The 72089-nt window shown below is 36.0% G+C and overlaps 2 protein-coding genes and 1 long non-coding RNA gene across 6 annotated transcripts; 1 reads left to right on the forward strand and 2 right to left on the reverse strand.

Moving 5' to 3' along the window:
• Positions 1-4383: 4383 nt before the first annotated feature.
• Positions 4384-40008, reverse strand: kek3 (kekkon 3). Of its 3 annotated transcripts, XM_068284486.1 has the most exons (6): positions 39894-39942; positions 37236-37710; positions 8364-9041; positions 7095-8269; positions 6174-6442; positions 4384-6107 (listed from the first exon to the last, which is right to left on the reverse strand). In XM_068284486.1, the coding sequence occupies exons 3-6, from the start codon at positions 8976-8978 to the stop codon at positions 5128-5130; spliced, it is 3039 nt and encodes a 1012-aa protein (XP_068140587.1). In that variant the 5' UTR covers positions 8979-9041; positions 37236-37710; positions 39894-39942; the 3' UTR covers positions 4384-5127. The 3 variants fall into 3 exon arrangements, with proteins under 3 accessions (XP_068140587.1, XP_068140586.1, XP_068140585.1); XM_068284485.1 differs by lacking the exon at positions 39894-39942 and adding an exon at positions 39971-40008 and having other exon boundaries at positions 4384-6442; XM_068284484.1 differs by having other exon boundaries at positions 4384-6442.
• A 3500-nt stretch (positions 40009-43508) lies between these two features.
• LOC137573019 (uncharacterized) lies at positions 43509-44325 on the reverse strand. The gene is made up of 3 exons (XM_068284876.1): positions 44037-44325; positions 43695-43961; positions 43509-43631 (listed from the first exon to the last, which is right to left on the reverse strand). The coding sequence occupies exons 1-3, from the start codon at positions 44195-44197 to the stop codon at positions 43607-43609; spliced, it is 453 nt and encodes a 150-aa protein (XP_068140977.1). The 5' UTR covers positions 44198-44325; the 3' UTR covers positions 43509-43606.
• A 9109-nt stretch (positions 44326-53434) lies between these two features.
• LOC137573038 (uncharacterized) lies at positions 53435-54708 on the forward strand. Of its 2 annotated transcripts, XR_011031781.1 has the most exons (4): positions 53435-54115; positions 54176-54265; positions 54353-54577; positions 54645-54708. It is a non-coding gene; the product is annotated as an uncharacterized lncRNA (long non-coding RNA). The 2 variants fall into 2 exon arrangements; XR_011031782.1 differs by lacking the exon at positions 54645-54708 and having other exon boundaries at positions 54176-54287; positions 54353-54363.
• The last annotated feature ends 17381 nt before the right edge of the window (positions 54709-72089 follow it).

Below are 72089 nucleotides of genomic sequence, written 5' to 3' on the forward strand. Positions count from 1 at the left end.
GAGGATGGGCAAAGTATAAAGGAGATAATGCTGTAAAAGTTCAAGAAATTAATGAGTGAGACACATTATCTGCAGAATCACGTTAGTTTCATTGTAATTACTTAATTACTGGGCGCTTAGAAATCCGCTACAACAGTTATAGCAATTTTAAAGTTAACTTGTAAAAAATTATATGTAAAATGTTTTAACAAAATTATGTAATTTTAAAAAAGAACTAATGTTACTTATCGAATGTACTTTCTGTTATCTCCTTTGTAACTAAAATATAAAAACACATATTAAAAATTTTTAATTTTTACCTTAAAATTAATATTTGGGTGTTAAATGTGTTGGAAATAAACAATCTGATGATTTAGAAAATTTATTTTACTTGTTGAAGCTGTAATGAAAACGTAATGAATATATGTCAAAGTCCTTAAATTTCTCGGCTAAAAAAAAATCCTGAATTCTGCATCCCAGCATTGGACTTCCGGCTGATGCTGCTGCACATTATCCTTGACATTTTGCAGCAACCATTTTCACTGTAATTTTATTTCGTTTCACTCATTCCATGTTTTTTTGTTTTTGTATACTTATTTTCGTTTCGGTGCTTTTGTTTAATGAATTATCAGCCCCAGTCGCTCATTACCAGCACTTAAAAATGGAATGAATTCTCTGAATGTATGAAAGCAAAATGGAGGGCGTGGCAGTGACACTGCAAATGAGTTTGTTTTATGTCCTTGCCGAGGCTTGAAAGCCAACCGACAAACCCACAAACTAACCGCACACCATGAAGACAAAATCTTTAGAGAATCATTTGACATTGATGCCAGGTTGACTTGTTGAACTTTTACTTGAGGTTGTACAGATTATCCAATATGAGAAATTTAATTTTGAAAAGAATTTCTAGACGAAGCAAGACTTGTGTGCTTGTTTCTTCTTCCACTTTTATTTTATACTTGTTTTTGTTCTCAGCTAATCAATAAATGCAATTGCTATTAACTTTTTCGGATAGCACAAATGGGGCACAACTTTTTCTGTTCAGTTTGGTTCTGTTTTGTACTGTGTTTCGTGTTCGGGCAAAACTATTTTTCAATTTTGCTCTGGTGGATGGAAAAGTTTATTTTTTGTTCGTATTCTTTTTTTATTTCATTTTTTTTTTAGTTATACTCGCAGATGCCGAGAAAAGTAATGCAACATCCATTAAAATGGACGACAGCGGCATTGGCAGTAGCTGTGGCAGAAGCAGAACTAGTAGGAGCACATTAAGGAAAAAGGCAAGGGAAAACAGAAAGGCAGCCAGGCAGGCAGACAGGCATCTCTTTCCATATCGATTGCCAATATTGCCAATTGAAAACTAAGAGCCAAATATGCGACAGAAGAGTGAGTTGAGGGTGAGAAAAATAAAGGCCCAAGGACAAAGCGCCATGTTCAGTGATGAGAATCTAAGAATATTGTGATTTCGATAAGAAAGTATTAAAATAATTACTTAATTACTTATTTATTAATTATGCTATTTTTGTTGTGTATTACCCCTTAACAGATGTTAAATAGTTGAGTCTTTACTTTTTGCTATGATAATTGAAATTTGGTGCTTGGATTTTTTATTTGACAAAATCACACCAAGTAAAAGAAATTGAGTTTCGTTTTGAGTCTCAGCATCACCAAGCTAAGAATAAAAGCAATAAATATATGTATGTGTGTGTATGTATGTATATAGAGGAAAAACAGGTAGCAGCTGCCTGGCGCTAAAGTGCCAACTTATGCCACAAAAATGCTTGAATATAATGGTCGTTGTGGGAGGCATGATGAAGAATGGTTTGAGAGCGGCTGTCGGGGCGGGGTGGTGGGCTGTATAATGGGGAGGACACTGCAATTGTGCTATGATGCCACCACAAAGGCCGCCAAGACGACGACGTCATGCAAAAGTGGAACGAGAGCTGCTGTTGTTGTTGCTGCTGCGTTGGCATTAAGTGGCATATGAAAGCGGCTACAAGGACACTGATAATGATGGGAAAAATTCCCCAAGCATATACACATAACATACATTGCTTTACGGACGTGTATTTTACGTAAGATAGACGTATTTAAAGTAAACTAGTTAATACCTTCATATCTGTCCATTAATGCAAATTAAACAAACTTTTATTGTTTCTTTGTGGTTGCCCTAAAAAGTATGCTAACAATTTGTAAGACAAGTCATTATAAATTTTGTGCTACCTTGTTCTCACTTGTGCACATATACCCGGTTTACCCTTTAGATGACAAAGTATAAAAATTGCACCGGCATTTGCAAGACAGTGACAAAAAGGCACTTGCTGGGTAGCCACTCCTGCTCCTTCAGTTTTGCCTCTTTGCACCTCTCCTCTTGAATGCCCATGCTCATGCCCAGCCACTTGTGTCAGTTGCAAGCCACATTGCTTTACCCAAGAGAAGAGAGAAAAGGAGAGGGAGTTGAGGTTAAGGAGGGCAAGGGACGGCCACCTGGCAAACGAAATCGACCTTGACTGACAGCTTGACATGAACTCGCCTCGGTTTTCTCTACGTTGTGTTGCTTTTAGTTTTTAAATTTTTTTCCCCTTTTCACCATTTTTGACGTTTTTCCTTTTTTTTCCACCAGATCCGACATTATGCTCATTATTTTCCCTTTAGCTGGACATTCGTTGGCCGGGTTGTCGAGATACGGTTTGGGGCATGAATTTTTTGGGTTTTTTTCTAAGTTGCTTTAACTGTGACTCCAACACGCCCATTTACATACGTAGGTATATATATACATACATCTCCATCTCTCATTTTTTCAATGTCTGCGTGCTCAAAATTCATAAGGCAAAAGAAAAATGGAGAAGAAATCGAGTTTTGCGAGTTGGTGGAAAAGAAGGGAAAGTGAGTAGTGGTGTTTCTTTATCAGCCAGACACAGTCTAATTACTTAGTATTCATATATATAAATCAAAATGTAGCAATTAGTCGACTTAGATAAAGAAAGGGGTAGATGTTACACTCAAAGAAACAGAATTCCAAATGAGAGGTTGGCTTTGTAGATACAAAATAATATATAATATTTCAGAATTTGTAACTACATTACTTACTCTCATTACTTTCGCTATTAATATTTACGGGAAAATGTAAATGAAGTCTCTTTTTTTTTTTGATACTAAAAGTTGATCTACAGTCTTACTCCTGGATGTATTTCTTATAATTTAAATAGGCAATGTTGTTGATCCATTTACTTCATTGTAGATCCTTTGCGGCAGACAGGTGAGGTTTTAAAAAACAAATACTTAATGAAATACTTAATTAACGTATTCTCAGTTGATCACTTGACTGTTTTACATGTTCGTACATATGCCCTTTCTCTTTTCGGATACTTCCTACTATGACCATTTGACACATTGTATACCCAGGCACTTTGTTGACGTTGAGGTTGTTCTGAATCGTTGTGTTGCTGCTGTTGTTGTTTTTCCCCACTCCTGTTGTATTCAAATAACTACCAGAGGCGAAAGACAATGTCAAGCCGAAGCTCTCCTCTGTGTGACATTGTATATGTCAGTGTGTGTAGGTGTGAGTGGGAGTGTGAATGTGTGTGGGTGACCCGCATTAAACGACTGGTCTGATGGTTGGTTGTGCCATCGTTCTTGCCGCTTCTTCTTCTCTCGCTCTCATTCCGCTTCGCTTTTGGTGGTACCGTGTCAAAGGTTCATAAATTCCTTTTAATTCTGCTTTATGGCGACATCACATCGAACATGAACTTTAACGCGCATGTGAGACTATGTCGACGATGGCTTCATTTGCATTTTACAACTTCATTTCGGCCGGGAATGGCAACTGTGAAATAAAATTGATGGCAAAATGTGGGCGGAAAAAAAATTTGTAACCAATTGGTTGGGGCCAAATACTTTTGACTTAATCCTTCTTCGTCGCGCTCCAGTAATCCGCCCAATTCATTAAGATATTTTCTTGGTTTTTCAATTCTCAACTAATTTTATTTCTTACTTTGTGTTAAATTTTTGGTTTCTTTCTCTATTTTTTAATTTTTTATTTTTGAGTGACACCCTAAAATAATTTTTTTTTATTGTTTTTAGTAATTGAAATATTTTATACAACATTGTTCTTTTTTTTTAAATTTTATTTGTTTTGTTTGGCATTGTAACTTTGATTTCTGCCTTATTCCTTGTGTGTTGAAAATAGTTTTGAAAAATAAAACATCTAACAATCAATTAATTAATTTTTTAATCAATCTATATCTTTGCAGTCTGTGCCAACTCAAAAACAACTTAGCATATATTATATATATATATATTTTAATTTATCATGTATGAGATCGCTTAAATAGTACAAAAACGTTTACATTTTTATCTTCTTTTAGTTAGACTAACACGAGAGTTTATCCAATTTTTGTTGGTGTATTTGATAAGTGAGTTTTTCTTTTCTGTCTATACACTTAGTTATAATTATTTTAATAATTTATTTCTTTGTTTTCTTTGGATTTAGAATATTTATATAGCGAGTAGAAAGAGTGGAAAAGTGTTTCTATAATACAATAGAGTAGAGTGGGGTGGGGTAATTTGGAAAGGGATCAAAATTAGAGCTTAAAGGGTTCAGTTACCTAAGTCCTAGCTAACTATTGCAGCAGCAAAATGACAGTTGAATGGAAATTGACTTTTGGCTTTTGACAGCAACAAAAACTTTACTGATTTCATAAAAGAAAAACATTTCGGGAACTTGAATTCAGCTTCCTCATTACATTATACATTATGTGTATAAAATAACATAAAAATTTGTAAGGAATATTGAATATTAAACTAAAAATGGAATGAAAAAATATTAATGAGAATTCACTTTGCCTTATTACAGTTGGTACTTATTTTTTGTTCACTAAAATTCCAATGCAACGCTGAAAATTTGTTGTCACTGGTCGTCTGATGGAAATTTTCCTAAATTTTCTATCTGAAAATGATTTTTATTTCGTAGAAATAAATGGACTTGCTGCCAAAAGCCAAATTTTGTATTTCTTTTTATCTCATTACTTTCACTACCTTTGCCTTTCCTGACATGTTTTGTGGTGACTTCTGTAGCATAGTTTCATTTTCCAGCTCCACACGCAGACACTCATGCAAACGGGTTCGGCGCTCCTAATGCTGTTGATGCGATTAGCTCTTGAAAATGTTATCCTGGGCAGGTTGTGGTGAGGCTGGACCACCTGGACCGTTCGTTGTACCATTCTCTGTCGCTGCATTTAGTCTCTTAAGCATGGCATTCCGATGTAGCCAATAGGGAGGCGGATCCGGTGGTTGTCCTGGTAATAGAGTCTTGGCTTTTAGTGTTGTTGTGGCTGAGCCCAAGGGTTTGAGACCTGGCGATGAGGCGGCCGCATTGTACATGACAGGATCAGCCAGTTGGGCGGCCGATTGACCAGAATTACCAACACCACCACCACCGCCGATGGCCACTCTAAGGGGTGTCTCTTTTTTACGTATTGTATCGCAGGTCTCCTTCATTTTGCATAGCTGATCTTGTAGATTGCGATATTCCTCTAAGAATCGTTCCAATTGGGCTGCATGGTAGTCATAGGCGGCAACTGAAGAGGAATTAGTTGATGTCGGAACTGATGGTCCAGCAGCAGCAGCCGCAGCTCTTGAGGCCAAGGCGGAGAAATCTAATAGGGGTGTGGCAGCACTACTTAATGAACGATGATGATTCTGATGAGGACTTGAGGGCAAACTGGGTTTTATCTGATGCTGCTGTTGATGATGATGCTGCTGCTGCAGAAGGTGATGACCCTTATGATGGGCTCCACTCTGCACGAGATTGAGGAAACTATTCGCCCTCTGATTATTGCCTCCTGTGTATGTTGTGGTCGATGAATAATTGCCATAACTTGACTCGGCCGAATAGCGACGACCCAGACCCATGGCCTCGTTTAGAAAACTGCCATCGCCCAGAGTGCTGCTGCCATATTTACTTGAATTATCAGCCAATAGAGGCGATTGGCTATCCGAAGAGTTGCGAAAATATTTGCCACTTGTCTTCAGTTTTCTGGGCAGTGTGCAGAGTCCTCCATTGGCCATGCCTCCCTGCTGATGGTGCTGCTGTTGTTGTTGCTGTTGTGCCTGAGCCACTGCATATTTGGCTATATCCAGAAGATCGGGATAATTGCTATCAAAAAGATCACTTTCATGATTTCCCCTACCCTCACCGCTGTTGCTGCTACAAAATACAGAAGTGGCCATATCGTCGGCTGATCCTCCTCCATAATGTTGACCTCCGGCAGAGTAGGGATTACCTCCTACTCCCGTAGTGGTTGCTGTTGCAGTGGGTAAACTATGTTGCGATGTTATCTTGGTGGTAGCTATCGCTGTCGTCTTCCAACTACTGCCATTCGCAGCTGCCGCTGCTGCTGCATAGCCAGCAAGGCGAGCTGCGGCATCCACTTGACTTGAAATCGAACTTGACGCCGAATCGGGTCTAAAAGCAGAAAAAAATAGAGCAAAATATTGAAGATCAATTAAAGAAGTATGTATTTTTTGCATCTTCCAAGCCTAAGTAACCAATCCTATTTACATCAAAGTACACCCTCTCTGATTATCTAGACAGGGGTTAATGTCCTTTGAAAACTCGTTATGTGCCCCCTGGTTTACATTTTTTTATATATAACTCCTTTCCACTTTTTCCCTCAGTCTGATTGTCTTCTCGATTTAACAACATGTGGATACGTTACGTCCTTGTGCACTCGCTTTAATTACTTGACAGCTTCGGCACTACTCACATCCTTTCATTCCAGCCAATCAGTTGGATGGTGCAGTGTAGCCAAAAATAAAGCCGAGCACTTGCTTGAAACAGCAGAGCAGCAGCCTTCGCATATTTCGCGCATCATTAGCACGCGCGTATGTCGAGTGCAAAAGTGGAAAGTGTCAAGTGTTGCCCATAATACAACAAAGGGGAAGGAAGAGACAGAAACAGAGACAGCGTCAGCGACAGTAACAGTAACAGAAGAGAGTGGGAGAGCGGCAAGAGTGTTGCTCTTTGACGTGAAAGGACAATTGCCACTCGAAGTAACGAACAGACCGCAGGAGAAACAAAAGCAACTTACGAGAATATGGGTGAGGTCAAAACTTACCCGCCGATGTCAATCAAACGTGGGGGTATATGCAGATCCGTTTCCTCCAGCATTGTTGAATTATTTGCAGCGCACGCTGAGGCGGATGAGGAGGTGGCGACCTCCCTTCGCTCTTCAATCCCAGCATCCTCATCGTCGTCACAATGCGTGGACACATGCAGATAGTCACCATTGCGACCGCCACCCGCATTGTTATCTGCATCCAAATGGTTGAGAGGCGATGGTGTTGAGGCCGGATGAAAGAGTACCCCCACATTGCCATTGCCGTTGCTACCATTGGCACTACCACCGCCGCCCAAATCTGGCCGTTGCACTCGACTTGCAGTCATTTCAATCTTTTCATAACTCTCACTACGGCGAACGGCTTGCCCGGAATTCCACAGCCGCAACTTGCGACGTCTTCGCAGCGAACAGAAACAAATGGCGGCAAATGAAGAGGCAACCACCAACAGTAGAGCGGCCAAGACTCCCAATAATATAATCTTCACCCCCAATGGGGCTTCTGGAGGCCTACGTGATACTGCCAATGTGACGCTGGCTTCCACTTTGCCAGCCTTGTTCTCGGCGGCGCATGTATAAATGCCCGCATCTTGCATATCTGCTGTGAGAATGGTTAAGTTGGAGGCATTTCTCAGCATATTGACCACGTAGGTTTTACGTCCCTGTGTGGCAGCCGCCATTCGTGGAGTCTCGTCGCCGTAATTGTCATCGCCGCCAGCCGATAGATTGGCTATCAAGCGATTTTTGAGTAGCCATCGTACAGCTGGTTGAGGTACCCCCTCCACATAGCAACTCATTGTCACATTCCTTCCCTCGACACCATGCGCCGTGGTATCGGTGGCCACAATTTGGGGCACGCAAGCAAAATCATCCACGTCCAACTTATCCCACGAACGACCAGACAATCTTTCGGGTGATTCACAAATTGCCGGTATACCACTCGGTATATTCTGCTGTAACATCCATGCACGAAGCGGTCGCAACGAACAACTGCAGTTCCAGGCATTACGAGCCAACTCCAATCCATGTAGCGAAGAGAGCGAGGTTATAGTTCCACTACGGACCTCAGTCAATTGGTTACCATCCAATTTCAACCATTCTAGAGTACTTTCCAATCCAGCAAATGCACGGACAGCAATGTGAACCAAACGACAGTCACTCAATTCCAAACGGACCTGTAATTACGTGAAATTTGTCGATACATTACAAACTAGGGATATATTTAGCAGTCGATTGTTTCTAGAAACTACTATAGAAAAAGCTACCTACCAATTGCGGCACATGAGCAAAGGCATCATCGGGTACTCGTAATATTGGATTTCCGCTCAATCGCAATTCCCTCAGTTCCGAAACATGATAAAGAGCCAATGACGGGATGGCCAACAATTGATTATGACTCAAATCCAGTTCAACCAAGTTAATCAACTTGCGGAATGCATGACGTTCGATCAACCTCAAATGACATTTGGCCATATAGACCTTTTGCAGATTGAGTAATTCGGCTTCGGCAAATATATCATCCGGTATGGATTGTATATCATTCCCACTTAAATCCAACAATTGTGTACCAGCATCGAGCGGTTCGGGGATATGTGTTAAATTGGCATTAAGGCACAAAACGGACTCCTTGCCGCTCTTCCATTTGCATTCGCAAACCGATGGGCATTCGGCACGCAGCTGATGACTCAGGCAGCACAAGAGCCACAATAGCTGACCCAACGGAATGGGTATTATGGGCGGATGTAAGCGCCGCGATGGTCGTCGCGTGAATTTTCGTCTCACTTTTGTGGCCAACATGCGATGCTGGGCACTGTTATCCAGTGATGGCACTAGGTAATGATCTGCCAGCGGTGCTCTTGCTCCAGCTGCCCTAACTGATGCCATCGCATACTCGTCGCAAGCGGATGTAAAGGTCGGTGTGTGTGTGTATGTGTGTCTCTATTAAGCCTGCAATCAGAAGAAAGACAAGAGTGTTATGCAGTTGCCATAAACCAGTGTGTGCCAGTCCCCGTTAATAAGCCGTTGTAGTCGTAGTTTCTACCTCCATCATAAATGTCACTCGACAGGCCGTGCGACATTAAGTCATAACAAACATTACCCCAGGCTCGCAAAAAAAAAAATGTTTCGTTCAACTTCTTAATTTTCTCCTCGTTCCTCTTGCCGTTTTTGTGTTTTTCTGTTTCAGTTTTGTCGTATACCCCGTGGCCTTTGTTTGACTTGGCATGTTGCAATTATGACCCACGAGCATGCAAACTTTTCTCAGACCCCGGTTTCCTCTTTTTTTTTTTTTCTTATTTTTTTCGGTCGGCTTAATATATGCACAAGGCGTACAAGATTTTTTCCCCAACATTTCCGAGTTAAATTTATCATGAAATTATATTAAATGCAGTGCAAGAAGCAGAAAATTCAACTACATATAAGAATTTCTCAAGGGAATCTCACAATTAAATATTTAACAAAAAACTCTTTTTCTCACTCTTTCGAATTTAATTTAACCGGGGTAAAAAGCAAAACCATATCTCTATTTTGTTAATGTTTTAACTCAGTTAAAGCTTTGACTGAATTAAACTTGGCCCTTATATAAAGTAGTAACCAGTTTGAAAACTCTTGTAGACAAAATTTTAAGTGAAGGAGAAGTAGAAAGTTCCCGGAATGAAACTTGGTATTGAAGATTTTACTACTCTAATTAAGATGATTTTCGCAACACTATAACCAGTGCCGGATTAGCCATATAGCAGGATCAGCAAATGCTAGGGGCCCCGCGCTTTCATAGCGCTGTAACCCAAATTAACTTCGATCTGCGAAAAATCGTGATGAAGATAATGTTAATAAATAAATAGCATTTTAAGATCAATTTTCGATGGCAATATTTTGTGTCTCCTTCAAGTTGAAATTTAAGAACTGTAATAAAATATACATATATGATAATTTATTGAGCTATAATTAAGAATTAATTTCATTCACATGCTATAAAATTTCACTCAATCGATTGCTATTACTTAAAGCTTTACGTCTTTTTGCTGTTAAAGTGTTTCGCTTCTTTATGCGATGTAAGTGTTTTGGTTTTTAAAGTGAATTCTAAAGTGAAAAACCGGAAGCCAAGCAAAAAGCTAAAACACCAAAACCAACGTAAAGCGGAATCGGTGGAGAGGGGCATCTGTGTGGTGGGGTCAATACACTAGTCTGTAGAGGTGGAAGAAGTAGAAGTAGAAATCGCGTTATAGAAATGAAATGAAGTGAAGTTTTTTCTTGTCAAAGCAACAAAAAACTGCAACAAAATGGTCACCAGACAACAGCCAAAGACAAAGACACTTGGCCATGTGTGTGTGTTGGTTTTTTATGGCATTGTCGTTGTCGTTGCCGTTTATCATATGTGAGCACAAGTCGCCGTGAAGTATGCAACATGCAAATGCAAAATAATGCAAACTAATGTGTTGTTGTTGTTGTTGGCGTTGCTGTTGCTAGTGCGCCTGTCTTCCTTTTGTCTGTTGCTGCTGCGGCTGTTGCTGCAGACACTAATCCTATTTATGTTGCATTGCAGCGAGGTTAATAATTTTATGGGGTTTTTGTTTCTTTTTTCTTTTTTTTTGTTTTGCTCATTTTTGTTGCAAGAACTGCAATGTCATTTGAGACTCCAACAGCCAACGGAATATGCCACGTCTGCCCTGTCCAATGCAGTTGGGTCTCTTCTTGTCTTGTCTCTTTGGCTGGATCCTGCTTATGACATACGATACGTGCCTGTTGGTTGGAGAGGCAGTTTTTCTTCTTACTTAATGTTTTTCTATTTTTTGTTTTGTGTTTGTTTTGTTAAAGAAAAGTGGAATGAACTTTTAGGCACAAGGAAGTAGAAGGCAGTCAGGATGACTTGAGCCTAAATCTTAATGAATTCTTACATTAATGCCTTTTTGTTTGCCTAATGTATGGCAGTTATCCTTTTTGGATAAATCTCACATCTTCAATGTCAAAGTTAGCCCAAAATGAAATAAAAGCAACACAGATAAAATATTGTAAGTAAAATGAACAACCACACAAATACCCTTGAAGTGACAAAAATACTTGAAAAGAGTTTATTGAAAGTCTGTCGACCTTTAAGCCATAGAGAGTAAAGTCAAGTCAACAGAAATATGAAATTGATATTTTATCCTCGTGAATGCTGATTTTCCTTTAATTTTGAAATGGATAAAATAATAAAAACATAATAATTTTTTTTTTTTTAGTTTGCTCTTTTTTCCCCTCTTGTTAGTTTGACTTAAGTTTTTCCTCGTGCGTTTTATTCTATTTTATTACATTTTTCTTTTACTCTCCTAACACATTTTCATCATTACAGGGTATTAATAAGTAGAAAATAAAAGTATTAAAGGACAGCTGCCAAATGTTTTTTTTTTTTTTTTTTTTTTTGCTGACACAGCTTTTGCTATATTTTTGCCCTACCACTCTTGCCCCTAATCTTAGTCAGTTTTTCTGTTTTTTTCTTTCTCTATTGAATCTCTACCTTCCCTCTTTTCTTCGTATGGTCTTTAATGTAAAAATAATGTCCCTTTCAGGCCGCATTGATTGCAAATAAATTACACACACTCTCTCCCTCACACACAAACTGTGTTTGCTTAGAAGAAAAGATGAAAACGAATGGAAGACTAAAGTGGTAGTCACAGTCAAAGAAACAGATTAAGTGCCAAATGTTGGACTTCATAAAGCTAAAGAAGTGCTCGGCGAGCACTCGGAGACTCATACTGCCCGCTTAGTCCATCAATGGGTCCATGCCATTAATTTCACTTTGGCGTTGCGTTGCCTCGCGTTTCCTGAAACTTTAATTAGAAAATCTCTCGCTCAGCTTACTGAGATTTTTGTTGTAATTTTCTTTGCTTGAATGCTTCGACTAAGCCTTGAACTCTCCTTTCCTCTGTCTCTGTAACTCACTCTCTCCCTCACTACTCCTTACTCTTCTTTTCTTGTTTTCCGTTAATAATCAACTTCTTTTTCTTTCGTTTTCATTCACACTTCCGGCTTCATTATGCGCAAATTATTTTTAGCTGCACTTCTTCGTGTTACCCTAAAACACTCTTCCACCCATTTGGGAATTGCTAGGGATTTTGGAGAATGGGCTGCCAGTGCCTGAGGTTGGAGTAAATATTATTTCGCTGGCTGCAGACTTTTGATAGTAAGTACACTAGAAAAAACCCAAAGAAATTGAATTTAGTTTCAAGAGATAAAGAGATAAGAGTTTATAGAAAAACAGCAACAAGTTTTACTTTGCTCAGTGAAAATCTAACAAATGAAATATAATAATAATTCCATGGCAAAAAAGTTTGTTTTTAAACTCTTAAAAGAAAGTTCGTTATCTACTCAATAATATAATTAACTGAGTGAAGTTAATTACAGTTATAAAATATCCTGGATACACCTCGATAACTTTTATTCATGACTTGATTTCTATCTTTGAACATTTTTTCTCAGTGTTTTTATACTACTTTACTTTTTCTACTCTGCTTTCTACTCCTTTTATCACTTAATGTTTTTGTTTTTTTTGTTTGCGTCTTCTAGGAAGTCAAGTAATCTCTAGTCTATTCTCTCAGTTGGCTGTCATTATTCATTTTTTGTGTATATATTTATTTTTGTGTTTTATGCAGTGTAACTTTTTTTTAGTTTTTCTTTTGGTTTATCCTTTTTTTTTTTTTTCTTCGGCGCATTGTTTTTTGCTTTTGCTTTTTTTTTGTGCCGCAAAGCAATTTTCACTGGATAATGGACAAAGTAACGGGAAAAAAAGTACTGAGAGGCAACAGAAACAGCAGCTAAGCGTTATTTCTCAAGAGGTCCTAGGGAATAATGCTCTCTGGTCAGAAAAGAAAAAAAAAACCAAGCAAATGTTCTCCCCTATGGCTTGATTTTTGGTGAGGCCAAAAACTAGGCCTAGTTCCCTTTCACTCCCATTTTGTTGCTCAAGTGTCCCTACTTTAGTGGGCTTTTTATTATACCATACACCCATAGGGGAAATGGTATATTAAAGGATGTATGTTTTTTATTGTTTACTGCGCTTTTGTCAACAATTACCCCCTACCATTTATTTGGAATGTTTAAAGCTAGAATCATTTAATGTGGAACTTGATTGGCCCCAACTGCGTTTACTTTTGTTTTACATACTTTTTTTTTTTTTCTCTTAATATTTGGCATAAAATATATGTTTCTTCTAGAAATAGAATTCATTGAAGATCTACCATATTTTTAACAATGTTCAAACTCAAGTTTTAATTAGAAATGAAATATTGTTAATTTAAAACTAAGTTGCAAATACCAAACTACAAAATAGTAATTCAATTCGATAACTTTATGATGGCAATAATAAATCACTTGACAATTATTCAATAGAAAATTTTAATTATAGCTAGAAGCGGCCACACACACACACACACTTTTATTTCTATGTCCCCATTAAGGGTAATGAAATGAACATTTATCTTAGCTTTAAGTGTCTCTCGATTAGAAAGATATTGCAGAAGAAAAAAGCATTCAAGACGAAAGAGATGGCAGGGGATATAAACGTGTGTCTTATTAAGCCATAAATGTAGAAATAAAACCTAGACAAAATTCCAAACGAGCCGAATCACCTTAAGCAATAATATTGAAAGCTAATAAAAGTAAACAACCCTAAGAAAACAAAAGCCAAAAACGAAAACGAAACAAAATGTCCTTCAGGCCAACGAGGAAAAAAGAGAAGTATCGAAAAAGGAGGAAAACCAAAGAGAAAAAGGGACGTACCCGCATAAACAGAATGCATAAATATACAAAATACTTTTGTGTGGTGCTTCAATTTTACGACAAAATCATCCACATTCACCATTGACATCAACATCTTCCATTCTAATTCCCTTACTTAAAGTCTATTTTTAGTTAAGGAAAGATTTTGTACCGTACAAATAAACTGATGCTATTAATTTTTTTTTTTTTTTTTTTGTTAATATCACAAACAGCATTAAAAGGTATTGAACCTAAAAAAGGTAAACTATTTATTTAGAAAAAGTCTCAATTATTTAAGGGTATATAAACTTCTATATGTTGAAATTTCCATCATTTTCCTTATTCTCTTCCTTTTGCTTGCTTTCGTGTTCAATTGCCGCAATAAAACTTCTTGATAATATGTGAAAATCATACAAAGCACCAATATTAAATTAGAAGAGGAGAGAAATAAGTATACAAACGGGCAGAGAATGAACACAAAAAAAGATCATAAAAATGTGCAAATGTCAGCCTAAATACAAAATGAAATGAAATCAAATGATGGGTGTGTGTAGGCATAATGCCTAACCGCAAGGTAAGCAAAGAGAAGAATGGAAATCAAATGAAAAGCCAATTTCCATATTTAACATTTTATTTTCTTGTCAATTGGTTTTCAAATTTAGCAATTTTTTCCACAATTAAATTGAGTGAGAAATTATAATTCTCTTTTTGCCAAGTCGACTATAATATACATACATTATCTATCTATCTATTATCTATCTTAATCAAAGTTTACGACTCTCACCATAAAAGACTGTTTAAATATTTTTACTCAAAATCAAGATGAACTTTTCATTAAATTATGACAGTTTAAAAATGATTCTACCTTTTGTCTTTAACCTCCCGTCTGCACTGTTTCCTCTGTTGTACGTTTTTGTCTCTGTCAACGCTAATAAACAAAAGAGATTTGCACATGGCTGATTATAGTCATTGAACTGAAAATTGCGACACCGAATGACAAAGTGTAAATGGGAAAAGGAATCATTGAGCAGCGAATAGAATGAACTCCACCTCAAACCAAACCGAAAACCGAACCCAAGCTCCAAAAAAAACCCAAGCCATGTCAAACTATCTAGCCATCCGACTATCTCTCCATCTATCTATCTATCAATCCATCTATCTACCTATCTATCTACCTGTTAGTTTAGTCTGCCACTACATGTTGTTTCAAAGTTTTACCGAAGCAATCAACTGCAGTGTTTGGAGGAGCAGCAGAAGGACCAGCAGCACGGGAAGTAGCTGCTTGCAATTGGAAAAGTCAACGGCTGTTGCTGCTGCTATTTCCCCCTCTTCTCTTTAATGCCATTGGCAATATTGTCTACCCTCTAACTCTCTCTCTCTTCTCTCTCTCTTTCACCACCTCTCCACTGTTCAATGAGGAAAATTGCTAAAAATAGTAGAGCAGGTGGGCAAAAAAGAGGAAAAAAATATATCAAAGAAGGAAATGCAATCAAGATGGTAAAATCTGCCTCAAGTTAGTTTTCTTAAGAAGATTTTATTTTTCTTAAAGACTTGACTCAATAAGTTTGCTGTGAAACCAGTAAATTTGAGCTTAATTAATTACAAGTAGAAGCGAAAATATTTTAAATAATAGAAAAAGTTTTATGCCAAGAAATAGGCAACAGTTTATTATTGCACTGCTTGACCAATTGCAGCTGAAAGCAGTTTGTGTTTCCATATTTCATTTTATTAGTCGCTACCAAGAAAAAACAACAAACTTTAACAAAACATTTATACTTTATTAATAAAATTTAAACAAGTTAAGTCAGGGTAAGGTTGTATGAAATTCTGCTTTTAACTGTTCATTTATTTCATTTTCTTTAAATAACTTTAAAAATATGTTGGAATTTAAATGGACCTAAAACTTATGTGATAAAAGAGGAAATGAATGTATATAAAAATTTGAAATCCAATAATTAAAGATAAAAGAAACGTTGCTGATAAATGTTGTATTTTGTTAGCATAAAATGAAACATAGATAAGATTGAAATAAGTTTGATGTACATATGTACACATACATACAAACATATGCATGTATGGGTAAATCTACTCCAAATCAAATGAAAATAATCAATCTTTTATTTGAAACAATTTGTAGTATTTGTATCAAGAGCATTTCATGCATTCGTAAAAATATTTTTGTTTAATTTTTGCATTTCTCGCAGCTCAAATATTTGCATCGTATTGTATATATATGTATGTATATGTATATGTATATGTATTTATGTAAAATAAATTGGCCAAACCAATCAGGCGGAAATATGGCAAGCCGCCTTTCGCGTTTTCGCCGCATCAAAAATCAAATCATTGAAGCGTACAAAAAATCGCGTCTTTTTATTACTTTATTGGAGCTTTTGTAAATCCTTTTTGCTATACCCTTACACAAGAGGAAGTATATTTCACTACACCAAGCGCTGTAATAGCATATGTATATATATTTATTGTATATATTTCAGATCAAACCGTTGAAGCAAATTCCTTTGTCTCAATCGGATTTTAACATTTACAGATATGTATTAAAATCATTACTGGTCAAAACAGTTGATCACACTTAAGCCCATAAAAATCAATGAAGCAGGTGAAATATTTATAGAATACAATCTAAAGCTGGCGAAGAAATGCAAATCAGGCAGTTTGGCTAAAACATAAGTGTCTCCAAATTTCTTTTACATTTCAGATTTTCACACATAGCTAAAAGGTTCAATCACAGTGAATACAGATTATAGTAATTGTTGTCGCTGCTTGAACTAGGGCAGCATAGTTTTAAGATGAAATATGCAATAGATACTTTGACTTGGTTCTCTCCGATCCAGAAATAGCATTTAAGTTGCCTTAAAACTGTTAAGCATTCAAGCCGCCATAAAACTGGAACAATTAGCAAAGCTGCCAAATCAGAATTCTTCTTTTTCGGTTGTCAATTTTGTTGATTTCCCTAGCAGCAGCAGCAGCAACATCAGCAAAAAACTTTTTTCTCCTAAATAATCAATAACTGTCATGTGACCAACGACGACGATGAGAAGCAGTAGGAGTAGCAATGGGAAACTGGTTGATATGGAGAATGAGCCAGAGTTGCTGGACCATTCCAATCTAACCCACCCGCAACTCAAACTCATCTAGCCGATGGAAAAGTCTGACAAAACTTTTCTGTGTCAGAGTCAACAAATAAAGTGTGGCATTATTTTCATTTGTTTTGATTGGGCGGTCTCTGGATTTGCACTATTCTTTTTTGTTTTTGGCCATGTTTGTTTTATTTTGTCATATGTAATAGAAATCGAAATGGGGCTTGTGACAAGTCTGTTATAGCCAAAATTGAATTAAATTCTTAGAGGGGGAAAGTGAAACGAACTCAAATCGTATGCTGAGTTGTTTCTGTGAATATTTTGTGAGGTAAAACTTACACTTTTTTCGATCTTTACAGAGGAATTTATCCTAAACAACGTTTTTTTATCCACAATCCGAACAACTGTCAGATAATTGTTTGGGAAAAATAGCTTTACTCTTAATTTTCACCATTGTCTAAGGACAAGGCCGATTGAATTGTATACATACATTTCATATACAATATACAAACATTTCAGAGGCATAAAATGAGGAATCTTCGCCTAGCCAAGCCTTCCTAAATTGACCCACAAAATAACTCAATCACAAGATTTATTTAAAAATTTGAAACATTTTGTGATACATTCAAATGGGAAAATGGGTGAAAATAATGTAATTTTTCCATTGTTGTAATTGTCAATCACCTGGACTAAGCTGAGCTCAGCGCAAATGAAATGCAAACACATTTCACTACATATTCCATTGTGTGAGTAGTGGAAAATTGTAAATAAATATATGTGTGTATGTTTGTTGTTGGATGCAATTTTTAATGGACTTTTCTTTTTTATTTTCACAAACTCCTCCCTCGCCAACTGTTTCCACTGTTCCGCGTCTATGTGGATCTGTGACCCACATGTGGCAGTCAATTAAATTGCTCATGGATTATATCACTAAAAATCTTTTGCCATTTTTAATAAATATGCAAACATTTGCATAGAACACACATTTTTCCCCGATGCATAACTAATAAAGCGACAGCAATAACAACAAGAACAACGAATATGAAATATGAGCAAAACCCAAAGTATGTATATACATATTTTTTTTATTGTTCACTAAGCCCGAGCTATTATTTTTTATAGATTTTTACGACCGACAATCGACAGGATAAAGGCTAAAGCTAAAAAACATTTGCATTGACAAGGCCTAAAGCCCGTATAAAGCTCAGCACAGGATAAATAGAAAGGTAACCGAAAGAGTGGGGGCTAGATACATGAAGGGAGATGTGCTAGATGAGCTCCCTATATCCCTATATGTTTAATGGCATTAGTTTGGCATAAATTTTCAAGGCTTGTCTTGTGCAGCGTTACCCTCCTTTTGCCCCTCTTTTTCATTCTCTCAGTCACCGACTCACTCACTCTATCACTATGTTATTTATGCTGAATAACAAAGCGAACTCGCTGAAAGTATTTAAATATGCATATGAAAAGGGGACACGGGATGGCGCTACAGATTGGTGAATGGTTTAAAACAGTGTGCACTACTAAAGAAGTTTAGGAGGAGTCTTGTTTTAGTTAAAACGCAGTAAAACAAAGAAATTCAAAACACAATAATGTGAAAAGAAAATCAAATAAAATAAGCATCAATAAAAATAACAAATTACCGTCATTTATAGTGCAAATAAAAAAGGAACATGTACAAAAATCAATGAGCAGTGAGTAAAAGAACACCGACTAGAATTTACATTGCCTAAAAAAGCAATGGATGGATGAAATTTAAGAAAATTGTGTAATCTATTGCTAAAACTCTTACTTTTTTTCTTGTTTGGGGTCTTCTTTTGGCACTTGCCACTGTACTACACACAGCATTGTGATGTATGTATAACCATTCATAAAACAACAATTTTTAATACCTTTCTTTTTTTGCACTCTCTCTTTCGTTCTTTCTCCCTCTATATCCCCTCCTTACTGGCTGTAAAAAAAGCACACCTGACCACACATGCAGCCAAGGCTTTATCAATTTATATCCTAGCCACCCAGTTGTCCCCAACCAGCAGGACCAGCAGGAGCAAAAGGAGAAACACCAACACTACCAGCCGAAACCAATCTCTTTCGCTCCACCTTGTTCATTTTTATAGTTGATTGTTGTTGGCTTTTGTGCAGTGTGTGTGTGTGTGTGTTTGTGTGCCTGTCCCCCCTTTCCTTTTGCTGCCTATGCCACACATCATCGTGTTGCTGTTATGTTTTTATTGAAAAGCATTTGGTCATCAAATATGTGTACATGAGCAAGAACAAGAAGAGGCCTGGCATTCAGGTCAGTGGATCAGAGGAAAAAATCCTGGCTAAAAGACAACTTGCTACACAAACTTTTCTCAGGAGAGGCAAAAACTAAAGAGGATGAAAGACGAAATGTCCTACTTTCGATTTGTTATGGAGAGGAGAGGAAATAGGAGTCGGATAGTGTGTGTGTGTGTGTGTGTGTGTGAGGAGAAAGTTAACTTGACAAAGGTCAAGCTGGTTTCATTCACATAAATTTTTGTCTTTTAAAGCTTTCATTGAATTCTCATACTAAAGGGTCATAAAATTTGCTTTTCCTTTGGCCAAAAACCGATAAAAGCCAAAGCCAATCTGCTTGGCTGAAATACACACACACACACAGATGCGCACACGCACATGTGCATACGCACAACCAGACACAACAGCCAAAACGCAAAAACCAAAGACCAATACCAATTCCATTTTCTGCATTTTCCTCCCCCTCCTTTTTGCATTACCATAAAAAGTGAATGGCAGCTGCATTTGTATGCACTTTTTCTTCTACTTTTTTTTTTGTGCTGCTAAACCAAACATCAGCCAGAAAAGAAGACCGAAAATGCAATGGCAACATTAAGGCGTAAAGTGTTAGTGATGACAACGATGACGATGACGATGATGTTGATGCGTATGTGGAGTTGTGGGCGTGGCACATATGTGACCCATTATGCAGATAGAACGAGTGCGGTAGAGGGAGAAAGTAAGCTAAAGCAAAGAATGCTAAGTGCTTTTTCTTTTGCTCCACTAAGAGAGCGAAACAGAGTACAAGACAAATAGAATAGGTGGTTGCAGCAGCCTCTAGGGGGAGTGTGGAAATGTGCATTGTTTGCCCATTAGATGAATGCTGGAGAAAGGTGGGGTTGGAGTGCCATGAGAAGTTCCGCGTTGTGGTGGCTTATTGATGAAGGCTATGTGCGCCATCTCTGCCTAATAGGCTTCACAGTGCTATGGGGAATTATGAAACAACACGAGGAAAAAACGTCAATGTATACTCTAAAAGTAGAGAGTAAATGTCCTTCTCAGCCTATGCTAAATATAGTATCTAATAAGATTAACTGTATCTTATGGCCTTATCTAAGTAAGGCGGGGGGTTTTTTTAAAAGCCAACAATCCGAAGGCATATAGAAAGACTCTATATTTTTCAATAAGCAACTATAATGACGACGTTAATCACTGCAATAAAAAGAAGTAAGAATCCCTAAACTAAAAACATATGTAGAAAACGAATTAAATACATCAAAGGTTAGTCATTTCACAGACCCATAGGAAGCCAGGCCAAGTCCTGGATTATAAAACGACAGTAAAAAGAAAATAATGAAAAAATTACCAATATAAGTTTCATTACTTGGCTTTTTGCCAGCATAGATTATGAAAAATTTTGGCGTAAGGCATTTTCTTGAACTTTTTTTTTTTTTTTAAAAAAAAAAAAAAAAACAGAATTAACTGCAAATTATATAGAACTTCTAAAGTTTCTTTATTCGATTACTTAATCGAAATTCATACTCTGACGTTCCATGGACCAATGAATCCATTACAAAGATCATATATCAGTTTAAAGTTCTTCATTATGTTTGTAAAATAATTTATTGAAAAAACTGATGAACAAGAATTCCTCTTTTGAAAGCCAACAAATTTGAACAACACCTGTCGTTCCATATTCTCATCCTCATCCTTTTACGCTTAGCCTCTTTGTGTTTAATGCCTATTGGTTCCCTTCTTTCTCCGCTTCTGCCTTCTATGTAATAATAAAAGCCACTAAAAAGAGTAAACAATTTGCGCGGCGCATTCAAAGCCGACGAGCAAATAAACTCTCCTACAAACAAACAAAAAATAGAAAGGAGAAAGCACAAAACCAGGCAGAAAACAATGCAAATAAAACAAAAGCAAAACGAAGCGATGCGAATCACATATACACACAAATACATACAAATGCAACTATAGAGCGTAGGCCGCCTACACACACACACACACCTACACACACATAGAGTCAGCCTAGGCCCTCCGCAAGGTGCTTTGCGTTTTTGTTGTTGTGGCTCTTGCGGCCATTGTACAATTTTTATCCAAAAACCAAAAAAAAAAAAACAACCGCTTAAAATTTTTAATCATGTTTATGAAAAAGGGAAAGAGTTTCGGAAGGGTCCCAAGTTAATTCAAACATATACATATAATGTTTATGTACGTATATATAAAATAATATTTGATTTAATTTTCACGTGCAAATTTAACAACAAGGTAAAACCAAATCAATACACCTGAAATTAGACTCACCAACATAAAAATTGTTTCGTAATTTGAATCTTCTACATACCCAAGTGTTTGATGCCGTTTAAAAAATATAACAAATTGCAGTTAAATTAATATATATTATTTTTTGAAATCGACAAAAAATTTGGGAATATACAGTCTGATAAAAAAGGCAGATTAATCAAAAACTTATGTTTAAAATTGGAAAATTTTGAAGTTGTATTGGTCTGGTTTTTCAGTATAGCATATAGTAAAAGTAGTATTGAAATTAGTATCATATTTTTGATAGAGGCAATTTTTTGTTCTTTCTGCAATTCGATTGATTAATTTAATTTGATTTTGTGTGTTATAATCAGTTAAGCAAATATAACATTTTGCCCCTTCAACTGTTTCAACATCAACCTCTGTCCCTGAACTTATTTCGGCGTTTTCCTTTTCGCCCCTCAGTTGTCATCGCTTTACAATGTTGCTTGTGCGTGCTAATTTTAATTGTCTGAATCAATCCGCGCTCGAAATTTTAATTAAATATTTAAATTAAATATGCAAACAAACAAACACAAAGTTGCCTTTGCCATGCACACTCCTCTCTCTCTCTCTTTCTCTCCTTCCCTCACAGATTGGCGTTTTTCTCGTACCATTTTTTGGCTTGTCATGAAATTTTATTTGAGCTTTTTTCTCTGTTGTTTTATGTTTTGTTTGTGGCGCATAATAAATAAATTTTAGTGGTAGTTGTTGTTCTGCCTCAGCCATTCATTTGCATTCATTAGGAATTTTTACGCGTGTGTCTGTGTGTATGTATGTGGTATGTATAAGTGTATGTATGCGTGTGTGTGTGTGTGTGTGTGTGATGTGTGTTTTTAGCAATTAAACAAAACTCTTTCCTACTTCTGTTTTCGCACATGCCACCACTCAGAGCACTTCTTTCTAAGGCAAAGTCAAGGACAATTTTCACATTACACGTGCTCTGGTACACACACACAGCACACACTAATGCAATGACGGAAACCCGAGAGAAACCCCATGAGCAGCTTTAAGCCTGGAACAATCAAACAGTTTTACAAATGTTTGCCCTGTGTGAGGTTTGTGGGTGTATATGTGTGTGTGAAGGCTTTTAAATATGCATGGCATGGCACAAAAGAGCGAAATGCATTTTCCAACTTGATGCTACTGATTACACAAAAGCAACATGCATAATACCCTAACCCATATGGAAAGTTTCAAGTACATTTCAATTGACATTTTGCGGCCAAAGAGTTTGACAATGGGCTAAAAGTTTTCTTGCGAGAAAACGCTTAAATTTCTAAGTTAATGTCGACTGAAAATAAGCATAACATAAAACACACATCCACAAATACTGCAATAACAAAAAATCCGCTTTAAATTCTATATTCAGAAAAATTACGTTTTAAAGAAATGATCATTGCGACCTAACCAAAAGAGTTTCGAAAGGTGGATTTATTTATAGAAGACAAAAATTTAAACAAATAATCAAATGGCCATATGAAAGAAAGAAAGTAAAGCTGTTAAAATTTTTATTAGAACATTTATCCTTCAAAAAAAAAGTGCCCAACAAATGTATTTAATTTGCTGTATATAGTAACTTTCTACTTGCCTCTATTTGTTGTCTATTTATTAAATAATACTTGATTACATTTCATGACAATTTTATTTGCATAAAAATGAAAAATTTAAATAAAATTCACTCTTACCTGTGTCAAATACAGGGATTAAAGTTTTAATGCAAATAAATACTCACGAAAAAGAAAAACACACAACAGCGGACAAAACAAAACTAAACAAATAGAATGAGATAAAAAGACAGCAAAGTTTAGCGAGGACAAAGGTCAAGACCCAGATTGTCAGCCTCTCTCACCGAAAATAAAAAAATATATAATGTTGAGAAAAATAAAAGACAAGAACAAAAAATACATAGAGAATAGAAAAGCGTAAAGAGAAATAAGCAAAACTCATACATATATACCTGTCTCTGAGTCATGGCCGGCCTAGTTTTTTAGTTTTACCATCTGTTTTTCCAGCTTTGGCCAGCAGGAGGTGGAAGTGTGAAATGTGAAGTCAAAACCGGAGCACTTTTGCAATTTTGACCTTTGCCCATTGTATGTGACCAGCAACAAAAAGAAAAAACCCAGCTAGATAATGTTGCTCTTGTCATGCAGTCGGGGCTATAGTTTTAAAAACAGATTTTTCGCCCCGTTGCTTAGCTACCCATCAATGCGAGTGTAAAATATTTTTAATTGTAGGGACCATAGAATCCAAAAATTCATCTAGTAATACAACTAAGACCAAGTACCTACTTTAGGTATTCATTTGAAAAACCGAAAAGTAAAGATGTCTTTATGTTGAAACGGTTTGAAAAGACTGCAACCTTTTTCCATTAGAATTCAACTTTGTATTATTATTTTTGCGACAAATTACAAATAAAATGTAAAATGTTTTTTATGTGATTTAAAATTTCTCATAATCTTGAGTTTGATAGGATCCAAAACGACTTTCCAGAGCCATTTTGTTACAGGATATCAGAATGCTCGAGATAAATAAAAGGACGAGCCGCAGCAGCTGCCCGTTAGGGGCCAAGCATCCTTCAGACCCAAACCGCAAACTTTTGATTAATGTTTGTTAGTTTGTCTCGGCGTAAAATGTATTTTGTTTTAAAAAAGGAAAATGGAAAAATAAAATAAAAACCAAATAAACGGCCAAAAATGCATTCACTGAAAGTGTGAATAAATGCTAGAAAAGAGGTAATACTGAAAAAGTGTGAGATGAAGATAGAGCATTTACTGTTGCTGCCTTTTCCTTTTATTCTGATACTCTAGTTTTTTCTTTTATCTGCTCTTAATTCCACTCTCTCCTTGGTGCGAGGTTTTGTTGTTATTGCTGAAAGAGTATTCTTTTTTTTTTTGGGTTCGTAAAAATCTCTGCATACCTATATCAATATATACACATTTCGTTATGTACAACTGTATACAATGTATATGTACCTATTTATAAATATTTTTTGATATATTGACTTGCCAAATATTTTGGCTTTTGCATGTGTCTGTTAACACCGAGATGTGAAAGGGCTTCGTCTAGCTTACAGTGTTAACCACTTATAAAAGAAATACGAACAAAATCATGGTCCGTGTGCTCAGTAAGTCGATCTGAGTAGTGAGGTCTATGAAAAAGTCTTGAACTTGCGAAATTCTCTATAATCAGGAACCTAAATTTATCAATTTATTGATTGATTTGATTGAAATTTTCTCTGCAGTCTTTTTCTCTGTTTTCCCTGATCTGCCTCTCATTTGGTTTCTCTTTAAATAATATATACTGTACTTGTGTATTGAAATCTATATGTTGTGTTTTGTTTTACAAAAAAAAAAAAGAAAAGAAATAGATATTTTGATAGGTCTAAAATGTAGAAACACCCATACAAACAAAAACACACACAAACACCCAAAAAAAAAAAAAAAAAAAACATCTGCGTAGTCAAGCGTAAAGCAAGAGATTAGAAAAATTTTTTTGCCCATTTTGCCTTACTTTTTTCATCTCCACTTTATGCTTTTTGTTTTTGTTTTTTTATGCTTTGGATGGTTCTGTTGTTGTTTTGGCTTTTGGTTTTTCTTCTTCTTTTGGGCTTCTCTTTTTACAGGCCGTCTAACATGTCCAATTTGTAAAACTAAGCAGCTGCCAAGACGAGGATGTGGAAGTAAAAGCAGACGATGAGGAGAAACGAGAAACAAGACAAATGAGACATTAATGTCCTAGCCCCAAAAAGTAGGCAATGGCAAATGAACGATTCTAAAGCAAAGTTAAATTAGGTGTGTGGAGGGGGGGTTTGGCATTTGTTATACAAATTTTGAAATTAATTTAAGCTGCACAATTTTTTTCGGTGTGGGTACATAAAACGTGATGATTTCATACTTCGGATAAGAGGGGATAAGGCTATCATAAAACCCTTTAATGGGAGCTTTAGCTTTTCACTGGTGTGCTTTTATGTGTGTGTGTGTGTTGTGTGTGTTTGTGTGTGTGTGTGTGTGTGTGAGTGTGTGTAACAATGACAAACAATGACAAACAATTTATTTGTTTGCCGAACAGGGGATACATGAGCCAATTTGAAAAGGTGCCAATGAAATTGCCTGGCATAGCAAATGCAAAATGTGCGAATCGAGAAGCGAGAATGCAAAATGCAAAATGCGAAAATGTCAAGTTCACAGTTGCGTGTAAAGGCAGAATGATGTAATGTCATTTGATTGGGATGAGAGCATGGATACAGGCAGACAGATTGAACGAGATGGTGTGGGTGAAGAGACAGGACTGACTAATCAGACAAAGCAACGCAACGTTTGCAAAGTTCTGCCAGTTGGAGGGTTTTCAGGGGAAGTGGATTCTGTCATCGCATGTAAAGCGATATTTCAGGCTGTCACTTTATGCTTCAACTATTTCAAATCAAATCAATGCGAAAAAGGATTTAGTGTATATATATATGTGTGTGTGTGTGTGTTGACGTTGACGTAGTGAGTGAGTGAATGAGTGATTGAGTGGGAACGCAATGATTTATGTTAAAAGGTTTCCACCTTTTTGACATAACTCAATGAACATTTTCTAAGTAGGTAAAAAAAAGGTGAAAATGCAAATTTTTTAAAGCAATTTTTATAATATGTTTAACATTTAATGATAATATTTTTTGTTGGTTTAAAATATCCAATAATATACATATTTGTTATTTCAGTTGTCGAACTATCTGTAATTACTATAGTATGTGCTGATATTTAAGTTTTTTATTGTTAGCATGTCGTCAAAATCTATCTATTTTAATATGTTGAATTTTTAGCTTATATTCAAGTGACTTTTTATGATTTTAAATTTGAAACAAACCGCCTTTGGTTATCGTATTACCGGCAAATGAAATGTATTTTCTTTAGGTTTTATTTGGCTACACACTGTTTCAATTATGCTTCCAATGACGTTTCACTTGCCTTTTTTGTTCACTGACATTGTAAGTATAAGAAAAGTTTTTACTTCTGCTGCTTCATCTTGTCATGAGACTTTTTGCTTTTAAAAAAAATCTCTGTAGTGGGTTTGTATGTGGAATAAGCGAGGGGTAGGTATGTATGTAGGTAAAAGGGTGGGTGAATCTACATTGCAAATGCAAGCAAGGCAAATGCATGTGAAAATCTAAAGAGAAGGCAAAAAGAAACAAAGCTTAAAATGTAGCTCGAAACGCAACATACAAAAAGGCACAAAAATGAAACGAACAGAAGCTAACGAAGCGTAAAGTTTGCCAAGCGGCTGCCATTTCTCTTCCACCACTACCCCATTCGACTGGAATCCCCTCCACGACCAACTCGGCTTGCTCTGTATGTGTTTGCCTTGTGGCATTTTTTATTAAATATTCCTAATAAATTATGCAAAAATTCTTGTATTGCAACAGTATAAAGGAACAAGAGAATTCGGGGAAAAGAGAAAAACCATTTTTGCCATTTTTTTTAAACCGAAATCAAAAATTGTGTGGCCATATACATATATGTGTATACATACATAGTCCTTTGTGTGTGTGAGCGTGTGGGTGTGTGTGTAGCATAACTATCAATAACTTTTGGTCAAAAAATCGCTTTAATATCATAAAATGTAAAAAGGCTTGTGTGTGTCCGTTGTGTATGTGGGTGTGTGCGGATTTGAGTGTGTAAGTGTGTTATCCTTTTATTTCATTTTATCCCAAAATTTTTCAATAAAATAAAATTGAAATATGGTTGCCAATTGACTGAAGGCAATGAGAGGAAACTGTTTCTTCCAAGGATTCAAGGATGTTGTGCCGTTCTGTGTATGTATGTGTGTGTGTGTGTGTGTGTATTTGTGAAAGTGACAAAAGACAATCGATTTTTGTGCACGAATAAGTCGGCAATAACTTTTGTAATACAATTGGAAGCTCCTTTGACAAAATTAAGTTTTACTTTATCAAACTTTTTCTAATATTGTTATCTAAAAATAAAGTCAAATCCTTCTTTAATCCTCTACTCCTTGTGGCAGCTGTTTTTGCTTAACTAACTTTAGTAAACCTTGTTTAAGTTAAACTTATTTTATAAATCTCAAAGTGTGGTTTCCATAAATATAAATAATGCCATTATATAATTACTTATCATTATTTTCATAGACAAATTTAAATTTGATAAGATAAAAGTATTACAAACTTTGCCCAAGGCTTTTTCTGAGAAATTCATAGAATTTTGCTAGAGAGACTAATTTTCAGTTGGAGCAAGCTTTGTAAGCTTTTTTTTTTGTTTCATTGTGAATTCGTTTGCTTAAACTCAACTGTTTAAACATATTACAGAAACCCTTAAAGATTTATAATTAAACCGATTCTGAAGAATATGGTAATGATGCCAACAAATACCAACGAAAACCATGTAACTCCAATTCCTAGGTTTATTCTTAAGCACAATCCGCAAGCTTATGAATTAATAAACAGTTAGGCCAAAAATAAGAGGAAAAAAATCACTCATACGCCACATTACCCACACACTTAACATGTCAGAAAGGATGTTGGGCCAAAACTAACTTGTCAGAGATTTAAGCCGAAGAATTTTTGGATTTCATTCGCTTACTTGCTCTCTATCTCTGTTTTTCTCTTTCTAACCAAGTAAGCAAATCCGAAATTAAGTTTGCCGCCTGCAGCTTTATATAACACCAGCAAAACCAAAATGCCACGCCTCCACCCTCAAACCAGGCACCACTATCACCCGCATAAAAACAACAATAAAGGAAAGCAGAAGCAGGCAAACCACCAGAAGGAAGAAAAGCAAAAGAATGTTTATCTGATTTAAACGTTGGCAACAGTCGGTGGCAACATTTTTGCCTTCTTCCCTTTTTACCCTCCCACTTAGGAGGGCAACCTTTTGCGTGTCTTTGACTTCCACTTCTGACTCTTTCCCTCAGAAAGCGCAAAAAAAAACGTATGCTTTCTCTCGTTCCCTCACTCGGACTTGGGTGGTTGGTTAATTTTCACAGAAAACTTTAATATTAATCATACGACCCGTATATTCAAGCATAAAAGTAACATAAGGGCCAAATTACACAGAAAAAAAATACTACAGCAAATGTTAAAAGAAAGTAAACATAAATCCTGTGAGCAAAAAAAAAAAAACTTAAACATAATTCCCCTCAAAAATTTCTTTAAGTGCATCTAATGGTGGACGAATTCTATTGACTCTTGCAACTGTTTGCTTTCCTTTGTTTCGGGCGCCAAACGTCAAAAGTTCTTAGTTAAATTCCGTCTCTCGTTGCTTCCCCAGCAAAAACTTTTCTCAAGTGGCTCATTGTGGTTAGCTGTGAAATGTTGACCCAACGCAATGGTAAGAATGGTGAATTGGGGATTGAAGAGCTATGTAGAGATAACTAACGCGCGACACTTGCTTACATTTCCACAGACAAGGACATGGACTCTATGTATATGCCCCGGACTAGGACAACATTCAACATTCCACTAACTTTAGTTGTGTCACTGCCAAGCTCTTTGTGGTCTTTAACTTACAGTTTTTCAAGAACCGCAACCCACCGCCCATCTTGGGGAAATCTTCCCCACCAGAGAGACATGCAAAAACTTTTCGCCAAAGAAAACGCAAATGATTAAGTGCGTCGCGTGATATAATTCAACAAGACAACATTTTGGCTAAAGACGAGCAGTAGAAAGTGGGCGGAGGAGGATAAGCTGGAAGGAGATGTGCCAGTGGCGTTGCAATTGCGAATGACATGGCCAATGTTGAAGGAGGATGAAGTTCACTTCAATGCCAGAGTTTCAGCGTGAAAGCGTGAACGGTTTGTGGCAGTGAAGCCAAGATTACTTAGCGATAACTTTTGATTGAAAGGAATTGAATTTGATGTGCGATTTTAGTGTAGAGAAAGCGATGCTGAGTCACATGGAGTGAATGCTTAGTTAGAAGATTGGAATTTAAGTGATTTGGAAATCTAATTCATTTGCGCAACCCCAATCAAGTTTTTAAAGGATAACTTTAAGAGAAATATTTGATTATGAAAACGAAATTAAAGAAATCAACAAGATGTTTAATTTAGCGGCTTGTGAAATGTTCGGTGTGGTAATAAAAATCTCACTCTATTTTATAGATATAGATTTACGACTCCTTTCCCACTCTTGATTTGTCAGTCAATTTCACTTAATTTGATATTGACCTAAATTAACACAAATTGAGACCGTTTCCAGTTTCATTCCATTGAAAATAATCGATTAAACAAATCTGGCCCCTGTTGACCCCGTCACTGACCAAGCAAATCTCCGCTCGGCTTGTTTTCTAGACACACTTTCTCCTTACTCTTGGTCGGTTTCTTGTTAGTTTTGTGTATTTTTTTGGTTTGGTTTTCATGTTTTCCTTTTGCAAGTTCGAGTTTTGCTGTTTAGCATTTCAACAGCAACCCAAAACCACAGAAAACGAAAAGAAAAGTTGGTTGCCTGTAACAGCAATTAATATGTATCTTTTACTTGGCATGCCTTGTCCAGCCTTTTCATGCTTCCCGTTTTCCTCAAGCCCTCATACTGTCAGACATCCCCTCTAAGCCTCCTCACAAAAAGTGAAATAGAATATGTCTCTAGGAAAAGTTTTTTGAATTCCACTCATTCTATCTGTGTCTCGTTGTCTTCCTTGCCATCTGTTTTGGCACGTATCTCTATTTTATTTAGTGCACAGTTACACATAATGCCACGCCCCTCTTTTTTCTTAGTTTTCCATACCCCTATACAATCTGAGACCACTGGCCAGACAACGCACATTTCTCAAGTGATTTATGACAAGAGAACTACATGGCGTATACGCAATTCCCGCCTTAAGCCCCGCCAACACTTTCGTCCATTACTTCCTTTTGCGAAATGGGAGCACAAATGTGCTTGAGCTAAAAAAATTTAATTAAAATGCACATTTATTTTTTTTATGTCCTTGACAGAATTTTGCATATAACTTATGTATGTATGTATATTTGTATATATTTTTACTTAATTGGTAAGAAACGAAAATGTAAAATGATGAGCAAAAAACGAAGTACGCATTGCATTTGCTTAAGAGAATGTAAAAGATGAAACGGGGGCCAGCTAAAAAGGTAGTAGAAGTGGCTAGAGAGGGTTACGTGTCTACCCCAGTTGACACAGAAACTAAAACGAGCAACTAACATAAATATGACACGCACGACTAAGTCGAATTAGTTGAGACTAACGGCACTAAAAAAACAAGGTGACACGAAAAATTTCATTAGTCAAACTGCCAGACAGGCAGGCAGATGGGAACGGTGGCAACTGCACAGATTGCCAACTGGGGGAAAGTTAACCAAGTTGATTATAGACAGTCGCAAAGGAGGCATTTCAACTCGGTTATAAGTTTGTGTGAGAGCTTTCATAGACATGATTTAACAGCAAATGGGAATCGAGTCTAATTGAATTCATTTGCATCATTCAAAAGTTTTCCTGAAGTTTACAATTAATGGAAATTAGTCTTTCAAATTGGATTAACAGGTGAAATGTTTGGTGTCTTTTATAGAAGATTTCAATAATTTCTAACTTTTCACCAACATTTTTAATAAATTAAATGCAAATTATCAATTTTGGGGAGTGGAAGAAATTGATTTTTTTAAGAGTAATCTTTAAAATTAATCTGTCTGCTTTTAAGGGCTAAGAAACACCTCCAATCAATAAGGGGTACTTTTTCAATAAAAGAAAATCATCGTCAGTAAGTTAAATCTTCTCGAAAGCCAAAAAACTAAATGCACACCAAAAATTTACTTAACCGACACATTTAGATTGAGTCTTTTTAAAATTGAAACAAAATTCTCTTCAATATTTTGAGAAGCATCTTAGGTAATTTTAAGATTAAGTAGCACTTTAATTTAAATTTGATTTAATTGATGGATTTATGGATACTTAAAGAGTTGCTTTCAATTTTATTCCACATTCAAATTGTCGAAATTTAGTCAATATGTGTAATTTAAGTACCATTAAAACATCATTCATTCAGTGACAGATTCGTTTCGTTTCGTTTTGTTTCCTCTGGTCCTCATTCAGTCAACTCTGACAGTTCATTTGGAAGTGACATCAAGGTAAAAACAAAAAAATTTATATATACATACATATACGTAAGAGGAAAAGTGTGAAAAGTGCAGTGCGAAATATATGTACAATTCCATATATATATATGTATGTGGATATATACTCGTATAAATGGAAAATAGTTTAAAGGCCAAGTTAACTTGACAGTTTGAAGCAAATAAAAAATGCAAAAGCATGGCAAAAATAGTGCCAGAGAGAGAGAGGGGGGAGGGCGAAAAGAGAAAGAGAAAAACATATAAAAGTTTGGGACATTTAATTGTTTTGCTACCAGAGCGAAAGAGAGACAATAACAATTTTTTGTTGACACTTTGCTTGAATCAGAAGTATATTATACAAACAAAAAAGAGCGAAATGTTTTTGTTAGACAGACAGCCAGCCACTTATGCATGTCCTGCAAGCAACCAAGCAGTCAGGCAGGCCCTGATGTCGAGACGAGATGAGACAAGACAAGAGAGACACAAGGATAACAACAACAGAAAAAAAGTAGACAAAAGCGTGACTGCACATAAGTTGAGCCAAAGGAGCCAGGCCAACCATGTTGCTCCTTCACCTCTTTGTCATCAACATTATCATCATCAGGAGCATAAGCATCATCCTCCGTCTCATCTTCATCATCATCATCATATGCAGCTGCAGCAGGCAGGCAAAACAAATCCTCATCGTCATATCCTTGTACGTATGTCCATGTCCTGGCTTATGTTTTGCTTTGTGTCCTTCCCTTGTTTGCACCAGTCTCTCTCTCCTACTTATGCTTCTGCTTCTGCACTTGCTACCATTTCTTCTCTCCTCAAGCATGCAATGCAATTCTTCTGCACTTTTTACTCTGCTCGCTCGTTTGTAAGCAAAATCCTTTTTGGCACACAAATTTGTATGCCCATCATAAAAAAAGGACAACAAGAGCTCGTTGTCTTTCTTTTTCTTTCTCTCTCGGTCTGTCTCTTTCTGAGTAGTTATTTAGGTAAACATGAATACGTGCCAACAAAAATGCACTTCCGCCTTAATACATACATTTCTCTTTTTACATTTTTCCTATTTTCTGGGATAGAAAATGGAAAAATGCATATTAGTTTAACTTGATCTTTGCCCTCATCCAGGATAATTGCAAAAACTGTAGATGACCCCATCAAAAGGGATCAGCAAAATGTTGCACAAATACAAAATGAAAAGTAACACAAACAAAAACTGAAACGAATGAGCGCCAAAATTAGTTTTCCAACTGGATTAGAGCTATTAAGTGGTTTTCCCATTTTGAGAGTTTTTATTTTCATCACAATCAACACAGCGAAAAATAAAAATGGAAATCAGAATATACTGAAAATTTTTATCGTGGACATATTCTGACCATTTCGAAGTCCAAAACAAAGGATTTTTAGTTTATTTTGAAATTAAATGAAGTTTTTAAGCCCTGAATAACACTATATAAGCTATAGAAAGTATAGGAAATAACACCCACCACCCATTGAGTATCCATTTATTTAAAGAAAAAAGCAATAAGTTTTCTTCTATTAAACCAAAACTTTCTACGATTAAACAGACGACAGAGTATTCTTTAATGACAATTTTGATTGGCATGTCGCTAATTTCCCAAAAGTCATTTCATTTCGATCGATTGAACATCTACTTTTAACATTCGCACTGACTCCTTTCTCCCATGCAAAGTTTTCAGTGATGATGCGCTGCATTTCAAACAAAAGTTCGGAGGCCATCACGACTTGATGACGTCATGAACTGTTCGTCCGCTGTGGGTGACCTTTTCTTGTTCCTAAGCTTCATCTACCACCTTTCCCACAATGTGCCAAACCTAAAGCAACATTGGTTAATTTAATGCCAAGCAGTATCAGAAGCAGTAGCCAACCAACCAACCAGTCAGCCACAAATAGCATTTTCCGTGTGTGTGTCTATTTTAGTGTAATTTTCCACTTAAACGACTTTTCCCAATAGGAGAAAACCCATTGAGAGAAGTCATATGCAGTTGCCGCCAACGAAAAAAATACAAAAATAAGAGAGAGAAATGAAAATTATTGGTTTGCTTTTTCCAGCCGCAAATTGAGTTGAACGGTTTTTCGTGGCAGAATGGATACAGATACTCCATGTGGAAATGGGATAGTGGAGGTAGTCAGCAAATACGCCCCGTAGTTTTTCACTTCTTCTTCTGGCTATCGATTTCAATTGTGCTGAAAGATAGACCGCTGTCTGTGCTCTTCAGCAGCCTTTTTTCCGCCACTAGCCCCTCTTGCTCCAGCCACCTCATCATTGCGCGCTCACTCCTTTTTGGCATACACACACATACAGTTAACTTCAAAGCGAGCAAGCGAGCAATGAAATTGACACCCGCAGCGTTTGGTCTTGCTCCTCCTAAAGCTGGGACCAGGCAATGGGAAACTATGGCCGGGCTGTGCCGAGCGGTTTGGCCGGATGAGCAGCAGAAATATAAATGTGTAACGAAATGGAAGCAGTGGCAGATCACACACACACACACACACACACATGCTTACTGGCTCACCCCTTTATCTTTTCGCTGCCCCATTTTGGCTGGCGCCTTGGCAATAAAACCATTTTAATGAGATTCAAGCTTTAAATTTCGCGCTTTATTGACGTGAGTGTTAAACAGCGGCACGTGGGCGTCAAACGCCCAGTTGGGAGAAGAATATGGCAAGCAATGGAAACTCCTGCGGTAGATTTACTAAACAAATTGAATAGGTTAATGGGATTATTTTAACGGCTAAATAGTTAGACTCTGTAAAGTATGCTAACTTTTATTCAAAAATAACTGTCACAAAACTGAAAAGGAAAAAAAATAATTTAGTCAAAAAATATTTTCCAAAAAAAATATCTTATTTATTGCTTCTCCATTAACTGTGGATATTATCTTATGACTATTTAATTCCTTGGTCAAATATTCTTTACTGAAAACTCTTAAAAGTATGCTATACTTTATGGTATATTTGGAATTTTTTGTCCATGTTGAACTATTTTCAACCCAGAGTTAAGTTTTTTCAGGCAAACAACATTTCCTTGGCATACTCTTTTAAAAAAGCAAACACAACAAAAAACAGAATTGCGTTAACTTAATTATATTTAACTCCATAGAGAGAATTTTAATTAAAAATGAGTGTGTGAAAGATTTAATTGATTTTCTCCTTTTTTCTCCTTTATTCATTTTAATTCGTTTTGCTCAGCATTCATTCATGACGTTGGTTTTTTTTTTTTTTTGTTTTTTTGTACAAATATTTTAACAACTTTGTTAAAAAGAACACACACATTTTATTATGAATGAATGGAAATTGCTTAGGCTACTTGCTGCTTGTCTTTATTGCATCCCCTTTCTTCTCCCTGCTGTTACCCCCCAGATGCCTAGATAAAAGTTTACACAGTTAATAATAAAACCATTTAGTATGCAAATATTTATACATTCAAGGGCCAAGCCCAAAACTCGAATACGAACCAAAAAAAAAAAAAAAGAGAGAAACCCATTTTCAAGTAATTTTTCACGCTTATTACATATAAAATTTCGAGTAAATTTTAAGAATGTTGAATGAAAATGTCCGATGCATTGAATTTTGAATACCCTTGCATAACTATAAACTAATTAGTTTATACAGTCAGCAAACATTGCTTGAAACGATAGCCACTCAACTGAAGACTCAATCTTGAAAAAATATTAGTTTTAATATTTATTTAGTTGGTTTCGGCATGAGCATTGCTTTCCGTGTGGGAAAAGCTTTGGTTTAAGTTGATCACGAATTTATAAACATATATACCCATTCGTATACCCTTCATTCCTGTCGGCGTATTGAAACAGAAAAAAAGTGGCAGCTGCTGGACTTGGCAAAGATGTGTGCACGAGCGAAATGTGTTTGCCAATGGGGTCCATTTTGGTCTTATATGCATATGCAGCTGACTTTTAGCTTTCAAAATTTTTCTCATTTTTCTCATCTTTCTCTATTTTTGTTGGTTTTTTTTTTTTTTTGTTCGTGTTGGTGTTGTTTAAGTTGACTTTGAGTGAACGAACAAAACGAACCGAACAACTAACAATTTTTTGTGTGTGAGTGTGTATGTGTGTGTGCCATGAAAAATTAAAAAGGGATTTTGGTGTGGCAGCTGCTGTTGAAAAGCATTTTGAATAGTAACTTGAACAAGTTTTCTTTCACCCTCAAAACCCCCTTAGCCAAACTACTTGCCCCATGGTATCTGTCAGCATTTTTTTCTAGTTGAAAGACGATCGCCTCTGCATTTCTCACACCTCATGCCGCACTCTCCGGGTTATGTACGAATATGCGAATATTTGGCTACTGCGGATGTGGGCGTGTATTAGTGTGTGTGTGTGTGTGTGTGCGTGTGTGTTTAGCCTAAAGTGGCGCTTAATTATGTGGTTATAGGGCAAAGCCAAAAGGCATTGGTATGTTGCGTGTGTGCTTTCTGGCTGTGTGGCCTGCATTTAATTATGAGGGTTAAGTTTTCGTTTGGTGTAAGAACAGGCTAATTGAGAGGGCAACAAATTTTCTTTCTTTTTGTTTCCCTCGCCCATATAAATTCGATATGAGTGAAAAAGAGTTGAATATGTATGCCAAAATTGCCTCCTGGTTAGTGACAAGAACGAATTTCATGTTCGTGCTTTTAACTTAATTAAGATTCGTGTTTAGTCGCTGTGTTTACGCCTAAGATAATTAAATTCTTTGGTTTCAAGTTTTATTTAGAATTGTTTTTTATAACGTAAACCAACAGTTGAACGCTCCTCCTAAGAATCCTTAAAGCATTAACACTTAAGTTTAATAAAACTAGAATAAGGAACTAAATTGAACTTTTATCCTATGTTTAGTGTAATTTGAATGTGTCTAAGGGCTTTTAATGAGGCAAGTGCTTAATTAGCTCTCAAAGTCAATTCCATTTCAGCTGATGCTTTTGAAGAAATAATAACTATTCCCATAGTCAGTATCTTGGGTTAATTGAGGAAAATTTTCCAAGATTATGAAGCACAACATTTTTTAAAAAGTTATTTCTATCTCCTAGACTAAGTTTAAAATATAATAAATGTAGGAAACAGATTTAAATTAAATTAAATCATTTAATAGATCAAAACTAAATAATTTTAATTTATTAAAATATTTCATTGTAAGTTGTTTTTATGTCCTAAATTACTTAAAGTTTGTTAACGCCAATACAATTCCGAATCCCAGAAGTTTTAACAGCTCAGACAGAAATTTATTTCCGAATTGAACTTAATAGGAAAAGATATTGTAGTAAACATTTATTGTTTCAAAAATTAATTATACGTAGATGTTGAATGTTGAAGTCAACACATAAATAAATTTTTTAACCATGATACCTATTGTGAATTTTGCCTTTTACATCACAAAATTATGATCTTCAACCTATTTAAGTTTTCAACAACACAGAAGATAGCTCAAGAGGAAAAAACAAATTACCAAAACAATTATTTAGCATATTATACAACCGCAACCCTTTAGGCTCCACTAACTTGATTAATTTTACTTTAACTTGAAGAATTTTACGTTTTATAAATCCATCATTACAATCTTGACCCAGGTCAAGTTATTTTTAACACCTTGCAACGTTTGAAATCAAAATGTGCATAAAATTGGTCAACATTTCGTTTATTCAGCTTTTATTTGGCTCGTTGTTTGTTTTATATTGTGACACATAAAATGAACTTACCTGCTGGCAGATGCAATAATAAAAATTCGTTGTAAAAAAAGTCAACCGAATGTGAGTTGGCGACTCGTTAAAATGCTGGCAATGTTGCTGTTGCTGGTGGTCTGGCTGTAGATGTTGCTCTTTTTGTAGCTGTTGCTGATGTTCCTACTGCTGATGTTATTATTGTTGATTCTAGTAAACTTTTTGCTTAGTTTAGTTTAGTGCTGTTGTTTTCAATGTTGATTTGTTGTTCTCTAACATTTTGTATTAGCCAAAGTGAAATGTTGCTGATGGAAATGTTGTTAGTGTCGCTGCTGTTGCTGCCACTTTAATGCTACATTGTTGTTTTTGTTGTCTTTTGAAAACGTTTTTATTCTGTTTATTGTTTTGGACACTTTATTTAGAAATTGTTTTCTGTCTGCTTGTTGTTTTTCCTTCTCTTTTTCTGTTTTTTATATTTATTTTGTTTTACATGAATTGTTTATAGGCTAAATGACTAAGGGGCGAACAAAGCCCAACAAGAACAAAAATGAAACATAAAAAATTGAATTTTTGTTTCATTTCTCGTGCTGATGCGGATGCGAATACGAATGATGATGCTGGCGATGATGATGATGATGTGGAATGGCAACCCATATGTCAAAAGATTTATGACCATACAAAATGGCAAGCAAATGCCTCCCCCCGACCGCACTCTTTATTCATTGCTACCCACCCCTCCCCATTGTTTTACATCGCCGGCAACCTCTCAACGCCATGAATTATGCAATGAAATTTATTTCATTTCATCCATCGAGGCCAAGGCAATTGAAAATGTTTTATATATTGTTTTGTTATAAATTAAAGAAAGAACAAAAAAAATTATGCAACAAATAAAAAAACAAGCAAAATTTATGAAGTATTTGTTGAGGGTCATTAACGTGTTCCCTGTTCTTCCAACACTTTGAAACCACCCCAAGAAAGTCAATGTCCCCTCAACTTCTGACTTCCATTCCCCTTAAAGTTTCCTGTTCTGTTCGGTTTTTTTTTTTCTTTCTTCTTTTTGCCTTTGTCCTTTGTCTTTTGCTCTTTAGGGACTTCTGTTGTCGCCCATTTCCTTCGCCTCCCCACCCTTCTCCTTTTTTCATTTTTTATGTGTTTTTTTTTTTTTTGTGTTTTTCCACTTATTAGTCTCTTTTACGTTTTGCAAATATTTGCATACCAGGCACGTCTCAGACATTTCTCTCCTTTCTTTTTCTACTCTTTTTGTCCGCCCTCAATTTTTGTTGTTGTTGTTTTTGTGTTATTTTAAATTTTATTATTATTACAATTTTTGTTGTGTAAATGCGAGATTTCTTGGCACCACATTAACTCTGCTAGCAAAAGAAAAGGAAATGCAAAATGAAATGAATAATGGCCACAACAAAACGGAAGTAAAATATATTTAAAAACATAAAAGAAAAGTGCAAATAGTTAAAGAGACTTTAAGCATGGTCTACACGTATTTTGGTTTTCAGGTTGCTTAAATTACTATTTGAACTTCAGCAGTCTTTAAGAATACTTTTGTGATATGTTTATTTAAGGTAAAATCTAAATACTGGATTTAAATGAATTCATATAAAAGATTATTATTTCAATGCCATCAGCAACGCCAGCATAAAAACTCTAATATAAAAGAAACATTTAAGGAAATAACGTGTTCTAAGTTGAAACAAAAAAAAATTAAATATACTTTTTATTTACTGTATTTCCGTATTATAATATGCTTTTAAAAATATCAACAATACTTAAAAAATTTATGAAAATTAATTGGAATATAAATTTCCATAAACTCTGCCGATATAAAAGTTCACCATGAATTCTCTCAGCCTTGGCCTTAACATGAATTCTACATCTTTCCAATTTCGAGTTTATACTAAAATATCTTCTACTAAGAAGAGAGACACAAAGCCACAAATTGGTTCTAAATCATTCAAAAACTTCACCTTACAAAGGCAATTTGAAAATTTCCAATATTCACAAATTTTCATTGAGCCAACTTTCATTATAATTCGTGTGCCAGTCATCAGACTAACTTCGATCGTAATCTTTGGCCCCTAAATACAGTCAATGTCTGTTAATCCTCGTGACTTATCCCATAGATAACTCTCTAAATAAACCACTTAATCCATTAAATCGTAGGCGTGTTACTTTCCACGAACCAAATTGAAATGAATTTAAGCCCCCGCACTTTTTTGTTGGCTTCCTTTGGTTTCACGATTTACCACCCCAACCGCTCCTTTTGTTTTTTGTCAGAAGCTGCTTCTGGTAGGCATTTTTTGTGCCTTTGCCGCCGTTGTTGCCCTTCTGTCTACCCCATCAATTTGTAATTTGTAAATGAAATTGCTTTTGTAGGCGCGTTAGCCCCTTTTCAAAACCGAAAAAAAAAAAATAAATAAAATGAAACCGAAAAAAGAGGAAAATGCAAATTTGAACAAATTGATTTAAAAGTCTTGATGTTGGCCAATTTGAGTACGTCAAAAAAGAAGACGAAATTAATTACATATGCACAGAGAGTGGCAGAGAAGGTTTGCCATTTCACACTTTCTTTTCATTTCTATTTATTAATTCGTTTTCAACTTTTTGCTCTTTTTTTTTGTTGGTGGCACCATTTCGAACAATTTTTAGAAATTTGATTTTCAACACACTCTTATAACGCACTTGATGATCATTCGAGTTGCTGGTTTCTTTGGCAATTTTTGAATACATTTCACGAACGGAGCAGCAAATTTTCGTACCATTAAACGTACATCTTCACGCTTCCGAGTTGACTGATTTGCCAAACTGTGTGAACTTTTCCCTCTGTGTCAGGCCAAAAAGGAACAAATGCCGAGAAAAAAGAACGTGCTTGTTACACGAAGAGCCAGTTGCCACATCGTGTGGCAGAATTGGCACGAAGTAGTGTTAGGTTGGTTCTTATCAGCAAAACGACTGTTGTAATCGTCTACTCACAACGGTTCGGAAATTTCCCCTTACAAACTGGGAGAGAAATCAACGCAGACGCATAAAGCGAAAGAGAGAATTCTATTTTATAGCCGGCTTTTGTTGGTGTATTATTGTTGAAGGTGAATTTTAGCCCTCACGTTGATGAAACTTTACTCAGCCAAATTGTTGAATGGCCAACACAGAAACGCACACACACACACACACATAGCAGTCAAATGCAAGAGTTTGAGCCCTCTTATCAGTTGGTAGATTTGTTTGGACAGTCCAAAGTGGGCAAAATGTTTATCGACGACGCCTTCGCAGAGTCACTTCACATCATATTTGCCTGAAGAGCCAGAGGAACAGCATAGGTACATGCACACATATATATATGGCACATTTAAGTATATAAAACGATCGATGAGAGTGGTAGTAGCATCTGTTTGGCATGTGGCAAAATGTTGAACAAACCACTTTTTTGGTAAGGGCCTCACCTGATGCCTCAGACCCAAGTGGACTCTATTGATTATCAGAGTGATAATTAATTGATAAATATGTTGCTATGATGGCGCTAAGTTCACATTTCAATAAGCCTGTTAGAGAAATGATTTTCAAAAGTTAAACGACTCCTTGAAATCAGTGTGAAGAGGAGTTCAGCACCGCAAACTAAAACACCATCTTCATTCGTTGAATTCAAAATATGAACTTTGCCTCCGCTCGCCTCTCCTTAAACTCGTTCGGACTCCGCTCGTTTCTCCGATCTGCTCCTGCGGCCACCTGGCACTATCCTTTTGTTGCTCTGCTGCTAACGTGGCTCTGCTGTTAACATGCTGCCTCTTTGCAACTATTTCATTGCTCTTCTGCTGTCCTTTGTTGCCTAATTGCAACTGTTTCATTGCTCTGCTGCTGATCTTTGTTGCCTACTTGCAACTACATACAGCGTTTGCAACGATATTAGTGTACATACACACTCAATATTTTTATTATACTTTCGATATTACGGCTTCGAAAACGCCAAACTCCAAAAAACACCGACTGCCGAAATTACTACAGTTGCTCCACTAGCCAAACTGTCTTTAAGATCGGTTAAAAACTCTCCCGCCGCCGAAGATACTACAGTTGCTCCACTAGCCAAACTGTCTTTAAATTCAGACGCACGCATTTTTTATTTATTAAGCAATAATATTTTGCTTTAATTTTATACTCTGTCTCTTACCACTGGTGGGGAAAACAAGAGTTATTTATTTTGCTACCTTTAGCTGGTCTAAGCATTTACACTTGCATTAGATCTCAAACTCTTAAGGAGCTGATTGAACCTCTGAGTCTCTTACCACTGGTGGGGGAAAACTACAGAGTTCTTTCTTTTGCTACCTTTAGCTGGTCTTAGCATTTACACTTGCATAAGATCTCAAACTCTTAAGGAGCTGATTCATTCTCTGAGTCTCTTACCACTGGTGGGGAAAACTACAGAGTTCCTTTTTCTCGAAGGACCAAAATGAATAGGGATTCCGGAGGAGAAGAATAACCCAATCTTCATTCGTTGAATTCAAAATATGAACTGATTTTATTAACACAAGTATTGAGTTTATATAGGGAATCTTAGGCTCTAGGAGGTAACAATTGTTCTTAAAATATCTTATCCTAATGAGACTCAAACCCAAGATTTCGGGGGTTGAAAATTATTATTATTTTGGGCACGGCTTCGGCCACTTGACATCCTGCCGTTGTGATCTTTTGGGTTAGTTTAGAATTTCAAGTGTTTTTCTACAATGTGTATGGCTGATTGTAATTCTAGTCATATGCTAGATTACTTGTTTGTGACAAAAGTACAGTTGTATTATGTTTTCTTTAGTGCATCTGATTTGGTGAAGCCGCTTCAGATGAACACGATGTTTATTCTTAAACAAGTGAATGACAGAATATATAACAAGTAAATCTAGATCGGCCTCCTTTATTAAGGACCGTTTAGCTCTTTTGGTCTCCACATGATCGATCATTTATAGACGCCTGATGTTTAATATTAATTACCATGAAATATTTAAAGGTTATGAAATGTTTTGTGCTTTCCAATTACTTTTAAATGCTTTATATAGACCCCATTTCTTGGCCAATTGTAATACAAATTATGGCAATTGGGCTCAATCATGGTAATTAAAGTACTCGTTCTCAATTCGTATATACATATGTATGTATTTATGTCTATGAAATAGCTTTCAATTGTGTCACAATTATAAATTATCCTACATTATTTCTGCTGTCTCAGGCTAAAAAGAAAGAAAAAATGTGTCAATTGTGTTTTCTATTCTTGTTTCTCTCTTGTTATTTTCAATGGAAATCAATTAATTTTGCATAAATAAACTTGATTGTCAGCGTGGTCAGAAGAGTTGCTATTGCTGTTCCTGTTGCCGTGGCCCTACGCCCAACCCCACACCTATCATCTCCATTCTCCTCAAAGCTCTTTCTGCCACCACTCAATCAACAATAAAATGGCAAGCATGTGCTTTTTTTTCTAGGAAAAAATAGCAAACAAATTGCAATTAATAATGCATAAGACCAAGAGGGACAGACGTTGTGTATAGAGAAAGATACGGAAAGAGAGGTGGGAGGGAGGTGTTTATGGTTGCGGTGGGTGGGTGGAAGAGTAGACCAAGTCGATACACTTGGCTTTGTGTACAGCTATATGCAATTTGCATAAATGCTATGAAGCAAACGAAAGAGCGGGTAGCGGTTGGATGGGGAAACTTGGTGTCAAACTAATGGCAAACTATGACAGGGCCATTGATTTATTATGCAGGGTAATTAGTTTGGCCTCTTTAGTAACAAAATGTTCTGTACAAGAACAAGCCAATAAGCCAAAAAGTGGACAACAGGACAAGCCAATTGAATTGAACATGATTGCTAAAAGAAAGAAGTAAACAATCAGTGAAAAGAACTAGATTGGAGGAATGGAGTGAAGCTTGACAGAGCATCAACAGGCTGGCCATGGCGCATGAATGTCCAAATGAATCTCTCAAAGTGACAGCAAGAGACACAAATGAAGACGACAACAGACAGCAACGGAAGTTGCCTTTGTGGGCGACAAAACAATACTTGAACATGTTTCAGATGCCTTCTAATATTCCTCTTGTATATGACCAGAAAAACACAAAACGCCTTAACAAAACGAGCTGATTAACTAAACAATCTGATTTTTTTATTAATTACCCTGTAGCTTTAAAGTCTACACTGATTTACCCAATTACAACTAATCTTTCATAGTTTTATTAGTTATACGAATCACCTGTTCTTAAATTTTTGTTCAGATTATATAACATAGCATCTAACATTTTTATGAAAAACAGTTTCGACCAATTTTGTTTTAAACGAAGTTTTTTAATTTAAGTTGTTCAAATGCCATATATAAAGTTTTAAATTTTATGCTCAACCAGACCACACATAACATAATCACTTTAATAATTAAAAAACGACTGATTTCTGTGGAAAAAACAATTTTGTGAACAAAGAAAAAAATCGATTTCCATTTGACTCTTCACTTACCGCAATTGCCTAAAAAAATTAATTTTCTTACGCTCCTCGGAAACATTATTCATATGTTCATCTAGAAATTTGAAGGCCAAGCCAGTTTGCGGATCGAAATCGTTTTTGGGCTTACGATTAAACAGATAATCGGGTGAATCGTTAGCTTCCGAGTCACTGGGACGAGGCTTATTGACCAGTGGGTATGGGGGAGAGAAGTGACGCATATAGTCAGTGACCAATGGCGGTTCCATTTCATCTTCAACAAGAATGGTTCCATATCGAGGACTTAGGATATAGATATAAAAATATATAGAACGAAATAGATTATTATTATTACGTAAGGCAACAAAAAAAACTCACTCATCCATGTTGAATGATTGAAAATTAACCAATTTCCGTTCAATCAAACAGACGGTGTGATGCGGCTTAGCACCTTCTTCAAGCATTAATTGAGTTGTGGTTTTCATATCTATTTTTTCATCACTTGACTCCCAGAGACTGGTTTTCTTTTGGCGAGACATATTTCCTTTTTTCTATGACTTAAAACAAACTATATTGAGTAAATTTTCAAAGCGAATGTGAAACAATTGCTCTGCAGCTTTAACCGATTCGATTGAGTTGTATTTTGTATAAACTCAAAACAATGTGTGAATGTGTGTGAAAAGGCAAATGGTTTTTAAATAAATATGTCGACAAATGAAAATGAAATGAAAATCGAACAGTATTGGGTTAGTAGAGTGTACGATTATGTGCAAAGGAGGGGGCTTTGTGTTGTGGCCAACCATTCTGTGGGTAACAATGGGCCAATGAAACAATGCACGGATTGCCTCACTCCAAACCCTTTCTCGATGTCTCATTATAATCAGTTTGCCACCTCTGTTTGCCTTTGCCATGCAACGACGACATTAATACGGCCTAATTAAACAAATATAATGTGAATGGGTATGAAAATGCAAATGAGAATCTGTGAGTTTAAAGCGCTAGTTAGGGGTACTAAAGAGCGATTAGCTTATGTATTAAAATAAGCTGGTGTTACACAACTAAAAGTATACATAGCCTTAGAGTATTTCACAATATTTAGGTATGATTTTCATTACTTTATTTAAGATAATCCATAACCACAGAACCTGAAAAATTTAAAGTTTTTTTTTTCTAAATTAATCAATTTAGGCTTAATTATAACAATTGTTATACATACTTACTATATCTCAAAAAGGAAAAATCAATGAAAATATAGATTGTAGGTGAATCTGTGTCAGCCATTAAAACTAGACCAAGAAGATTTAACACAGATAATCAAATAAAAAATTATAACTACCATCAATAATTATAAGTATTTTTTGAAGAATCATTATTTAACCAGAATCATGCATCAACCAAAATGAGGAACATTGTTTATCTTATAACTCAGTATACATCTATTCATATGTATATATGTTGATACCGGGATCCGATATTCGTCGTCGATATTGTTGTTGTTGTCGATGACAAATGTGGAACAAAATAAAATGATAACATAATGTATATTTGAATATAAGGAGAGAAAGAGAGAGAAAGAGAGATGGTGAAACAGAGCGAGTCATGGATATAGTGATGGGGGAGATGAAGGCAATTGATTCGGGAAGCAATGCCACATAAATTATAGTACCACAAGTTTTGCATGCGTTCGCATTTTGCAGCGCATAATTTGAATTTTTAAGCATTTTCACAGTGCATTGGGCATAATTAAAGACCAAAGCCAACGATTCCGTAAACGATACCAACTTCAGCAGCAACTCCAACTTCGATTCCAATTCAACCCAATCGAAAACAGAAAATGGGAAATGTAATTAAGCCAAAAATGAAAGGCAACTTTTCCACACATTTGAAGCTGAAAATCATTCTCTTTTCATTTTTATACAGTTGAGTTGGGCCAGATTTTAAGTTAGTGGGCATATTGGTTAAAGGGTGCTGATGTTTACTGAGTGAATTGAGGCTAGTTGGGGGCAGGCAGCATGGCATGGCACACTTAACAAATTAATGTCAAGCCACAATAAAAGTCAACAGCTGGTTTTTTGCTGCTATTGCTGCCACCAGACGGCGGCATCGTTGGGTTTGCTGCAAAAAGCAAAGTTGAGTGCAATGTCATGCTGAGACTGAGACTTATATGCATGTGGGCAGATGTGTTGAGTCCTGAGGGGGTGGTGAACAACGAGCATGTCTTGCACGTGCTGCAGCTGGCTGGATATTGCAAAATGTTTCCACAGATTCTTCTAATGAAAATGCAAATGCCAACAGTGTTGTTTATATACCAAGAATATTATCTGAAACTTGCTTCTTATCGCAAGGTTTTTTATAGCAAAGATGTCACCAAAAAGCATAAAGCGCACTGTATTCTTAAACATTTAAAGACTTTCTTGAACTTTCAACATAATATGTGACTTGTGAAGATTTCAGATTACTAAATATAAAAACAAAAACGTTACCTCTAAAGTTGATCATATACTTTGATAATTTTAAGATCTCCGATGTGGAGTAATAACTTAATTAGAACTGTAAATGGAGTAAATCTATTGAAGTCCCAAATCTTACAGCATAAAAGCTTTTAGATCCAACAGAAACAAGTCTACCATTCTGGTTTATACTTCGTTCCATTTGCTTTTATGTACTCACATATTGATATAAGTATTTTTGAGTTTTAAGTGCATATGTTTTGAAGAGGCATTCCTTTCTTTTAGTTGCAAAGAAACTAATTAACTCGGCGGTAAGAGATTCAAAAGTGATTTCAATGATTCTTGCAATGAAATTTTGTACTTGTTTTAATTTAACCACTTTCTTTGTGGAAGAGTATTGTTGACTGTGTAATTTATTGTTTTGGTGTGCTCTTGTCCTTTTAAGGTATAAAATAATTACTTAAATTTTGAAAAGTTACGTAAGTTAAATACAATTCACTGAATTGCTATAAAACCGGATTTATGTACGTTAGCTGACATCGTATGAATTTATTTTTCCATTCCTTGTTAAAGTCAATTTTCAGGGAAGCTTAAGCCCGCAAAAAAGTAAAAAAAATGTCTAAATAAATAGCGAAGTAAACTGAAAAATCAAAGTGAACGAAGGCACAATCCTGTCGCATAATTTTTTGGCAAGAATGTGAAATTAATTATGCGCAAGTTGGAAAAGGTCCTAGATGCACAGACTCTCACAAAAGGCCAACAACGGCAGTTCAGAGACTTGGGCGGCGTCAGCTGCCAAAAATTTGGTTGGTCCTCCAAGGAGGATTATGTTAAATTTAGCGGTGACGACACAGGACACTTGGCAAAAGGTTGCTTGCCTTTTGCTGCTAATAGTCCTTTTCTCTTCTCTACACAATGCGAGCAGTAATTGCTCAAAGACACCAAGGAGGGGAACGGCAGTGGGTTCGGCATCCGGATACGGATCGCCGGCATGGTGCTTGTGGCCTGTAAGGAGAGTGCTGGCCCACCATTAATTGTCAGCCAAGTCAGTGCCAACTAACCAGAAGTCGCGCTGTTTGCCAAGTCAAAATAATAAAATACTCTCTCAATGGGAAATCCTTTTTACTCATTTTCATTTTTTGCTACACTGCTCCGCTGCTTGCCATAAATTTCCCGCCGACTTTTCTTTATGCCACGTTGTCATTTTCATTGGTCAAGGAATCATCTTGCGGAAAGTTCAGTTTAAAATAAAGAAAAATTGTTTTGCCTAATTTAATTTTTTCATTTTTGTATGTAGCTCAAAACTAAAATTGTTTCATTTGAATATTTGCAAAGGCCTTTTGCTTCTGTTTCGCATTTCATTCTGAGGTTGGCCAAATATTTGCATTAAATTTGGCCAAGTGGCAAACGTTTATTCAACTATTTTTCTTCTTTTTTTTTTTTTGTTATTTTTGCAGCCGTTTTCTTCTCTATTTCCTCTTCATTTTGCTTTGGTTTGTTTTCATGGTTTTTCCTTTTTTCCTATTTTTTCTCATGCAGTTGTACAAGAATTTTCTTTGTTTGTTCTGCGCTTTCGCGGCGAGTTAATTTTGCATTTCCGCTCATTTAACGGCATTTCGTTTTTTTTACTCTTATTTTCCACGTTTTGCTTTTATTTTTGTTTTTCTTTTTACTTTTGCTCAAAGTACCATGAAGTTGTTTTGGCCACAGGCTGCCAGCAGGAAGTTCATTTGGAGCACTGAAGTTCTCGCAGGCTAGAATCAAATATATGCAACCCGAAAGAGCAGGACAAGATTACAGTTGAAATGGACATTGTAAAGAGATAAATACACACATACTTTTAACAAAATACGAAGATATAACATACAATTTTAAACTGGCTTCCTGAGTTCTTGGTGAAGCTAAAAGAAGTGACGTTACCAACTTTTTATAAAACTCAATCAGCAAGCCCTTTGACTCAAACAAGGCTATTTCTTAATTGATCTAATTTTAAACTATTTAAACCGTCTCAACTTTTCATTTTTTTTTTTAGATTTTATCAAAAACATATTCAAAATTTCCTATAATTATTGTCTAGCCCAAAATAACATCATCCTCCAGTTCAACAAATTTCAGAGCGATAGGAAAATGTAGCACAGATCTAGATAAGCTACCCCTTTAAACGGGGCCATCAAGTTGAAACGCTGTTGGACATTTTTGAGAACAATTTCGGTAAAAAAATATTTGTATATAAAATTCGAAAATCTTTTAGGGCCCGAATTAGTCCCTGTGGCCGGGCCACCACCACGTTCAAGACTTCTAAGAATTGTTTGTAAATTTAATATAAACTTTTTTTAATTTTCTGCTTATTTTATTACATGTATTTCCCCTTCTTGGTACAAAAGAAAAAAAAAGTTTGAAGTGTGCGTAAGAAGTTATTCCCCAATCGTCGTTCTCTTCCTTGCTCCACTACAAAAGGATATAGGCCACATCTGCGCAAGTCAAGGCGACATAAAAATATGTCAGCCAAATCCCGGCAAAAGTGTGGCAACAGCACCACAAGCACACCAGCAAGATGAAAGTTACGAAAAATTCAAACTTAGGTCGGATCCGACTTTTAGATACACTAAACTTATGTATGAATTTCATTTCAAATGCCAACATAATGACCCAACAGCAGGTTCTCATTAGTAAGCTGGCAAACATTATCCCACGATATCGTAGTATTATGTATCATCAATGTCTTAGGTTTAATTATTTACTTGACCAGTGGAATCTCTTTGGAGTTCCTAAATTGTTACATCTTTCTTGATATAAGAAAGAATAAAACTTTAAGGCAAAAAAGAACTTCTTTCTTAAGCGAGCTTTGTCTGTATATCGTTTACGTCATCGACTAGAACACAATAATCGAATATACCCTATCACCTATGTATGTACATATAGGGTATTAAAAAAAAGTACACATATAAACGCTTCAAGAGACATGAGGAGATGAGCACGAAATAAAATTCTGAAGCTGATTCTATATTTGCATTGTGTGAGTGTGTGTGTGTGTGTGTGTGTGTGTGTGTGTTGCGAATAAAAATGTTAAAAATTAAAACGACTGTTAATGCCGGGGAATCTTATGTTCTTTTTTGTAACTAAAAATATACTAGGTATAAACATTATTGATGGAAAACTATACAATGTAAATCATACATAGTTATGCGAACTAAGTATTATAATTCCAAACCAGTTTAATTGTGTGACTTCTTTTCCGACTATACTTTATTTAAGTTAATATATATTCTTATTCCAAAATAATATATTCTCAACTAATATAAACAATTAAAGAGATTCTTTAATTAATCTGAATCCACATATTAGGGATTCTATTCACTTTCACTGTAAATAATCTTGCTCCTTAATTCATCGAAGTGTGAATTAAGTGATTTGTCATTTAATTTTCATTTATTTTTTTTTAATTTCATTAGCAATCTTTATGAACCTTATAAAGTTTCTGACTTTCTGCGGTCTTCATCTTTTTCTTTTATTTTGAGACTTTCAATTTTGTATAATTAATCTGTTTTGTTAATATAAAAAGCATTTTTAACGTTTTGCATCAATCTTCATAAATGTTTTTCTGTGATTGTGCAATCGATAACAATTAAAATCCATTGCTACCAATAAACAATTATTGCAACAGCAGCAGCAACTCCTAGCCCTATCCCAATTTCTCCTTCCGCCATTGAACATGGATCAAATGGAGCCTAGGACACATCAGCCCCATTAGCCACAAGGGCCAATGGTAATAAAAAACACCAAAAAAAACAAGAAATAACAAAAAAAAAGAAAGGCCAAAGACAGCCAGACAGACAATTTTGAATGCCGAACCGCTGAGCTCTGGCGCTGAGCTTTTTATCTTCATAAAAACGCCGCCAGACACAACAGAGACACAGCGCCAGAACGCAGAAGGGCAAGGGGAGAAGCGGTGAAAGTCAGTCAGACAGGACACGATGAAACTGAAAAACAAAATTCATTGCATAAAATTGTTCAGCCAAAAATGGGAAACAAGGCGAACTAAATAAAGTTTGCAGTTAAAAATTGAAAACTTTACGAATAACGATAACATTTAGATACCCTGTAAACTACATTTGAAACCAAAAATATATCTCTTGAAACTCTCCCATTAAATATTAAATAAATAGATCTACTCTTTGTTAAAACTTTTGTGAAATTTCACTAAATAGTTTAATAAATGACAAATTTTAGTATAGGAACATATTCTTCAAAAATTTTAGACCAACGTCACCCAGCTATCCACATACCAATGTATATCCTTTTTTTTTCTGACTACGGAGTACCATGAATTTCACTTGGATTGTCATCCAGAAATTTTTTGAAAAGACTCAATGAAATGAAAAAAAAAACCAAAACAGGAAATTAAAATCGAATCGGGTGCTGTATCCATGTCTGTGAGTGTGTGTGGCGTGTGTGTGTGTGCGTGTGTGTAGGGGATCTTTGCGAGACAAGAATACAAAAATAGAGCAAAAAGAAGTAGATTCAAAAGTGTTTAATTTGATATGGCCCTAGGGAGATGTAGAGGAACAGGGAGACCAAAAACTTTCCGCCTTTTACCTTGACTACTGAGAATTTATGAGCAAAGTTTGCGTCTCTCTCACCCTCTGCCACATCCCTTCTTACTGACTGTGTATGTGCGTTTGTTGTTGCTGTTGTTGTTGCAGAAGGAAATTATGCAATTTTAACGCATAAATTTCACGACTTGCCACAAGAACTTCCTCCGCGACTCTGCCAAATATTCTCAGCGACTGTCTAATTAAAGCGTCCAGCTGCCCGAATTGTTCATCTTCCTTTTGGATTCTGCGTTTGACTGCGATTTAAATGCACACAAAAAGCAAAAAAAAAAAACTAGGAAACTTTTTTTTACGATCTTGCCGGACATAAGGCGGGCATATTAACTTTGTGATTCACAATAACTCGGAATTGATTATTATTCTTATTTATCAACCACCAGTTAAAGTACGAGAGAGAAAGAAGCCCGAGTTTCAAGTGTTTTTGATAAAAGGTTTAAGTGATTTTCCATTTTCTAAACTTAACATTGTAATTGTGTAACCAATGGAAAAGTATTTATTTTACAATTCGTATATAATATAATTAAATACATAGTTTCTTCAAGCAGATATTGGATATTTACCATTATATCAGAAGGAAGTCGCTTACAACGTGGATCGGTAGAACCGAAAGTGTATCGTCTTTATCTTTATCTTTCCACTCTTTACATACAACGTCTTTATACTTTTTTTCCGTTGGTTTTGTGGCCGTAAATATCAAAGTTGGCATCACTCCCCGGAGACAAATCAGTTTGATTTTGATTGCATCTTTTACGGCCTTTGGCACCTTATAACTTTTCTTTGGCTTTGACTTTTGTGCACCTTCGAGCCGATGTTGTTGAGCCATTGAAGGACATGAAGGAAAACCTACAAGCGAGAGGAGAAAAAAAAAGACTCGATGAGAAGAACAGGAAAAGGAAAATAAAAGTTGATATTATGGCTGGCGCTTGTTTTAATCCACCTTTGCCTCCTATTCCTTGGATACCCCATTTTCCAGTTTTTTTTTTTCTTTGTGCTGCTGCACTTTTTGGGCAGGTTTTTCGTCATGTTTCTCCCTCTGTCTCTCTGGCTGTTTCATTTTATTTCCTGGGATAAGCTCGTAAAACTTTTCCTTAAGCCTGGGCCATGGAAGAGCCTGCCAGGCGCAGGCAGGAAGCTGACAGAAACTTTTATGCGTGCGCCGAAAAGGTGACCAAAAAACAAACAATAAAACCTCAAAAAGAACAAGAACAAGTCTTAAACATTTTTCGTTTTGGGCACAATTTAATGAGCGAGTTAAACAAAACACCTAAAATGGGGGGAATGGCCATGCTGCCAATAGGGGGGAAAGGGGGCTATGAATATGTAAATGAAAAGTGTCTGTCACACACAAAATGCTTTTACAATTGAAATGTCAATAATGTTTTACGATGATAAAAGCAACAAAAGGAAAAAAATAGGGGACAAGGGAAACAAAATTCCCTGCACCCTAGCCATACAAATATTTTCATTTGCCTCTGACGAATCTCGACATGCAACCATGTGTTGCAATCACAAAAATAGTATGGGGCATGCATAGGACAACAACATTTTGTGGCCTGTCTTGCGGTGTTTGACTGAAATTGGCCAGAAATAGAAAATTGGAAATTGGAGACTGTGGTGAATTGAGGAGGGACGGGAGACGGAGAGGACAAGAAAACGGGAATGCCGAAATCCAATTCAAAATGCCATCAGACATTCTAATTTCATTCATTTTTCAATACAATCAAAGGTCAAAAAACAACCGCCTACATCCTGGCCAACTTCCTGCTCCTAAACTCTACTTCCTTATGCCGCATAAATTTTGACTGCGATAAGGTGTAACGGCAAATGGAAAGAAATCAACTAACAGAAACGTTTTTGGGCTTAATCAAATCTTATGCTCAGCAAATTGAATTTGTTTTCTATTTTTTTTTTTTTTTGTATTTCTAAACAAAAAATGCAAATAACCTTCTTCTTGAAGTTAACAAGTCATACGAAATGTCCACTTGAAATTTGTGTATAACCAAATGTATTAATTGTTATTATTCAAGCAAATCTACCTTTAGTTTCAGTATGTTTAAACCAATTTAAAGATTTGGACTCCAATAAATGAACCTATTCTTAAAATTGCTCATTACCAATGTTTCAGCATTAAGAACTCTTTTAGTTCTCTTGGTTTACCTTAAGTTCAGTTAGAAGTAAGAATGGCAATGAGAGCAGGATTATTAGATAAGATAAGATAAGTAGTACATGTATCAGTAGTTCTTATATTATATATGTGGGAATGGTCTGGCAATTCTATTCAGCCAGCCCTAGTTGAGTCAGCTGACTCGAAAAAGCGGAAGACAATCTGGCAAGCCGGTCAGACAGAGACGCATAAAGAAGACGAAGTTAAAGACGAAAAGACGAGTTTTAAGACGAAAAGCCGAAAGTGTAAGACGTACACACGACGAAAACGCGAAAGAAATTAAACAATTAATTATAATTATATCTACTATTAACTAAAAATCAATACTTATCTTAACATTAAATAAAACTAATATAAAACTATAACCGGGACTGTGTTTATTCGTAATACAATACCCCAGTCCCAAATATAAATATTACTAAAAGATTCAAAATTTATATAACTATATTAAGTTTATTTATATACTATGTAGAGTTAAAATAGCACACTCAACAAGGGTATTTCAAAATACTAGGCAACAGAGTATTGAAAAAGCAACACAGTATTTTTTTTTTGTCGATTGTGATATGATTCTTATGTCGAATTAAATTATATTTTATAATATTCATTGATTTTCTAAAAGAAAGTTTTCCGTTGACTACAAGAATATCATTCGTAAAGAGACTTTTACTTGGTTTATTAATATGAAAGTGGACCGAACAGCTCTGGTTGTTACACCCACAAAACTATATTGCAATGCGCCATCCAAGTGTAGCCAAAAATGTAAAATTAATCTTACCAATTTCAGCAGTAAATATATTTTATATTATTTGAACACTCCTAATGATGAATTTATTGAAATTGAGGAATCTAGAGGAAAACTTGAACCATTTAATACAATTGATTTGACAGTATTTGTGAAACCTATTGAAAGGGATTCTCCCGAATTCCAAATGGAATTAAAATGGCTATCAAAGGATCAAGCAACACATGCAGATTGGTCTGAAGCAAATGTGACTTTGATTGACATTGGTTTTCAAAGATCGCTAAATACACAGACGGATGTTGATTATCCATTGATGAGCACGTTCGCCACAAGTGCCCAATATCACAGATTGGTGAAAATAATTGATCGCAGGTATCAACCAGTTTGTAATCACTGCCCAATCAGATATCGCACAATAACATGGAAACAATATTGGTTGCGGCAAGTACTGTGGGTGATATGCATATTACTCTTATGTGGTGTGGGTAAGTAGCCTCGTAACTTGGGCCTAGACATTTCCTCTTCTAATATCCCAATTATTGCAGCTTATAACCATTCTCTACGTTCTACTCTTTGAAATTTACTTTGGGGAAGGGTTTATGCATATAATTTGTTCTACAGAGTTATTGCATGGGGTAAATAGATACTGTACACATTGTAAACACCCACATTAATCAATCATACGCCACGTTGGCTCAAATTTTCGTCCCCTTCTCTGATAGGTGAATCTTGGGCGGGTGATTTGATGTTGTATTAACTAATCTACCACAAAATCGTTTCATTGGTTTGCTTTTGCGCGTTGGGATGCATTGAGGCATAAAAATACCACATGGCAAACACCTGAGTAAATACATAAAAACCAAAAGGAAAAGGACGACTTATCGACTCTGACAATTTTGTTGGCTTGCTGCTGCTCCTGTTGCTGAATGTGGCAATTTATACTACGCGTAAGTTTACAGTTATTTATAAAGCAATTATTGCCACAATTAATTTCTGATTGCATTTTGCGTTTAGGTCATCCCACCCCCACAGAGATTGCGACATTGCCTTGTTATTCCTATTGTTGTATATTTGGTGCTTTAATTAGTTTACTGCCATGCCAAATGGGAGGCAGTTAAATGTTGGAGCTCTTGCTTTATGATATCAATTATCATTTTGTGGTCCCAATTCAATTTGATTCATCTACTTAATATCCACATTTTACCCTTGGGGTCTCAATTTAACGGACACAAGACTTTGTGGCTTTTGCAACAAGAACCTTATTATTAGTTAAATAAAATTTAATGTTTAAATTCCAAAATCATCCAAAATCACATCACATTTACTCGCGTAAATTGGTTTTAACTTTACGTTGTCAAATTGAAAAAGGTTATGCATTAAGCAACCTTTGGTGTTCTTGAAATAAATTTTAGATAAGGGACTTTTTGACTTTTTTAAGCGTTTATCAGGCTCATACATATACGTTTAAAGCTTTGCTAAATAGATTTTTCGTGTCGAAAAAGTATGAAATACAAATACATATATAAGAAAAGGAGACTGATAGCCCATACGGAGAAGGAATGTAGCCGATGGGATGAATTTCTGTTGAGTAATCTGATAATTATTACGCATCGAATACTTATTATGAAACTTGTGGACATCTGATTACATATACGCAGAGTATATCACCAAGAGTAAAATGAGTAGATTATGACTATATGTATATAAATATATTATATAACTTGTCGATAGTCAATCTTGCCTTAGAAAGTTATCGGATTCTAGTTAATCCAAGTTTGAGAAATTTTAAAATAATTTTAAAAATTGAAATTGCTTTCTTAAATATTTATTTTAAACATATTTAATGTTTATATTCATGAAAGTGACCACAACATTTTCAAGAATAAAAAACATTTCAAAAGTTCATGACAAAAAATCAACAGTCCAACATGGTTCAAATTCTATTGAAAATGAACTTCCTAATTGCCCTCAACTTATCGGGCATCTTTGGTCACAAGCCACTTAATCTGTTAAATCACTTGTGTTTTTTTTTCCTTTTTTGTTGTAGTCATTATGTAAATGGCATTTTCTGGGATATTATTATATTTGTCACATCGATAACATTATTAGCAACAAATGCCCCTTCAATAAACGTCCCCAAGTGGCAATGCCCAATTTTGTCAGCTTTTGGCAATTTGGGGGCTTGGATACCCTCGTCTTATTTCTGCTCTCATTTCATTTTCGTTTTGGTTGTCGTCTCGAAACTCAATTCAATGGGGGCAATGGTGCTTGGACTTGGAGTGTGTCCGCTGTCAACAGCATTTGTTCAACGTTTTCATTTTTTCTTTCTTCTTTTCTTTTTCTTTTTATGTTTTACTTTTTTCCTTTTGTTGTTGTTGTTGTTGTTGTTGTTCCACTCGTCTTGTCTCTTCACAGACTTATGAAGAAGCGAGGACAATCGTTGACAGCAAAGTTTTTTTTTCATTTTTTTTCCTTTGGATAGAATTGTAAGGGTGGTCTATGGGGTGGGGCGGGGGAGTGTTAGCGAAGGGACAAAGTATTACGTAGTTGAGCGCAGCTGCTTCAAAAATATAATAAATAAATAAACATAATTTATAAGTAGCAGATTTTTTACGTCTGTGTTGGCACAAAATGCTTAAGCAAACACACTCAGACAAACGCACATAAAAAGACATTGCCTGAACGACGGCGTTTTTTCTAACCATTTTAATACCCTGCATACAAAGAGTAGATGGACATGGATATACAATACGATTTAAAGAAGTAAGAACAAACTGTTTTGCCCACGAATATAGCTGAATTAAAATTTTGTTATGTTTTGTACCATGTTATTTGGAAAGTAACTGGAACATTGCTTAAATTCAATAAAAAATCTCATGTGGTTATTCTGAATCTATACTCCTCAACAGTTTGCATGTTTCTTTAGCCTAACAATTGACATAGTTATGATGAAAAGATTTAGATATGACCACAACAAAAACTATTTAGATCCCAATCTATCATTCAACCATCTGAAAAAGGAGGCAAGTAGTTGAATAGTTGCTGTATGCTTAAATATGTTGCTCGTTACAAAGGGTATCCTAAAGTCGTTCAATGTTTAGCATAAATACTTACTACTTGTTTTTATATATTTCAGATGAATGAGCTATGCCATGATGTGGGCATTTGTTGTGGCAAATGTTGTTAGACAAAAGACAATGATCAGATAGAGTGTTATCTGCCATTGTCGTCTCACTTTAAGAGTATTTTTATTTAATAAAACTTGTAAAATTCTGACATATGCACTATTTAAGACTTTGGTGACTAGGTGAATCAAATTTGCAGAGGTACCAAGCACTGAAAATTATATTAAACATACCGCACTTTAAAGGCGATTCTAATTTTAGGTTACTTTCAGCTTTGTACTTAAGGGCAACCACTTGACCCACACTACCCTCATATTGCACTCTGGATTGTCAAAAACATTGCCACACCTACCACTCTTTTGTTTTTGAAAAATTCTAAAATAAGAAGTCCAAATGAGAAACAAAGAAGAAATATATATTTCCTTTTTTTTTTTTTTTGTGTTGAAGTCGTAGCCTAAACCGGAAGTCAAAAACATAAACGTACTAAAAGCCATCGCCGCACTCAGCAACAGTCGGTGATATATATATTATATGTATGCGACCCGCCCACATACGCAAACTCCCTTTCTTTCTTCTCTCTCTCTCTCTCTCTTTCTCGAGCAGCGGCATTGGGGGTACACCCGCATTCAAATGGTTCCATATTTCTTGACAATTTAGGACACCATTAGCGAGAAATTATTACTGTGCGGCGTTGACTGCGCCAGTAAGTGGAGTAAGAATGGCCATGATGATGATGATGATGATGATGAAGGGGAGGCCAAATACTGGAGTACGCATGGTACAAAATGTGGCCACGGGAGGGGTTTAGTAGGGTCTTGGGTATCCATTTTTGCCGGGCAAAACGACAACCCAATGACAAGCAGCACCGCCAACTCGCTGGCTGTGTCTAGCTGGCAGGCAACAGCAAGCCCTGAAAATGTATTGAAAAAAAAACAACATAAAAACGCCCAAAAAAATGAAACGAAATGAAAGGCTGCATGGTGGTTCCAAATAAGCTTAAACAATAAATGAATCTAATAAACTGCATAGCAAGATTATAAATAATTAACTAATTTATTGACTTCTTCTTTAAATGAAAAACTTTGATTGACTATCATTTAGAATTCATATTGGTTTTTGGTGCAAATTGTATAATATACTTTAAAATATTGTTGTAAGTTTAAATTTGTTTTATTAATTGTTTTTCTGTTGAACTATAATGGTTAAATCTCAATATAGAAATAAATGTCTTCTGAATGTTTGATATCAAAATGACATCAGTTAAAGGCTCTATAGTTGAGACTGACTAAAACTACAAATGATATGTTTGTATGTTTGTAACTTTTTGGAAATGTTCTATCTATAATTCTTTTGCCCAGTCTGAACATCTGTTTATTTTTGATACTTTTTGTGTATATCTTAAAGTAGTTTTTGCGAAACGAAATATTCGCACAATTGGTTTATGCAGATTTTTTGAATACTCAAGACCACAGTGCTTGGGTATGCTGAAACTTATGTGGGTGCTTAAGTGAACCATTAGCGCCGCGCGTCATTAAGTTGTTTCCGCTTCGCACAATTTCTTGTTCTGTTCTGTTCAGTTATTTTTTTCTTTTTTGGGTTTTTGGCCTAGTCCCCAGACACGTTTGCGAATGGAATGATATTGAGGCTTGTGGGGCAACATCATTAATGGTTTATAGACTCCAGACCAGACACCCAACCAAGTCAAGTTCTGTCCGTTTGGCATTCACTTTTTTTTTCTCGTTTTCTTCTTCTGCTCTCCCCTCTCATTTCTTTTGGTTTTCCTTGCGGTTCATTGACCAGACTGGGTTCTACAGGCCTAGAGACCCTTAGGCGTGTTAATTTATGGGTGGGCTTTCCTTCTGGTTTTTCTCTTATTTCTGTTGTTGTTGTATTTTTAAGTAGGCAGCGCAATTAAATGCAACTTTAGCAAATTTGTCCTGGGGTGTGAGAAAAGTCAGGCCCAATTGAGGAGTTGAGGTTACAAGGAGGCCACAGAGTGTCAAGAGCAAAATTCAATTAGACGCAAATCAGTGCAAAAATCACAACACTAAAATGCCACAGGCAAACATACACCGAGAGAGAGAGAGAGAGAAAGAGAGTGTGTGAGAGGGGCGAAACTCAACTAGCTATCAATGTCCTGGCATGGTTACTATGTAGTCCATTTACTGGTTGTTTCTGCTGTGTACTCCTTTGGCTTCGCTTTCACCGATGCGCCACTTAAACACTAAGCCCAGTAAACACATACACATGCCACACAACACACACACAGACAGACACCTCAATATAACGGTGCATGGTGCATGTGCTGCGTGTGCTGCAAATAAAACCCAAATCGGTAATCCAAACGGGTGGTATGTGGGATGATGCTCTGCGATGATGGGATGAAGGGTAACCCCTGACCATTTACGGGGTTAAATGGATTTGATGAGCGTTTATGTGCAGCATTTGCTGAACTGGGAGTCCCCCTGTTAAAGGGAACCCTGGGATTGCAGTGTTCTAATTATGACAAAGCGATGGCCGTAATGCCCATCTGCTCCTATCACTGTTTGCGTTACGTAAATGTTATGTCAGGATAATGTTTGCGAAAAACAACAACAATATGGGGTTTTCACTTAATTTTTCAAAAACCTCAATGGATTCAGGTTTGTTTTATATTTGGAAAATGAATCCCAACAAAAGGCAAACCTGTAAAAATCAAACATAAAAAGACATTGATTAATTACGTATACGAGATGTTGTCGAATAGTTTTGTTTTTGTAGATCTGTTTGATCTTATGTAGTTTTTAATTTAATTATTATGAATTTTAGTATGTTACCTAAAGTTAACGTTTTAACGGATATTTCTTTCGAATGTACTCACTTAGTAACGTTGACAAATATGTCAAGGAGGGTGAATAAATGCTTTGATTCTCTAAAGGTTTGAATGTCAGTATTGAATGTATCCTCCCATTATTGATTTTTGTAGTGCTAATGTCTATTAAGTGTCTATTTATATATTTAATATGCCTATTGAGGGCCTAATTGGCCATTTAAGAAAAGATATACTCTTATGTTAGCTAATTTTTTCTATTCAGTTGCTTAGACCAGGTTCAAGCCAAGTAGCACCTGTGCGCGTTGAAAAATTTCTGATTATACATCTGTATCCTTGTGATGTTAGATAATTATCAACAAACAAATAGACTTAAAGTAGATACACGAATTCTCTTTCATCAAAAAGAAGTTTTTAAACGGTTTATCTTGGTTGTAAATACTAATTAATAAACTCTGATACACGTCCTTATAGTGACTTAGCAAAATTTGTTGCCAAAAGAGAAATATGTGTAACTGTAATGGTCAATCCTGTACTTATGTATATACTCAATTAAGGATTTCAATTTTAGAGCTTTCTGTGAAACTCACTTAAATGCTTTTAATCCGCACACATAACCAATTTGTAGTCAGACTCAATCAAATTCTAATCAAGTACACTGCTAAAAAACAATATGTCGAACATTGGCAAAAAGCAAAAAGAATTGTGTAACATTTTTTAGGTAGACTTAAAATTTAGACAAATTTAAAACTTGATAACTAATTATTTGAATACTCCCAGCAGACAAACTTTCTTATATAATTTTAATATTTGGGCTTGATACCTTTATTTTTTGAAGTGTATTCAAAATGGGGTCTAAAGACTCTAGTTGGCTCAGCATTTTTCTTGCATTTTCTTTCTTCATTCCAATGTCAATCACAAATCAGTCGAAAGACATATCCATATCTATACTCGTCTCCCTCCAGCTCGTTTGCATACAAATTACAGATGCAAGTCACATTTGATTGAAAACAATTTGAAATGATATCGTCGTCATTGGCATTGGCGGCGTGTGTGAACGGATGCGAATTGAAGTGCTCCGATATACATACATACATATATGGCGGGGGATGTGAGGCAAATTTCTCCATGACTGAGAAGTGGCTCCATTTGATTTGCCAGTTGCCAACTTCACCTGTTCTGCTGTTACTGCTGCTACCCTTCCACCAACTCCATCAGATGATTTAAAAAAAAAAGGTAAGAATGTACAGAAAAGAGAAGCAAGTTTATTGCTTTTACGTGCAAAATTGTTTGTGTGTTGGCGAGCATAAAAGATATCAACTAAATTGCTTGTGCAGGCTTTTACACTCAGGTGAGAAGCAGCAGAGGTGGATAGAGCTAGCAATCGGCAATTCAGCGACTATTTCATTTCATTTGCCAACTAAAAAGGTTGAATCGAATTGAGTGCATTGCATTGTAATTCCCTTTTACCTAGAAGCATCTTTTCTTTCCCCTTTCGTTTACGAGAGCTAATCAAAGTATTTGACACGCGTGTGGTCCTTTCGGCTCCATCTATTTGTACTCCTGTGTGCCAATGTGCAAATAATTACCAATATGAGCCGTCAAATGACCACACACACACACCCAACCAGACCCACACATACAAGCTAGGGCCAGGGTCCTGCGTCTAGTATGCCACGGAAATTTGTGTCGATTGCTTTGTTTGCCAATATGTTGCCGGGGCAGAACTCAACTGACCTGCTGTTGCTGGTGTCGTTAGATCTTGTCGTTGTTGTAGTTGTTATTGCTGCTGCTGTTATCCTTGTGTTCTAATTGTTGTCACCCTTGTTGTTGTCGTTGTTGGTGCTGCTGCTGCTGCTGCTCTGTGCATTGTGAGCCTGTAAATAAGCCTTAATTATTGCTATTGCAGGCCATAAAGCCACCGCATAATAAACATGCAAATGCTCGGCAGGTTGCAGGAGCCAAAACAGGTGAGGCAGTTGCTATTGGGGTGTGGCTCTGCTTGGGCATGTTATATACCACTACCAAGTCGGATGTCTCTGATAAGCCAATTTTCCTTCTTGTTGCCATTGTTGCTGCTATTGGTCTTGCTGGCTGCTAAATAATGTGTTTAACAATCATCATCAGGCTAAGAAGGAGTTTTGATTTTACTGTATTAAGTTAATTAACGGCAACGTAACAGTAAAAATGACTCGGCTGGTTATTTATTGCATATTGTTAGTATTTCTTAAGATTAAATAAGATTGACCTCCAGCTTTAAAGGAACTTTTCTATAGATGACGAAACAAATTTACACATCGAGAATCAAAATCCCGCAAGTTTAAAGAATAAGTGAACAAATTAATGTAGACCTTGTCCCATTTTAAATCTGAACTTACCTTGTACGTATTTTTAATTACTTGAGAATTTCCCTATGATTAAGTGTCCAATAAACTGGGTCAGCAACAAAGCAAAAGTGCGGCGAACCGTCCAAGGAGCAGAAATACCTATTACCTGAAATCTCGCTTTCCATCTTTTTCGCTCACAGTTGAATGGAATTATGCAGCTAATGGAACAAAGGGCAACAAATAAAGCGGCTCACCCTTTGTGCATCTCTGCCCACCCCCTCCATCTGTAGTGGCAGACACATCAGCAACAAACTAACATTGCGAAAGGCCATCAACGTCAACATCATAAACAGCAAAATGCAAAACGCTACACAAAAAGCAACAACATTTTATTGTCTCTGTTTGTGTTAATGTGTGTGTGTGTGTGTGTGTGTGTGTGTGTGCATGTTTGTTAGTGAGCGTGTGTAATGACCCCTACGAACTTACAAACTTGAATTGTTCTCTGGCCATGCTGACACTTGCACGATTAAAGTATACATATATAAAACTCGATGATGTGTTTGAAAAGTTTACGTTAAAATTTTAAATAAGAAAGTTGAAAAGTTTTTGCCTAAAAGGGGCAACAGAAAATGTGTTTGCTGTCGTTGACTGGTTTTTTTTTTTTTTAAATTTTTTAGTAAAAAATAAATTCACTATTCAGAAAAAGCATATAGAAAGTATTTATTAAGCATCAAAGAAAAAAATATCGGCTTAGAACTTTTCGATATCTCCTCTTGAACGTTTTTATATTTGAATGTACTTAAACTCTGGTTCATTTTCATATAAATGTATATGTATATATTTGTTTATTTGTATTTACCAGTTCATAATGTTAATTAAATTATAATGTGTGCGTGTTAATTACTTAATGAAGCGAATTGTTGCAACAATTGTGCGGCTCTTGCTGTTATATGGCGTTATTGTTGCATGTCAGTGGCATCTTCATTGCACAGAATGGACAGCCACAAAGGAGTCATCATCATCAACATCAACATCGTCTGGGAGTCCATCTCCTTTGCCAACTGTCTCTCACTTTTATCCCCTTAACGTGTCATGTCTCACGCATTTGCAGTTAACAAACGACTTGCTTTTGGCTGGCCGCTTTCGCCTACTTTTTCTTCTTTTACTCCTTATGTATACATATATATATAAACTTGTATATATTTTGGTCCTTAATAGCCCGCCCTTTGTTTGTTTGACTAGGCAAAGTGCTGGCCGACGCTCATTAAAAATGGGGCAACAGGGAAAAAAAGAAAAGGAAAACCCTTAAAGAAAATTAAGATGAAAAAGCAGTTGCCGCAGTAACAAAATAAAAAATTAAATGAAAACAGAAGACAAGAAAGAATATGCCTTTTGACCAGTGGCATCCAAAATCCACATAAGTTTGGAATTTACATTAAAGACGAATTTGAAATATACTTTAGTTTTCAAACGATTCTAAAAATGTTAAACTAAATTATTTCTCATAAGTTTCCGAACATCCTCAAATACTATTTTTGTATAATATTCTTATATACGGTAATACATTTTCTCTCAAAGTTTTCTATGAGTTTCTTCTTGGCAATTTTCCTCTACAAATCTCATAGATAACCCTTTCCAATAGAAGTGTAGAGCAAAAAGAAGAAGTAAAAGGACTAGCGCGTGCGTAAAATTGCATTAATGTTATTACCCGCCCACAAGGGTAAAGAATAAAAAGGAGTGGAAAAAAGGACACTTTGTAGGCTTAATTTCTGCTACCACTTGATGTGGTCTTTTGTTGTTGCCATTGGAAAGGGGAAAATGTATTTAAAAGTATGAAAGAACAAAAAAAAAACCCAGATTTCACTTTTCTTATTCAACGTTTAAACTGTAATTTCTTATCCTTTCTTTTGTTTAGCGTACCAAATTACATGTGCCATAAAAGACAAGGTATGCCGCACATGCTCGATGATTCGCTTTAAGTCTTTAAGGTTTAGATGTTTCCACATTAAATCTACTCTATTACATTTGTTGATTTAGTTAGTTTTGGCACACTTGTTGCCGAGACTAACAAATTGTTATCCTTTATTTATGAAGGATTTTTGGTTGTAACCTCGCCCAAAAAAAAAAAAGAAAGGAAAAGCACAAAAAATATTCTCGGCTAACAAGGAGCTAAGCGCATTAGAGAAAGACCTTGGTGTAATTTATTGAATGTGTGCGTGTATGTGCTTGTGTGTTTGTTTGTGTGAGCGTGTGTGTGTATGTGGTGACAATGCGCTAATGTGCCACAGGGTGAACCATAAATTTTCGACTTACTTTTTTGCTCTTCCATGCTGCATTGGTCAACTTTTTAACAGAGTAAAATAACTTGGAATTGTAACAAATTTTTTGTAGCATACTTTTTGGAATGCTTTCTTAGTGCCTTTTTTTAAATATCTACTGTCAATTCGCTGATTCGATATTTGCTGGGTATTATTAGATTTACTTGCTGTCAGTCTAAAAATAAAGTTGGTAACCACAAAATAAAACATAAACAACAAATCTGCGGCATAAATTTTCATGCACGCAGCTTGGGCGTGCAAATAAAGACATTACGTATACGCCACTTTGTACATGGAAAACAAAAACAACAACAAAAATATATTAGAAACGGAAACAGCTCAAGGGAAACACTTGAAGAGGCAAAATACGATTACGATTACCCCCGGGAAAACCAAAAAAAAAAAAAAAAACCAGCCAGGGAAAGAATGAAAAAGGAAAAGCCAAGCCAAGGCAAAGGAAAACAATTTGTTGAGTGAGCCAAACGCAACAAGTAAACGGCAAGAACTAAGCAACGAAGGGTTATAACTATCGAAACTAGGCAACTGTAACTGTGAAGTTAACAGAAGGAGTAAAGCCAGCAGGTATTGAAGAAAAGGAAAGGAAAAAGCTAGAGAGTTGGTTAGAGTCTGGCATTCCTGGCAGACGGCGCGCCGCATAAAAATTTATGATTATGTTAAAATGTAAAAGTGGCAGCCAGGCGAAAGACGACAAGCGTCGTCGACTACGAAGACGACAGCCCCAGCCAAACGCAGCAGGTGAGCGAAATTGTGTTAATGTCCTCACTGCTAAAGGAATACCTAAAGGAGTTTTTGTCGCCATAGGGATGTGCTGCCAAGTTCAAATCTTGTGTGACAAAAGTTCAATTACTTTAATACTTAATTTTGATTTTAGTTATATAACTATGACAATGTACTTTACATACTTATTAGTTATAAAAATAATTGAAACGATATTTAAAAATACTTAAATACAGTTACATAATTTTAATGTACTGCATGTAAATTTCGAGTAATTGCAATTTCAATTGTTCTTATTCTTGGGATTCCCCTCACTTGTTAATAAATAGTGCAAAAATATTTTCCACAAATTATTAACTTAATTTTATACAATTACTTAACTACTACTGGTAACAAAAAACCACGAGCAAACTTGGTCACAGCTGAAACAGTAAATAGTACGAATTACCAACTCATAGCACATTTTTTTTACACAACTATTTCAACCCATTTCACGTTCTCCCCTCTAGCAATAAGCAAGTGCAGGTCGAATCGTTTGCCTGTCCCTTACTGTGGCATACATAAAATATGATTTTTGTGCTTAAGTAAAAATGCGACAAGACCTGATGACGATGACAAGACAACATCGCTAGAATTATGCCAAATAATGACAGTAGCAGCAACAACAAATGACAGCATTCTGCTGCATTTTAGAACATTTTGTTGTTTCTCCACTTTTCTGTCTGTTGTTTGTCACCTTTTCTTTTCTGAACGTTTGCCTGTCAACTTAGGCGCACATCATGGCGCACTTTTGTTGAACTTTTCATTTTTTTTTTTTTTTACGGGGACTTATGTCATATTTTTTGTTGTTGTCGTCTTTTTGGCCAAGCATATGTCTCAACAAGATAAGAAAAACCATAAAAATATGAAAATATTAAATGGTTAACTAAGTCTAGACAAATTCATGCCAACATCTATTATCTATGAGTTGCTGTAATCAACTGATTGTTAAAAGTGGGTGAATAAATTGAATATTTCTGAAAAGGATATAATACATCTGTATTAAGGGCTCACAGACTGTTAGATACTGTATCACCAATAAATTTAACTTAGTTCAAAAAGAATTCAGGTCCCCTTACTAGAACGAAAATACTTTTGCAGCTAGAAAAGATATTAAAGTCATAGAATAACCCTCGTTCAATTTTTTAAATAATTTCGAACTGCATTCAATGTAAACACTTAATGCAATTTGCTTTTTGCAGTTTTTTAGTTTTTCTGTTTCTTTTTTTCCAACCCTAATGATGAGGATGCACACGAGACCGACCTTGTGGCAACAAACATATAGACAGAAGGATAAATAGACACAAACACGAACAGAAACCCTTGAGGAGAATGGTTAAAATAAGGATGCACACAAAGGCGTTCTTGTACTCTCTTGGTCGTCCTCCAAACCAATCGTCAATCGTCAAGTAATTGCATTTACCAGGCACGTATGTTGACGATAGTTAATTTTGTAAGTGTATCTTGATATCGATTTCAAGTTTTCGGGGAGGCACAACCGCCAAGAAAACGTGGCCACGAGGCAAGAGGCTAAAGGCAGAAGCGTAAAGGCTCATGCTCAAGTTATTTACGATGGCAAAATACTCAAGGCTGTTGCATCGGAGGCATTTCGAGTAGGTGAAACGCAATGAGGCGAAATGCGAATGCCAAGGAAAAATGCAATTGCCAACAAGGCAACAGCAGCAACAACAACATCAACAACAACACCAGCAACAATAAAAATTCCACTAAACGAAAATCCTCTCGAATTGCTTTTTCTTCTTCAAACGAATTCCAATTCAAGCAGAACAAGAGATCCCAAAAAAAAAAAAAAAAAATCAAAAAAACAAAAATACTTCAAAGCAATTATGGTGATTTTTTTTAAGGCTTGTAGAAATCCTTTAATTGACTTATTCGAGTTCATCTAAACCTCGCCACACAAAAAACTATAATTAATCAAATTTAAACTTAAACCAAACTTAGCTTTTATTTAAAAACTCTTTGTTTTGTAATTATTATATGAACAAGTTGTAATTATTCGTTCAGAGTTCTTTGTTAACGAAATAATTGTATTGGAAAACGGAATTTAGAAGACTTCTTTAGAGGAAAATCTCCCTTTGTGAATCTTTGTATGAACTTTTAAATCTTGTTGGCCCTTGCCCTTATGGGCGTATATCAATTCAATAAATTCCAACTACATAGATTATATACATACGAACATATTTGTAAAGACTCCCTCTCAATCTTGCATTTTCTTTTTTTTTCCTTTTTTTTATTCTTCATAAATATCTAAAATCAAGAAATCATAAACAGGATGTCCTGAAACGGTGCATTTTCTTCTTCCGTGCTTGGCTGTAATGGATTTTTAAAAACCAATTTCCGTTTTTTTTTTTTGTTGTTTTTGTTGTAACAAAAACAAAACGGGGAAAAAAAGAGAAGAAAAACTAATAACCCGTTTCGCGCCAGGGGGTTGGGAGGGGTAGTGGTTAGTGCCTTTTAGGTTGGGGCCAAGGGTAAGCTACTCAAGCATCTGCCAAGGAAATTGTTTCAATTTCAAAGAATGTTCACTTAAGAGAGGAACAAAAAATCAACAACGGCAACCAACTCGCTCAGCGATTAAAATTCACTTTCGCAATATATTTATATAGAAACATTAAATTAAATTTTCGTTGCTTCGACAAGTTTTGGATTTTTTTTTCGCAACGAAACAATTTAATTTTGCAAAACAAAGCAGCAGTAGACAAAACAAAAAAACAATAAACAAAATATAAAATTTACGAAAGGAATGACGAATTTTATTTACCCTATCCCTCGCTTGACTCATTCGGTAATGAAAAAAAATTCTCTTGATCTAGTTTATTTAGAAAGCAACTTCAACTCTCTCTGGGTTAAGCGAATATACCCTCAATTCATAGAGTATAAAAATAGATGAGAAAAATAAGCTGCACTTAAAAAATTTACGAGGCTCGCGCGTCGCCTTCATCGAGAAGATTCCTGTGGCCATAAACTGAAGAGGAAGAACGGAGAAAGGGATAGAGGAAGTGGCCAAAAGTCAAGCCATTGACTGACTGGCATTAAGTTCTTATATCTATGTGTGTATGTGTGTGTGTGTGTATTTGTAGGTGTTGCTGCGGCGAATTGAAAAAGTTTAGACGCCCCACAAACTTTATGAGCTCCCCGCGTGGTCTCCCCATTTTTATGGCCACTTTTAATGGCAGAACGAAGCGGGCCAAAAGCGGGCAAAAACTTTGCCGACGGTCAACAGAAGCGGTTACAAGCCAAGCAAAAATGTCTGCTAAGGTAAGCACCAGGGATGGCTAGCAATTCATTTGAATAATATCAAAAAATTTCAACTTGGATATATAAAAATTATTTAAAATTTGTAAATTCTAACTTACCAACCAATTATTATAAAAAAGGGCAACGAATTGAATCTTAAGGGGGGTCATGTTCTAAAAGAAGCTTATCTATGATTATTTTCAGTTGTTTACCTTAAGAATTTTTTTTTTTTTTTTTTGATTAATGCCTTATGCTATTTGAGACCAATTTATAAATTTTGCTCGAACTTTCTATTAAAAATGATTTTAAAATGTTTGAACATCCCTGGACAACAGTAATGGCCAAAGAAAGGCCAGCTGTAGCAGGCAGCTCAGCGTTCAAGCCGCGGACGTATGTGAAACCTCCTAAATTAAACTTTGAGGCTCGCGGCCAAATGGGCCGAAACAGAAGCAGCCTGGCAGCTACGGAAGCTGTGGTGAAAGTGGTAGAGAATGAGATCGCGTTGTTCGTATATGCCTAAAGGGGTTGTGGGGGGACAGTAAAGTCAGGCACTCAAAAGCCAAAGGCCGCAACAGGCAGACCGAAGCAGAAAAAAGCATAGAAAGATGAGAAAAAGGCCAAACCAAAAGTCCAGTTGAGCGTTAAAAAAGCATAAGAAAAGGATACGCGAACAAAAAACAAAACAAAGCCACAGGGGAGCCACATTGAAAAGGGAAAAGGCGCCACGACAGCAAACTTCAATTTGGTTTTGCGCCATTGCGATTCAAATCGCAGAAGCTTGCGCGCCATCAATTCCCTGCATACCCAAAACATAGCGACAAAAAAAAAGGCAAAAAAAAAAATTGTCATTCTTCTCTGGAGCATTTCAAACTCATGCTTCGACGCCTTTGCAATCGCGTTTGGTTTTTTTTTTTCGTTTTTTGGTTATTTTGCTCAACGGGGGGAGTGGAATCGGTGGGAAATTAATGCCAAAAATGCAAGGGACACAGACAGTCAGAGAGAGAGAGAGCGGGAAAGACAGTGAGAGAGACAAAAAACAAAGAAACCGCACCGAGAGTTGCATCCCTTTTTCATTCCGCAAAACAAAAAAATATTCATTAGCCATCGATATGCGATTGGGGCAGGACTTGGAGTTTCAGCTTTTGTCAGCTTATAGTTTGATTTTTAGCCATTTTTTTTTTTTACTTGCTCTAGATGCTGGTCATAAATTTCCGGTATTGCAAACTTTTCTATATCCACCTACACCCGAGGCACACACACACAAACACACGCCCACGCAGGCACACACATTACTTTAGCCTCTCCGACTCTGACTTTATCTCTGTCTGCGTCTGTGTCTCTGTCTAAGTGTGTGAGCTATTTTGGGGAACAATTTTAATTAAAATCCCAGACAATTACACTCAGAAAGAAAGCTCTACAGAGAAATGGAGATAGAGAAAGTTTCGCTAAAATGAAAGTACCGTGTGCTCAAACGTTTGTTACGTTTCCTGCATGCCACAAAAATAGAAATACACTACATACACATATGGTTATATGCAGACTGCAAGCATTACATAAATACATATTGTACTTACTCGTATTTAGCTGGAAGCTAAGAAGCGTTAAGTGAAAGATAGTCCAAAGAAATGCATCTAACGACCAGCAAGCAAGTGCAGAAGACGTTAGTTGAAGAAATTTTAAGGGTGATTGCGGGCAAAGTTTAAAAGACAGAAACTGATGATAACAAACAAACACAGGGTTGGTTCATTTGGTCTATTATAAAATTTTCACAAAATATTGGGTTGATGAGCAATGTCACAATCTTTTAAAGGGTTTCCCAATTATAACAGTGATTTTCCACAATCCAAAGAGCTGCGCTTAAGAAACGAAGATTTTCTCTTTGGTTCTGTAGGCATACTTGCAAGTCATGCTGTAATGGAATACTAATCCACTCCCAAGAAATGTTAAAAAACAAAAACCCTAATTCACTTGGTTATACAAACTTATTGAAGAGAGGAGAAAAGCAATCATCAACAACTTTTTTCTATTCGTTGCCTTTAAAAACTTTTTTCATTATATTTTCTTCAGTTCAGTTGTTATTTGACTGCTTCATAAACAATCGAAATATTCTTAGATTCCAAGAGTCGGAGGAATCAGATGCTCATCAAAGGCAAAAAAAAAAAACCATACATGGTTTCAAATCATCAAGGACATTCTTGTTTTCTTCAAGATGCTCTAATAGAATCTGTTACAACGAAGACCTTCTCCGGTTCATCTGTTGATTGGAGTCGCTGCTGAACGACACATAGCCTTTGTGGCAAACGTTTCAGACAGAGTTCTCGTAGGAACTTACCAATAATCTTGAAAACTATTAGATTAGCCAGATGATAAACCTGGTCATTATCCAAACAGTGTGCCCGCAGTTTGGTCTTGGCACTTGGATACTTTCTCACTTGAAGTAAACTGGCAGCGAATCATTGTGATTAAATTTTTGAACCCTCTTGGAGCCAAATTAATATTTCTGTGTTTTTACCAGATTTACGATCTCCCTAAGCACCCTCTGCATGGCCCATACTGTGATGTCTTGTCTTGTCTGTCTTGGACCCAAGTAGCCTTAGTGCATCTTTACAGTGTGCATTTTAATTGTAACATTTCTTTTTGTTTTATATTCTAAGTGCAACAGCCGCCGAAAAAAATGTGCAGCAGCTGAAACTCATTCAGCAAAGGAAACAAATGGAAAAAAAAAATGCCTGAAGAGAAGAAAAATTTCTTAGGAGAGAAGCTCTTAAAGTGAAAGAAAAGTTTTTGTTGGATTTCCCACCAGTCAGCCGTCACCACCCCCTGGTAATGGCTTCATAACACGCAACATTACAGCGGCAATATAAGTGGGCGTGGCCCTTACAGCTAATATGCAACTATATATTATGAGACTCTTTCCACTCCTGCCGCTCTCCCGTTTGCTCTGTGTACATCTACTCATCTTTGTTGACTTTGGCAGCACCTGCAAAGGAAGGGAAACTCGTTCAAGCAGCTGCCTTTATTTTAGCTCCTCCCAACTAGGAAACTTAGCCGCCGTTAATATTTGTTATAGTTGTAATTATAATAAAACTTGACTTTAAGCACTCTAACATACTACAGAAAGCGGAGAACAGAGGAGTCAAGAGAAGGGATGGTGGCAGAGAAGTCGAGAGAAGGGATGGTGGCACAGCTGTCAGCTAACGATCTACATATTTGGTGGCCAACGTCAAGGGTTTTGACTGCTGCCAACATGTGTGCTGCTGCAGTTTATGATGAAATTAGGCTATATCTGAACTTGCTTGACATGATTATGCCATAGTTTGTATTATCATAATCATTTCAATGCATGTAAGATGAACTTTAAGTGAAAATTTTGATAACTGTCAAATCTTCAAACCAAAATCTAATTTTCTTTCTTACCTTGCTTCTTCTCTCGATCGACCAATCTAGATAAATACAAAGGGTCAGGATATTTTTCTCAATTGTATGTTTAAAAATATATTCAGACCTTCCCATGTTTTTGACCATTTTCAAATTATGAACTCGTCTTTCAAAGAACACGCAACCGGAAATCTTTTAGTTCTATTCAATTTCATCGCTGTGATTTTTATATTTTTTAAATTTCATCCGCAGAATAGTTTTTACACATTCTTTTGCAAATTATTCATTAGTTGCCAAAATGGAAGTTATATTCATTAGGGTCAGAAGTTTGCAGTGATTACAGAAAAGTATATTCAGTGTGTCTATTCGCGATCAGCACGACAAGTTGAATTCATTTAGCCATGAATTAAAGGAAGTGGAATTTTCCTCCAATTACTATTTATTACTATTTTCAGCTAGTGAACCCT

Source organism: Drosophila tropicalis, unplaced genomic scaffold (assembly GCF_018151085.1).
Source record: "Drosophila tropicalis isolate 14030-0801.00 unplaced genomic scaffold, ASM1815108v1 contig_393, whole genome shotgun sequence".
Taxonomy (NCBI): Eukaryota; Metazoa; Arthropoda; class Insecta; order Diptera; family Drosophilidae; genus Drosophila; species Drosophila tropicalis.

Excerpts from the sequence above, each read along its gene's own strand:
- kek3 (XM_068284485.1), bottom strand. The coding sequence starts at position 8,978 with ATGGCATCAGTTAGGGCAGCTGGAGCAAGAGCACCGCTGGCAGATCAT. Across the intron at positions 8,270-8,363 it reads TTGCTCATGTGCCGCAATTG|GTCCGTTTGGAATTGAGTGA; the intron begins GTAGGTAGCTTT and ends ACGTAATTACAG. Across the intron at positions 6,443-7,094 it reads CGTTTGATTGACATCGGCGG|ACCCGATTCGGCGTCAAGTT; the intron begins GTAAGTTTTGAC and ends TTCTGCTTTTAG.
- LOC137573019 (XM_068284876.1), bottom strand. The coding sequence starts at position 44,197 with ATGTCTCGCCAAAAGAAAACCAGTCTCTGGGAGTCAAGTGATGAAAAA. Across the intron at positions 43,962-44,036 it reads CAATCATTCAACATGGATGA|TCCTCGATATGGAACCATTC; the intron begins GTGAGTTTTTTT and ends CTATATCCTAAG. Across the intron at positions 43,632-43,694 it reads AATTTTTTTAGGCAATTGCG|AAATCAGTCGTTTTTTAATT; the intron begins GTAAGTGAAGAG and ends TTTTTTCCACAG.